Here is a 66,034-nt window from a genome sequence, read left to right on the forward strand (position 1 = left end):
ATCTGTGTTTGCGTATTCAATCTGCTGTTCCCAAAGATTATGATTCTTGTTTTACTCAGATTTAATGACAATTTATTTCTATCAAACCATACTTTGAAATGTTTTAATTCTGAATTAATTTCCTGCAGTAAAGAATGAAAATTACTGCCAGAACCAAAAATATTTGTGTCATCTGCAAATAAAACCAATTTTAATGTTTTTGATACTCTGCATAGGTCATTGATATACAATATAAATAATTTGGGGCCCAATACTGATCCCTGGGGGACACCACAAGTAATGTCCAAACATGCAGAACAATATTCACCCAACTTCACAAACTGTTTCCTATTGCTCAGATAACTCCTCACCCAGTCAAGCACATTACCCCTGATGCCATAATTATGCAGAATAAAAATGGGTACTGGGACTTGTTTTATATGTATTGGCATAATCCGCTTTATTCACATGGTGCTGTGCTACAAGTGCTAAAAGTGTTATTTTTGGGAGCCATTTTGCTATGAAAGTGAATAGAGATAGAATTCCAGTGTTGTGGATTATAATGCCCATAGAACCACACAACCCAACAGTCTACTAAAGTTAAGAAAATAAAGTAAAGAAATAAAGTAGATAAGAGAAAGCCCCTCTTGCCCCTCACATGTGTATATGACTCTATCTTCATCTGGAAATGCTGAGTTGCTGAGCAGCCTGGTCAGCGCCATGTCGGTAGTCTAAGACAGGTTCAGTGTTAAACCCCAGGGGATACATCATAGGATTCTGTAATTATAAATAGTCCCCGTGCAAAATTCTTCCTCTGGAAATATATCTAGTTTACTCTATTATTAGCTGTGTAAATCCCCCTCTCACCCGGTATCCTCGTTGGGAGCACGGCGCTCACAGAGGCTGTGTTTTGTGATCGATTGCGGTGCCTCGGCGCTGTTTATGAGCGTGTCATCGTATCAAGATAATCCTTCATTCAGAGAGACAAACTGCCCGGACATAATTCACAACACCGTTTGCTTTCTGACAAGCGCCTGCAGGCTGCAGAGCCCCCTATCTGTCCTTTATCCATCTATCTAAAAGAGTTGCAAAACTGACAGGGCCTGAAATTCAAAGTACATTTTTCATGGCATTGCCGTTTTTTCCAGAAAAGACATGGAGAAGATTGGCAGGAAAAATGGGGTGAGACAGAAGATGACATGAGACCTATGTTTTTTTCTTGTGAAGTGAAGTAGTTTGTGCTCATGGTAATTTAAGGAGCTTGGCATAACACTTGCCACCAAATGGTAGATGATACTTTACATGTGTTCTGTCATGGTTTAACAAGGAAGTATCCTCCCGAAACACTGCCTGTGTTTTCTATGATTTGACGTCAAATCCGTTGTGGGATTTGAGTCAAGTGCTCATTTTCATCTGTGTCCTGTTTGTGATCTATACAGTTTTAAAGGACCCCTATTCCAGGAATTCATATTTACCTCCATGTATATACATATTTGATGGAAGGCGTTCAGATTGTAGTTTAAGGGATTACATTTGAAGTTGTCCCATTTTCAAAAATCTGTCTTTTTTTTTCAAGGCGGTCAATTAAATTCAATTAAACTCAATTTAACTTTTAACTAAACTACATTCATTTACCCAACATCATAAATAACATTATTCTTATCCAAGGCCAGAGCTGATTTGAAAATAAATAAATGAAAATTGGATGACCACATACAGGATTTTACATGTGGTTTTAATAAAAAGATAAAAAGAGGCATCATATTATGAACATGTAGTGTGTGACAAACATCATTTTTTTTTTATCTCCAGTGGTCCAATTTTTACTTCTTGGAAATAAATTTTGTTGCTAAGCAGCACTGGCCAAAACTCAGTTTACTGGCAAATAGGTTATTTGTTGCCAGGCAACATTATCTCATTGACCAAGAATCGGGAACCACTGGGATCTACTGAGGCCTCTGGTGTGGGGAGTAAAATTGCAGGACTGTTATAGATTTATTACCCTGACACTTTAATGTGTTCATCAGCGGGGTGATTATGACACATCTGGGGTTTATTCTCAGAGAAAAACTGAAAAGGGACTGTAGAGAAGAGCGAGGGAAGTTTATATTTGTGTCAATTTTTATTACAGTGATGGCAAGCAGGGAAGAGAAAAGTGCCAGAGCTTCACCTCAGGTAGCCACAATACATAAATGGTTTCCTGTTCAGGTTTCCCAAAGTGAAATTCATTGCTCCCGTAAGTCTTTGAAATAAATCCATAGAGCCTCTAGTGATATGAGGGAACATTAAAGCTGGAGACACCAGTGAGCATGGCCCACACACCGCTGGTGTAGTGACACCATGTATAGTATTTTATTTTCACCCCATTTGTGAATGCAACACCAGCTTAAGCCTTTGAATCCTGGATCAGTGTCATATCTCTGTCTTGTGGAAGGCATCTGATCCCAACAAGACAAAGACAGAGGGGAAAAACAAAGAAAGAAAATGACCTGAAATTTTTTGCGCAACATTTACTAAGCTACGATTGGCTGGTTTGCATCTTTGTGATGTTAAAAGATGCCATGACAAGTGGAAAGACAATCCTGATCCTAGGTCCCAGTCTACCCACCAAAAGGGTGACCTGCTGTGTAATGAGAAAGGAAACCACCCCTGAACTGAACATAAAAGCAAGCAGCCATCCTGCTTAAGTGTCCGTAGAGGAAGGCTTAAGTAAATGTTACCATACATACTGATTACAATTAGCATCCATAAATGAATGAATGCAAAAAAGGTACCATCTAACCATTTAGACAAAAAGACAAAAAGTGAAGTAACAGAATTTTGTTATTAGAATGAAATTATCAGATAATGTAAGGAAACTAAACTAAACTAGAAACAGCATATTTGTGTTTTAACAGTGTTAATGTGTTTTACAGGTGAATGTCCTTTTAAGCAGCTGCTGGGCTGCTGTTCTGCAGCTGAACGTGACCTCTGACCTCCCTGTAGAGCGGACAAGAGAAAAGAATGGGAATAAAACACATATACCAAAATGAGTTTTAAGTGTAAGATGAATTAAAGGCCCCATGGCATGAAAAATGCAATTGTCGTTTTTGTGTGATAGGGAAGGTCTTGCATTAAACCCGTGACAAATGGAGAAGTGCACACAGCCTGTTTTTTTGAAACTCTCACTGTAAAATGAACGGATTGCACTTCCGTTAATTGATGATGTCATGAGGACGGTGACTCCACCCACAGCCCGCCTCCGCTCCCCAGGCAACAAGCTCATAAGGTAGCGAATTTAGCCAGTCAGCCTCCGCTCCCCAGGCAACAAGCTCACACACAAATGTTCATTACGACTAAAAATGCTTTACTTTGAACCATCAGTGTTTGCTAAATTTTCAAGTAGGTAGAGTATTGAATACAGAGTAGCCTTGCATCTTATTGAGTGGATAGTGACTAAGACTGTCGTTACGTCAGTGGAGTTTTCACATTCATTTTTGCAAAAGCACGTTACCTTTTACCAGATATTATTGTTATTTTGATTAGCGTTACTCCATACTGTGACATTTGCTTGTTAACGTTACAGTATATTTAACAAAAATAACTTACCATTCTGAAACATCCTGTAATAAATGGATTTGAGGTGGTACAGTGTCTCGTGCCGTCTGTGGTTCGGGATCAGAGTCGGGCTCAAACAACGTACAACAGCAAAATCTAATAGATCTATATAAGATGATAATTCCTGTTTACCGGTTAGCACTGTTTAGCAGCGTAGGTTTCAGTTACTTGCCTGTGATTGGCCCGACGTTATGTCACTCAGAAAACAGTCAATCAGTGGAGAGGGACTGATTCTCTCTTCTGATTGGCTAAACGAACCGTGCTGTCAGAGCTCTGGGAGAAAGGCAAGAGAGAGCAGCTGTGAAACTATATTTAGCAGACCACAGGTACTCAAAAGCACAAATACACCTTGCAGGGAGATCAACAGTGAAAATAAAACCCTGGAAAAGTGGACAGCATGGGGCCTTTAAGTTGTAAACTGGCTTGCAAATTTGTAACATAAACGTGTACTATAGTCCATGAAGTAACATAAATTATAAATATAAAATGCCAACACATTCTCATTCCATGTCATATACTGCTGCTTGTTCATGTTCTGCTCATGTCTGATACAGACACCAAAGACACCCTTTGGCGTCAGGATGAGACGCATCAGGCTTTCTCGCTTTTATGACGTGTCAGTGGCATGTGGTTATTTCAGCGACAAAACCACTCGGTCAAGGTTAGGGAAAGGCTCGGTTTAGGCATAAAAATCACTTGGTTAAGGTTAGGTGTAAACTAGACATGGTCTTAGGCACACACAAAAGTTCTCAATGGAAACAGGAATCGAACTCAAAAGATCTGCGTGAAGGTTCTGTGGCTTACAGACCTGCCATCCATCCCAGTCACCCCCCTTCACAGACTGTGTCACTCTGTATCCCATGTCACCATCCCCCACATCTCATACTGACACCAAAGGATGCATTTGGCCTCTTATGGGTGCCCTTTGTATCAGTATCAGATGCCAAAGAAGCATCACTAAGCTGTGATATTTGATGCACTGGAAATAAGAATTGGGTGAAAACACATGTAAAGAAGAAAATGCAGTGCAATTTGCAAACTCCCACTGTATTTTACAGTCATTTTGTGAAACTTAAATCACTTGAAAATCAGAATAAGTGTATTTTTGTTGTGTTATAAGACAACTCTGGACACCTGTGTACTCCAGCCTAAGTAAATGAGCAAATGCATGTGTCTGAGGCTACAATACAGTCTGCAAATTTGTGATAGATTTTCTAAAAGACCCTTTTCACAGCAACCATTTTGACTTGAAATAGCAAGTAAAAATGGGTGTTACTAATATCACTGATAAAGGTTCTCTTCCATTTAGGGCTAACAGAGCCCGGGTCCTGCTGGTGTTCATGCTGGCACAGTGGAAAAGTCTCTGCTGCACTTGGAAGGAACAGAACCAAATTAATGTCAGTAGTAACACCTGTGTTTACCTGCTAATTCACATCAAAACGGCTGCTGTGAAAAAGGGCTATTGCAAACAAATATTTTCAGAGCTGAGAAATACATTGTGCAAATTTGTGAGAATATGTCTGAACGAGTGCATTTAATGTTGTGACCTACAGTTGTTATTTTCTTCTATGAATCGGTGAAAGTGTTTATGACCATCAGTTTGATATTTCCAGGGCAAATTGATTTTTTTTTTTTCTTGAGGAATCCATATGCGGCACAATGAAAATAGATAATTGTATCCACTGGATACAATTGATCACTGAGTGGAATGCTGGAGAATCATGTCTTATACACGCTGTGTGTTTTTTGGAGGGTGACTGTGTGTGAAATCAAAGAGAATGTGTGTGCATATGAGAGAGACTCTTGTTTCTGAGTGAGTCAGAGAGAGAGAGAGAGAGAGAAAGAGAGAGAGAGAGAGAGATTGTTTTGATGGTACATGACAGTGTGAGAATGAGGTCAGGTTAGATGAGGGAAGCATATTGTGGCATGAGACTGAAGAGGCAGGAGGTGTTGGACCCTCCCCCTTGACCCCCAGAAGCACCTCCTCACACACACACACACACACACACACACACACACACACACACACACACACATACACATACATTAAGGCACACATACTTCCTGTACAACCCCCAGTGGGGCTTAAGAGTAAAGTCCATCTCTGTGTGTATTAATAGATGCAGAAAGCGGGATGTCAGTAATGAGTGCCTTTTACATTGTGGAGATGTGTTGATGGACCCAGGGGGGTGTTAGAATGATATGTACACACATGCACCCATGTCCAATCACACATACATACATAATCATATATGGCAGTTGCTTGTCACAAGTGTCACTGTTCAAGGTCAGTGTGTAACTGCCATGCATTGTGTCTGTGTGTGTGTGCGTTTACGTGCATGTATATGATGATCATCATAAAAAAGGGGGCACCTGCTGCAACAGCTATTCAAACCATGCATGCACACACACATACACACACACGTAGGCACATATGCAGTTCATGGCACTGCCTGTCACTTCTAATGATAAACAATCCATAATCTTCCTCTAATCTCCTATACACTCCAACCTTAAAGTTCCATTCCACAACAGGACAGACTACATTGCCTGGGCAGTCACAGTCACAGGGAATGTAGAGTGCAGTATAGTGTATATGTATAGTGCCACAGCTAAGGCGTGTAAATCTCCTTTTTGGTCCTTAGTGAGTGATAAAAAACAAGAGACAAGCCTTAATGAAGGGTGAGATAATTGCACTGGATTCAGATGTAAATCACTGTGAATTTAAAGACATCATCTCAGTGATGTCTTATTTCAAGAATCTGTACCCTGTTAAGTCTTGGAGCAAGACATGTGAAGCATGCATTTAAAATAAATGGCACACTGGCACACTTGTTTGTTCCAAGAAAATGACATTTTAAGAAATATTAAATCAACTTTTCAAATGTACAGTTTTACAGTGAAGGTACTGTATTTGGGTATGAAGAGAAACAACAACAACAATAATGAAAAAAAAACAAAAAAACTTTTGCATATAAGTACATCATTGCTCTGTACTTACAATTTTCATTCCTCTGTGCTTAAATTTCACCCACACCAACTACCCAGAAGGGGTATTGCATTTGACCTCTTTGTTTATGATTTAATTCTATTTGAAAAGTAATTAAAGAACAAACAGCAAAAAAAAAAAAAAAAAAGACATGTAACCTAACATTCGTGTTAGAGTTATATGAATGAATGAACAAATGAATAAATGAATGAATGGCAAAAATACATTTTTCCCTGTTTTTTGCCCTTTTGAGCTGATTATTACCTCTTATAGAATACATAGCCATTTTTAAAATGATAGTTTATTGGTTATAGCAGGTAATTTGACTCATACACCAGCAGCATCTGGCAAAGTGGTCACACTAAACACACTATAACAAATGATAATGGCAATGCATAACAACAGACTAGTGAACAGCAACATGTGTATTCTGAAACTCCTCTTGGTCTGGGGGAGATGCTGCAGTGGTATAAGAGGGGAGATCTTGTTTCACATTACAATTAGCAATAGTACTATATATTATCCTACTACATTGTTATTACTACTACTACTACTACAATATTACAAACAAAACAGACAAAACAAAACAAAAGCTAAAGTAATAACTTATAGGGTTAACAGCAAAATCAGTAGTAGCAGTGTTCATAGCAGTAGAAGTAATGGTGCTACTAATGTTAATAGCAGTAAAAAGTAACACTAATAAATAAATAAACCTAAACTTGAGCTTATTACGGATTATAACTTTTTATTACGTGTCTATGGATATTCTCATTTATCCAGGTCATCGTTCTCTTTGGACTTTTTATTACAATTAATGTTATTGTTATTATTATTAGTAGTAGTGGTAATAGTAGTAGTGGTGATAGTATAATGCAGTAGTAATAGTATTAGTATTAGTATTAATATGTTACAACTTAGTGTATAAATTACAGCATGATTCTAATGAACCATGGAATAGGTGGAACTGGCCTTTACCCATGCAATTACAGGGATCCCTGTGTGTCCCACTGTGGATTCACTTCACTCATCCTGGCCTGTTGTCGCCTTCTTTCATCTTAACCCCTTTGTAATTAAAGGGGGATTCTAGTTAGTTGAAGATACTGAACCACATGCTGTGAACAGACATTAAGGCTAAACCAGACAGATGGGTTTTTCTGAGGTGTGTGTGTTGGGGTGGGTAATCTTGACCATGGGCTTGTGGCATGTATTTGTGTGTGCAGTCTCTGTGTGTGTGTGCATGTGTGCGTGTGTGTGTATTCATGCATATGTGTCCAAAAGAATGCCAAGTAGTCCCCATGAACAGGTGGAATGGGTGCGGTAATGGGGGTGTCAGAGGCTGTGTGGTAAAGAATGGCTCACCAACACCAAACACCACCACTGAGGAATTACCACAGATCCCTGGGTTCAAGGTTAAAGACCAGAGAGTTGAAGCAGAGAGTAGAAAATAAAAATAAAGACAATAATAATAATAATAAATGATACTTAATGCACCCCATTAAAGAAATCCTCATTTCTATTGCCTGCCTCCACAAGGAAATCAGAGGTCAGATCTGGAGCTGTCAGGGTTCAATGTCTTGCTCAAGAACATTGAACTCAGGTCCTCCCGACTACTTTGGTCCCTTGCTACGTCCTTTAGATAGGAGTGGCTATGGCAAAAATGCCAAGGGAAATCCATGCACCATTACCCATCATACCCTACAACTGCTTGGATGAAAATAACCCAGGTTTGGTATTTTCTGACTCAGCTGCTGAGTATATATAGGAAAGAACACATGCAGGGTTAATTCAGTCCATCCCATCGGGATGGGCATTCAGTGCTGGTTCATATTGACTCAAACACTGGGTTAAATTTAACGGGCCAATAAGATTTTTGCTGTTCCATTGCACAAAATGACCATAAAAAATCGGTGGGACTTGATAGGATTATTGATCAATAGCAATGACTCATTAAGTTATTTGCTTTGTGCTAAGATTTCTGTTTTTCAGAACTCACCTTCTTCAACCTGTATTTTGTTTTGGAAGAAAAAGCATTCTAGGTTTTGATGACAAAATTTAAAATCCACTGAAGCAAATATGAACAGCCTCCAGCAATTCTTTCTGCTAAACTGACTGTCCAGCTATGGATGGTCACTACAAGTTATGAACCTCACAGAAGGCTCGTCTTCTTCTTCTTTTTCTTCTTCCCTTTTAGTCTGCTTTAGTTCCACAGTTTCATCTTACAGATCAAAAACCTTTCTTTGAGGAACCTAGTGGTTCTAGATATGGGCTATTCCACCATGCTTCCTGACAAGATATTAATACGTGTTATGGACATAGATGAAGATAGGACAGTTTTTTTCTCCAATGGACACGTTTACACATGCACTTGTGTTACAAGTTCTGGACTAATCGACAACCCCTTAGCTAGAGCAGTGGTCTTCAGTTGTGTATTCTTGACCCAAAGGTACGTAGAACTCTTTTGCAATATAGTGGTGTACTTTGCTGTGCTGTGCTGTGATATAATATAAAGGGCTGAAATACTATTTCAAAACAAAAGAACACAAGGGGCTCTAGTTTCACAGACCAGGCGAGGCGCGGGTGGATTTTACAACTTTGGCACGCTGTGCACCGTGGCACAAGTACTGTGCTGTTCCTCCTACCGGCGCAAGGGAGGAGAGAAGGCATGGAGTGGGTTTGACACAGCCAATTCACTTTAAACCAATCAAATGAGCCCCTGTCCTCGCCTTTAAAATGCGCTGCGTGAAGGCGTAATGAACGTTTACACAATTGACATGGAGGTCTATTGCCGCAGGCGGAGCGGGCGTAGTGGAAGTATGGCTGACTGGCGTGCAGTGCACACATGTCACCAAAACCTCACAGGCAGGTTTCCGGAATGTCAGGCATTAACAATGCAATAAATACCAACAAAAAACTCTATACCACATAAATCTATCTCCATATCGACTGTCCCGTCACAACTGATGTCAGATCAAAGGAGATTGGCACCGTTTGTGCTGATTGTGAGGTTTTGGTGACGTGTGCGCACTGCCCGCCTGTCAGCCAAAATTGCACTGTGCCGGCTCCGCTCCGCCTTGCACTGAAAGTCGACATGGCTTCAGATGGCGAGCTTTGGGCGCACCTCGGTGAAGCCTTTTGGCACGAAAATGACATGAAAAAGCTGAATCTGTCGACACCTCCCCCTGCTGCTCCACCACACCCATCTCAGCACACCTCCGTCTGCCAAAATACAAAATTGTGCGCCCCTCGGGTTGCGCTGCTTGAAACTAGCTCTGCGCGGGGTTTGCCTCACTGCACCACCCTGCGCTGCGCCGGGAAACTAAAGCCCAAGGACAGAGAACCGAGAAAGATCTTGTAAGATTTCTTTCCAATCGCATTATGACGAAGAAAAACACATGGAAACTTCCTTCATGGGAAGACTGATTACTAGAACTTGTAATGTGCTGCCACATTGATGGTGGTTTGACACTGGTGTAGCAAGAAAGGTCATGGGGTTACCAAAATCGATGGTCATCAAATCTAATCAACCATGACTGTGCACATTAAGTTTGATCCACGATTCAAATGAAAAATATTGGAATTAATGTGTTCACAAATTCAAAGCTTGGTCTGATAGTGGTGCTACCAGGAAGGCCATAGGATTAACAAAATCAATAGGGTGACTCCTTAAGATGTCATGGATGTGGGCAGCAAATTTGAAATGATTTGAATCTTCATTAAGGGATTGCTAAGATCACATACAAACAGTGTTATAGCATTAAATATAGCTAGGAAAATCAAGACACTGATCACACACTGTCAAACATCTACAGTCCATCTAAAAGTATAGGGATGTTTGCACATTTTTGAGACATTCACTCTCTCCAAGAAAACTTTGAAAAATCGTTCTCAGAAAGGACACAAGTATCGACTTGACATTTTTGGATGTGATAATCAACTTATGTTTCAACCCAACCAAATGTTACAGAGGCTATTTTCGGTGATTGGCTCCTAATCAATGACTTAAGCTGCTGTAGTGAAAACCAGCCGACACTTGAACCTCAATACATCAAGCCTGAAAACCAGTGGCACATAAAGAATGTGACTAACGACTGGGCCTGGAAAAATCTGGCTGGGCCTGAGTTTTTTAGGCTTAGATATGTATTTAAAAAATGATGTGGGGGAAAAATGGCAGACCACTATTGAATTTTAGCATTCCTAGCACTAACCCTCATGACTAGAGTAGCTCAAACACAAATTGAACAATCCATATGTAACAATTCAGAACTTCCTCTGAAAACATGACACAGCGGGCCAGAATATAAAATTGCATGGCGGGACAGAATTTAAATAAATAAATAAATAAATAAAATGGTTGATTATGTCACACAATCCCAAATGTCAATTAGTTCCCTCTTAAAAGACAAAAGCGTCCAGTCAACATGGATGATCTTAGGTGCGTCTGGATCCAGTTTGTTGTGGAGAAAAGTCTCTCAGCGCTGCAGAACGTCAGAGGGAAGGTTATGATGGCCCTTAACAGACTGTTCATATTGGGGAAAATATCCACGGGGCAGCTATCGAGTACTTCCATTAGTGTGCGGAATTTCTACCGATCCATTTTCCATGTGCTGGGTGAACAAAGTATTTTCAGCATCAGTGATTTCTATTCCATACAAATCACACATGCTATAAAGGTTGTTTTACACCAAAAGTAACAGGTCTTGGTACAAAACAGGCCGACGTTTTCATGAGTCCAAAAGTATCCTCGTTAAACTGGAGGTTCAACGTTTTCTGCCTGTCTAAAACGTAGTCCCACAGGGCTCTTAAATCTTCATTACCCTTGCCAGCAGAAGTTCTCCTCAGCATTGTGGTCACAACAAGGCAGTCTGCATTCACAAGAAGCAACCATGCTTTTCCATTAGTTCTTCTGTCAACCTGAGCCCTTTGTCAAAGTCACCCGTTGAATCATCCCAGAAAGTCACATATGTAGTTTTCAGTATTTCAATCAAAGCTATACAGGCAGTACAGTTACACATGGTGTTGAGCTCTGCAACCCTTTGTGGCCAAATCACTGTTTTCAAACAATTTGCAAAATGTGACAAGCATGAAAAGGAACTTGCATCTGTTGCAACAGCTGGTCTACATCTATTTTAGTTTGTCCACTTGTTTCAGCACATACAGCTGGAGCCTCCAGCAATACATCTAGCAACTGAGTGTCATCTTGTATCACATGATCATGAAAAAAATGCGTATTTGATTCAAAATGTCAAAGTGCTAACATGCCCAGACACTTAGACAGCACTGCAAAACACTAAATTATGCTAATGCAGTCTACATAAATGCTTTTGGAAATGTTTCTTTGAGTAGAATCTGAACCCCTCCCCTGTGCCCTGATGTGACCAACGCTCCATTGCAACAGAGCCTGACACAAATTAGGATCCAACCTTGATGGTTGAAGGACCTCCAGAATCCTCTGTGATATTCCTTGCACAGAAAAATCTGCTTTTTCAAAAAAAAATCCCTCTGCCTGTTCTTTGATGACCCTTCTATGAATGAATCAGCCACAAACAGCAACAAGCTTCCACTTGGCTTGATCATTATATACATCCACAAGAATGGCAAAAGATTGTTCATGCAGTTCAGTCTTTATTTTATTAGGCAATATTGATGCTGCAACCTCAAGCAGCTCATCCTGAATGTTGTGGCTCATCGCTATGGCATGTCGCAGCAGTTCCCTCAGTCTTTTTCCATTTTCTGGATCGCTTTTTACATGAACTTGAATAGCTCCAAGAAATTACCTTTACTGAGCGTGACCAACATTCGTCCGTGCCCTCTCAGGGGAATTTCCAACTTGGCACATAGCATAGTCCAACACAACTTTAACATATTCCCACTTTCGCTCAGCAAATGATGATGGAGCATCTCCATGCAGTTGGTTCAGCATTGTCCCATGGCTTTGCGATCCTTGTTTCACTTGTGACTCATGTTTGATGCAGGCCTGCCAGAGATGCTCCTAATTTTTGTAGCCACCCCCAAGACGGTAAACTCCAGGAAATGTCCACACACCTTACACAAGATTTTTTACTATATTCAATCCATCTGAGTGTGATTTTTCCCCTCTAACAGCTGGAAATGTTACCAGCTTGGGATGAGCGGCTGGTTCCTCAATGGCTGATAGATCTAGTGGTATCCCGCCGGGCACCTTAGACGGGCAGTGTGCAGGGAGTTGGTGAATTGGAGGCTGCATGCCAATGTGAGTAAGACTGGCCTGACTCTCATGGGATTACGATGAGGGTGTGGCCACTTCTCCTTTATTTCCAGAGCCAGCAAGCATCTCACGACCATCCTGCTGCAACTTCTCCTCAGACACAGCCCGGTCCAAATGTTCTTCATCCTCTAGATGTGTTTTTTAATAAATTTTTTTTTTAAAAAGTGTCTCAAAGGAGGAAGTTATCATGAATCTGATAGAGTGGGCAAGCTGCCAATCTGGATAGGCCTGTGAACAGCTAGGTCCATCCATAGATCCACCTCTGCTGAAAACCACTGAGCTCAAGACAAACATGAGGGGAAGCATCTTTTTAAGATCTCATCAGTATTGTCTGAAGATACTTTAAAGGCAATGGGATTGATTCCATTCCTATCAAACTGAAATGATACACTGTGATGATACGATCTGTTGTAGTTCTGGTTATGTGGCATGACTTACAAAGTTTCAACTACATACCACTCTTGGAACCAATTTTTTGATTCCGCTATAACTAAACTAATGTAAGCTATTTAAGCTAGCTAGTGAAGCATGTTAACCTCAGTCCTGCTTTAGCAGCAGCCTGACATAGCTAGCAAGACCAATTAATAACACTTGCCAACTAGTGTATGTTGTGAGTAGTTTCCAGCAACCGAAAAACCTAGGGATCAGTGTCATTCTAATTAAAATAAAACGTGAGAAAGTGAAAATAAAAGAGAGCATCAAAGGAAGAATCTAGCAAATGAAAATACAGTTCAGCCAAAGTAAACCTTTATCGCCATCTTAAAGCAGTAGGTTGGGTTTGGCGGTATGGCTCTGTTCTGGGACCGCCCTGCCCTTCTATGCACATACACGGCAGGTCAAAGGCAGGGATAGCAGCAAGTAACCACACCCCTACTGAGCACAGAACAGAGTAGGCAACGGTGACATCAAGCAGTGTCTCTGATTAAGCCAGACATGGCATATAAAAGGAGGAGTTATGGTGGTGGGTTGGCTTCATGCAGGGAAAGCAGCAAGGGTAGGAAAGGGGAGGCAGTTTAAATAGACCACTCCATGTAAGTAACCAATTGGCATGTGCAGAATGTAATCAGCTGATGAGGGCTCGACTTCCTGGCTTGCCTGCACTAATGTTCTGCTCAATTTGTTGTTTTGAAAAGAGAAAAAACACCCTCACAGCATATATCCATAGCTATATAGGTCTATGGAAGGCTAAAGAGGACTGCCAAAAATATATATATAACAAGAGAAACTGTTTTTTTTTTTTTAATAAGATAGCAGACACCTTCTATGTTTGCTGAATTAAGCTGAGTCTTGTATATGGCATCGGTATATTGCATTGGTCTATTAACTGCCATGCAAATGATATTTGGCAGAGGAAGCTTCAACTACGGTTTCACTTCGTATTTCAGTCCATATGTCAGCAGGCATTGTACTAATCTAAAAAATCAGTTGGGGAAAATTAAGACAGGGGAAATTTCCAAGAATGCCTCTGCAGCAAGGCACCCCAAGTCTTTGAGTGCAGCTGCTCCGTGGCCACCCTTAGATGACTGGATTTTTCACCTTTAATTGTCCAGTGAAAGTCAGTTGAGCATGCATTTTCCTTTTCAGCAGTGGATACACATATCCTCACCTGGAAGCCTCTCAGCACAACCAGCACACTCTTGAGCCTTGCAAGAGCCTTGCTTAAGAGCACTTTGACATACTCTAGAGTGTCATTCTGACACATCCACAGTGACTGCAGTTTTTCCTGGTAGCTCCTGGGATTCAAAAGGGTGGCCTGCTTCCTTATTCTCCCCTCCCGTTGGAACAACTAATCCACACCACTGCTGTAAATGTGAATATGTTTTTTCTGAGGTCGACTGATGTAAATTACACAGGGAGAATAACGAGTCGTAAAAAATGAAATGCTGGTTCAGGATGAGTCAATCAGTCAGGCTAACCTGTTAAGAGAGACAAAACATAGATAAGAGGCAAGAAAAGGAAAGCAGGCAGGGAGAGGAGGCGATAGGGAGGAGAGAAGAGGCAAAGGGAGAATGAAACCAAGAAGGATAAGAAATCGGAAGCAGACGGTAAAAGAGAAAAGAAAGAAAGGAAAAAGAAAGTCAACTGGGTAAACAGGAAGAAATGAAGAGAGGAGTAGAGAAGAGAAGAAAAGGTGGCAGGGTAAAGGCAAAGAAAGGTGGAGAGTTGAGGAGATGGGCAGAAAGATTATGATGAGAGGGCTAAAACAAGTGACAATGACTAGAAGAGAAGGGCAGGGTGTATTAGATTGAAGGAAACTAAAAGAAGGATAAGGCAATTCTCTATGCAGTGGTCAGTAATTGGGGGTTTATGAATCGAACCACATTCCTGTATGGTGAGGATATAGAGCAATGGCTGCCAGCTCAGAGCTGCATGTAGGGCAAAGAAATACCCTGAGATCCCATTTAGGACTAGTGTGACAGATCAGGGGAGAGAGGGGGAAAGACAGGGGGAGACAGATGTTTATCTGAGGTTTCTCCTCAGTAGCATTTTGTTTCCTCTTTTCCAGCGCTTAAAGCTGTACTAGGTGTGATTTTTACTAACCTAGCTCACAAATGTTGTTCCTACTAACTGAGATGCTGTAGCTCTGCCTGTTGGTGCAAGAGAAATGCTGGTGTTGATGTAGACGCTGGCAGGAATATGCTCTACACAGGAAGTGAGGAGGAGAAACCTCAGCGCCTTTGTTAAGGATGCTGCTGCCCATCGGCCTCTAAGAGAGCTTGGCAATCAACATCACTACAGGAGAAGCACACCGTCATTATTATGCCATCATTTATGGAGAGATTTTTTTTTCTTGTTTTTGTTTATTTGTTGGTTTTTGCAGTGACAAATGTACAAACAAGGCACAAAGGACAAATGTTTATGCTGGGAAAGTCTCTACAAAGGAAGCCAAGCCACGATGATGTGAAGAAATACGACATCTTGTTAATGGTGTGGATCCTTACAAAGAGTGGACTCATGACAGACTGGAGCTCAAACACCTGTGAAAAGTTTAAGAATGTAAATTCACAAGCAGTTTACAAACCAAAAACCTGCAAATCCACAAATTGGCCAACTGTATCTGTAAATCTGCCATTCCCCAGTAGTATCGGGACCTGTTGTTTTTCATATTGGCAGAATTTGACACCATGATTTGCATTTGTTTATGTGCTGACAGTGTTATTTTGGTAGCTGTTTTGCCTCACTACAGAACTGAATGGAGAAATTCAAACATAATATTTTGGATCGGCAGCCTAGTGGAGCACAGAGCAACCATTTATTTCATTCAGGGACGGATGGTGCCCTGATTACAAACATATAAATCACATGTATAATAGATGCCAACAAAAAATACAAATACAACTTCAAATGCATAAGTACATAACAGGTTAAAATAAATGAATAAAGACACAGTTAAATTCATTGACACAAATAACACATGGAATTCAGAAAACACACAACAGCAGTCATGTTCTAATACACCTTGTAAACCAGAGTTATAAAAATGATCATATGGGATCAGGTAATTCAGTTTTGTCTAATCTTTCAACAGATTATTCCACCAATGTGGAGATGAAACTGAAAAGCCAACTGACCAAGTTCTCTGTTTACAAGGATACAAGGATACAAGGAAGTTTATTGGTCATTATACAACAGTTTGTATAATGAAATTAAAATGTGGTTCCCTCTTCATTGATTAATTGATTGTATATAAAAAAAAAAAATATTAAACACAGAGGAGTGCAGATGGTGCATTTAGTAGTCTCACAGCCTGAGGGAAGAAGCTGCTCTGTAGTCTGGTTGTACGGCAGCGAATACTTCTGTATCTTTTGCCTGATGGCAGCAGGGTGAACAGGCTGTGGCTGGGGTGGGTGTTGTCTTTTAGGATCTCACCTCACCTCCCCGATATCACTGATGCTTGGTAGATGGGTGCCAATGATGTTTTGGGCAGTTTTAATCACTCGTTGCAGAGTCGTCCTGTCCTGGGCCGTGCACATCCCATGCCAGTTTGTGATGTTTCCAGTCAGGATGCTTTCAATCACTCCTTTGTAGAAGCTGACAAGAACTTGACGTGGGAATTTTGTTTTCTTAAGTTTCCTTAACAAATACAGCCGTTTCTGAGCTTTTTTAACCAGGGCAGAGATATGTGAAGTCCATGTCAGGTTCTCTGTTATGTTGATTCCCAGGAACTTGAAACTGCTCACTTGCTCCACCTCAGCTCCATTAATGTAGACAGGGTTGTGTGTCTTTGCCTCTTTTTTTCTGAAATCAACTATCAGCTCTTTGGTTTTGCTGACGTTGAGCAGTAGGTTGTTTTCTGTGCACCATTCTGCAAGATGGTTGGTTTCCTCCTGATATGAAAACTCATCATTGTTGGAAATCCGGCTGATGATGGTGGTGTCATCCGCGGACTTCACAATAGAGTTCTCTCCATGTCGGGGGTTGCAGTCGTGGGTGTACAGCATGAACAGGAGGGGGCTGAGCGTTGTGTTGAAAGCTAAGCTGAAATCAACAAACTGCATTCTGGTGTAGGTGTTGCTTTTCTCCAGGTGAGTGAAGACTGAGTGGAGAGCAGTGGAGATGGCATCCTGTGTGGATCTGTTGGTTCTGAATGCAAACTGCTGAGGGTCCAGACTGGCAGGGATGTTGTTCTTTATGTGCTGGAGATCCAGTTTCTCAAAGCACTTCATCAGGATGGGGGTGAGTGCCACAGGGCGGTAGTCATTTAGATCAGACACTACCGCCCTGTGGCACTCACCCCTATCCACTTATCCCCATTTATATGATGACTTTCTAGGACAAGGTCATTCTAGGCCCTGGTGTGAAGCATTGTTGATGTGAAGTCAATTAGACATGTTAAATAATCAGGCAGTTCATTTAATAAAGCTTTATAGATAAACAGAGAACAGCACATACAACCCAACACTCTACCAAAGTTCACTTTTGCTTGAAATAACCTTTGCTTTTTGAGACAAGGAGAAACAGCAAAGAAAAAAATGTATTAGGGAGAAAAGAAAGGAAGAAATATTGGGCAGACATTCAAAGAATGAGGCAATAAGGTGCAAAGAACTGATGTAGGAGCTGAAATAAATATTAGGGTCACTTAAACTTTTCATGAGCTGAATCGAGACACAAGTCACTATTGCTTACTGACATCTCCTATTTACTCAATTTTGATCTACTGATTGAGAGGTGAGTGAGTTAAAGAAGGTTTTTTAAACTCTGAGGCAGCTGAAATGCAGATTATGTGAGAGGGGCTGCAATGGACAATGGGCATCTGGATAAGACATTCTGGATAAGAACATCAAGTAAAAGCTTAGAGTATAATGTCAATGGAGAAGAGAATTCTGGGAACTGTAGGCCCTTAGATTTCATAATCAGAAATGAACAGGCTCTGCCCTCTGGCCAAAGTGACCAATCAGCAAATGTTGAATCATTTGACATTGAAGTGAAGGCACATACAACCACATAGACCGTCACAGACACCACACACACACACACACACACACACACACACATACACACACACACACACACACACAAACTCTCACACAGAAACACACACACACACACGCATGCTATCAGCTATGTAAAATATGTATATAATTAGGTTCTGTATCTATGCGCCCTTGTGCGTGTTACACAATGTACAAAGTATGACGAGCGTGTGAACAAATGTCCTTCTATTTTCACAGACATCGCTGCCAAAATAAACTGATAAAAATACAGAACTGCTGCCACGTTGCAAAGCCTCGCTCCCTCTTTTTCTCTCCCTGTCTACAGGAGTCTCTCTCTCCCTCTTTTTCTGTTTCTACAACTTTTTCAGACTGTCTCTGTTTCTCTAGTTCTCTCTCTAAAAATGTTTTCATTCTTTCTGTCTTAATCTCCTCTTCTCCTCCTTCTCCTTCCTGCTCTGTGTCCTGTGGGTCACTGACTCTGTATCTGCTTTTATGTCACTTTCCTTGTAGTTTTATTCCCTCTCTGTCTTGGAACCATATCTCTACCTTTTGCTGTTTGTTGCTCTATGCGTATTCCACCCACTTCTTGCAAATGAATTGTTCCCTCTCTCTCTCAGTTCTTGTGTCTTATCCCTCTATTTTTACCTCTTTCTCTCCTGTTTGCAGTTCTACTACTTTGAATAACAGATTTAATTGTGGCTTTGCCCTTGCAATGAAAGTCACTGTGACTGTCAACCTAAATGTTTCACAAGCAGCAAAAATTCCCTTTATTTCCTTTAAAGATTGGTGCTACTGCCTATGAAGGTGTTTTTTTCTAAAGCACAGCCCCCCCCCCCCCACCCCCCCCCCCACCCCCCGCCTCCCGACAAAAATATAAAAAAAAAAAATCTACATTTTTAAAGTGTTGTCAAAGGTCAAAAAGCTGTTTTTAAAGGGTAAATAAAATTTTTAAAATACCTGTTACTGTACAAAAATAAAAATAAATAAATAATATTTCAAAATATATATACCAAACAAAAGAATGTAAATATACTATGTTGATGTCTTATGAGCATTTTTTAAAGCATAGACTGTCATCTAACAAATATAAAAATGTATATTTTTTAAAAATAATGATTTTTTTTAAAAAAAAGTTAAATAAAATTTAAAAAAAGACCTTGTAGCTGTACAAAAGAAAGAGTGAAAAAACTAAAAATAAATTAAATAGAAGTTATATAAAAAATATTTGAAAATATATAAATCAAATAAAAAATAAATACAAATATATAGAATACAATATTAAAATATTTTGAAATTGTTATGAGTCCAGACTTTCCAAAAATAAAATAAAATAAAATAAAATTGCATCTTCATTGGCTACAGTAGCTATTTTTAAATATTTTTTAAAGGGGAAAAAAAATGGGGGAAAATGGGGATTTATTTTCCATAGGGTTAACATCTTTAGCACCGTCGGTCCAATTTTGATGGGGATCAGGGATGATGCATCTTGTGACTGATTGGTCCAGAGGAGTGTGTGCATCATTCATGAGGAACCACATGTTTACTGCTGCCTTGTTAACCAGAGGTTGACAAAAACAGCTAATGAAGGAATCTTGCTCACAGAACCATTAGTCATTCCCATTTTGTCAAGTCATCTGTCACACAGGGAAAACAGCATGAACGCCAGAGCAGTATTAATAAGACCTACCTATGTGTGTGTGTGTGTGTGTGTGTGTGTGTGTGAGAGAGAGAGAGAGAGAGACAGTGAGAGAGACAGAGAGAGAGACTGACACAGCATTTCTTCCACAGCCTTCATTCGGCTTCCTGCCACATCAATGTCTTTCTCTCTTTTTCTTTTCCCTTGATGATCTCTCTCTCTTTCTCTTGCTCTCTCGCTTAGACAGAGCAAAGAGAGAGAGAGGATGAAAAAAAGAAGGCCTTATCTCTCTCTCTCTCTCTCTCTCTCTCTCTCTCTCTCTCTCTCTCTCTCTCTCTCCTTCCTCCTGTAATCAACTTTCTTTTAAATGGGAACAGCAGGATAAGATCCAAGATCCAGATCCAAATGAAAAAAGGGACCTGCAGATGATGTATAAAGCAAAACCCACACAGACGCCCTGTTGCCATATTTCAAAAATAGTAACATTTGCTCTGTCTTGTTTTCTTCTGCATTCATGTCTTTTTTTCCCAGTAAAGGATATGCGGGGAATCTGTTTATTAAAACTGCTTCATAACAAACACCTTCATTCCAAAGTGATATGAAGATATCAGCTGAAAAATGGGACGACTGCCGACTGATAAAATGACGGCTGGCATGAAAAACACACCATTTATTAGAACCAATCTCAGCTGCATTGAGCCCTTTAGTAAGAGACAAATAAAACTGTAAGACAATTGTGTTTGTCAAATATTGAATAATGAATGTAAGACAACATTGTTCTTGCCCCAGAGATGGATATAAAGTATTTGAGAAAAATGTTCCTCCATTTCACTAGACTTGCTTGAAAACCTTTTATTAGAAAACATCATTATTATACGTGTTCTGGCAGTGAAACAACTTGTTCTTCATAGCAATATGATGATATGGTCATCTTGAGGTAATACTTCCCTGACAAATTTTTGACATAAAATAACAGGTACACTCAGAGGTGTTACTGATCACTTTAATGAAGGTTCTGTTCCTTTCTAGTGAGCCAGCATGAACAACACCAGGGCTGCACTCGAATAGTCGAAAAAAGACATCATACGTCCTTTCCTGACCACTTTTCTTTGACCTTGATGGAATACGTCATGAGGTCGAGGACAGATGTGAAGGAGAATTCATAAAGACTTAGGAGAGGAGAATCTGACTGTACCTACACCAGGCTACCTGACTATGATTTTGTGAAGTGGATCTGTCGTGGTAAAACTACAGTGTTCTGAAAACAGACTACAAAAAGCACATCTTAGATGTTTTGTCCCGGAGAAACATGGAGAACACAGTGAAAAATTTGACTTCATAACCAAGGCTGAATTGTAATATGAATTGAAATGATTTTTTGAAAATATCTGTTAGATTCCTGCAAGGTAGGTATAACACATATGGCCTACAAATCTGCTACTGTACATATCATCATTCTCAACTGTCAGACATGTTGAATTAAAAACCTCATCTGTGACTTCTGTTTTATGTATATATTAGCTTAGGAACCACCGCAAAACTCAGAAAACACCTTGAAATGTGAACGGCCAAAAGGTGCATCATTTTAAATGTTGCTGCCACCAGGAATTGTGGGAAGGCATCATCTCCTGTCCTTTCATAAAGGACACTCCACTGTGTCCTTTGCGAAAGGAGACAGGAGCGGAAGCATTGAAGCACCTTCTCTTAACGTTTAGAGAATAGAGTGTTCAACCACAGCCCACAGGACCCTGGCTCTGTCACACCAAGATCAGACTACAGGAGTTTTGGGCTGATTTCACCTCCATTCACCCCTCCTGACAATCGAGGGGAAAATCTGGTCTGGGTCCTTGGTCAGTCCCGATGTTCGGTCTAGGTTATCTGGTCATGAGAGGAGTAGGTTGAAGACTCATTGGGAGTGCCTGGTTAATTTTCATGTTTGATGCATATTTGATACTTAGGATTTAAAATCTGGATGATTATGTCACTACAGACCACAACAGACAGTCTGCGAAGACTCAGAGAGGCTGTTTTAAATGGCGACCAGGAAGAAACCCAACAAGTTGTCTGGACAACCCGTGACCGTGTCTCTCTGACCATTTCCTCCTCCAGGCTCGTTGGGCCTTCTGCTTTTTTGTCTCTCGCTGCAGAACATTAGCTTTACCAAGCGGTTTGTTGCACCATGCCAGTCTTCATTTTGTTTACATCTGCTTCCCCGTGAGATCACATGAGGTGCTGTATTACTCCTTCTGGCATGATAAATAATATTCTGTAGAGTGTGATGCACCGTCATTTTCAAGTCCTGTAGTGTGTGCATGTTCGAGGTTAGAGAGAAGAACATCTCTGAAGATTCCCCTTATGTGCAACCCGATTTCAGAGTCAGTTAAGATTTTAAAACTAGTGTTGTCTGGTCCAGGCATTAGACCTAAATGTAATGGAACCTTAATGAATGTCATAAATGGCACCTGTGTTTACCTGCTCTTCATGTCAAAATGAAGTGTATCCAGACCCTGGACCTCCTTACTTTTAGCTGTTTGTAAAGTTTGTGCAGTAAGAATGAAGCCTTTTTCAGCTGTTGCACTGCCTGGAATTCCTATCAACTTGAATTAAAACTATAAGTAAAAAAAAAAAAAAAAAAAAAAAAAAAAGAAAAGAAAAAAGGATCAGAATTAGTTTTCATTGGCTAAGCATATTTGCATGTATAAAGACTTTAAAGCTGCTCTCAGTACACATCTAAAATTTAATGTCATTAAAAAATAAAACCTAAAAACATAATTAAATATAATTAACCCTAACCAAATCATTACAAAGAATGAGGCTTCTCAGTGGCTACCTACAGATCAGCCTTACCTCAGACATTTATTTCAGGGCCAGTGGATTATGTATCCTCTGTATATTGACATGGTGAGAAATGACTGTACTAAGCACAATCTAGGCATTTGTATGGATCAAATGCCAGACGAGCAGGCTGCATTTGCTGCCTATCTCACCGTTTGTTCCGTTACAAACGGATGGAGCAGATCGCATCTGTGTAGCCGAGCCCATTAGTCCCTCTGGAGGAGAGTGACAGCTAAATACCTAATGTGTATTCTATAAGCTGTGCAAGAAATGAAAAAATGAACCAAAGTGGGGAGCCTTTAAATTTGCAGCTGCAACTGCTTTCCGTGTGCATCACATTTGGTGAATTTATCAATATAAAGATGAAATTATCCTTTAAAATGACAAAACAGCAGCAAAGACCAGGGCTGGATAACATGATCATGGAGCCCTTTTCACCGTAATTAATTGTTAGTAATATGATTTTTAAAGCTACAAGAGTAAAGTATGAAAAGTAAAGTAACAGAGTCAGAGAAAAGTAAACATTTATGAATATATTTCATAATGTACAAAAAAGAGAGAAACAAATAGATGTAAATCACTGTGAGTCTTTGCTGTCCAAAAAAGAAAAAGAAAAAAGAAAAAAAAATCCCAAAACAAACAAACAAATAAACAAAATGTCCATCATCATTGGCCAAAGTAACTATTTTAAAATAGTTTTTCAAAGGAAATGTGGGGATTTTATTCATTTTGACATCTTGTTGACATCTTAAATTGCACCAGTCAGTCCAGTTTGGATGAAACTTGGAAGGATGATGATCTTGTGTCTGATTGGTCCAGAGGAGTGCCTGCATCATTCTTGAACTGTGACAAGTTTACTGCTGCCTTCAAAAGAAAAAAAAAAAAAAAAAAGAAAATTCTGCCAATGCATGAATCTTCCTCATGGAACCATTAGTTGTTCCCATTTTGTCCAGTCATCTGCTCACATTGAATGAAAAGATGAATATGAGAACACACACACACACACACACACACACACACACACACACAAATTCCAAAAACAAAAGCTTTATTGACCAAAATATAAAAATTCCTCCTAACTGGCAAGTGTGTTTGCTAAACACATTCAGGCAAAAATTCCCCCTGCCACTACAGTGAACACATAGGGCTCTAGTTTCGCAGACCTGGCGAGGCGGGGGCGTAGCGCAGATGCGCTTCGCCAACTGGGTGTGGCCAGGCGGATTTTCCAAGTTTGGCACACCGTTCTCGGTGGCGCAAGTACTCCGCCGTTCCTCCTACCGGCGCAAGGGAGGAGAGAAGGCGTGGAGTGGGTTTGACACAGCCGATTCACATGTAACCAATCAAATGAGCCCCTGTCCTTGCCTTTAAAATGCGCTGCGTGAAGGCGTAATGAAAGTTTACACAGCTGACATGGAGGTCTACTGCCGCAGGCGGAGCGGAGCTCAGGAGACAGGCGCGGAGCGGAGACCGGCGAGCAGTGCGCACACGTCACCAAAACCTCACAGGCAGGCTTCCGGAATGTCAGGCACATGAACGATGCAATAAATACCAAAAAAAACACTATTCAATGCTACGATCACAATCAGCACATACATATATCTCCATATCAACTGTCCCGTCACAGCTGATGTCAGATCAAAGGAGATTGGCACCGTTTGTGCTGATTGTGAGGTTTTGGTGATGTGCGCCAGCCAGCCAAACTTCCACTGCGCCAGCTCCGCTCCGCCTTGCGCTGAAAGTAGACATGGTTTCAGACGGCGAGCTTTTGGCGCACCTCGGCGAAGCCTTTTGGCACGAAACTGTCACTGCGCCAAGTTGAATCTGTTGACACCTCCCCCCGCTGCGCCGCCACTCCCATCTCCGCGCAAGTCCGTCTGCGAAACTTGGACACTGTCCGCCTCTGCCGTTTCGCCGGTCGAAACTAGCTCTGCACGGGGTTCGCCTCACTGCGCCACCCCGCGCTGCGCCGGGAAACTAGAGCCGCTAATGTATGACAACAGTTTGCAGAAACTGCTCATATTTCTTTATGTAGGCTGCACATCACCCTTTTACACAGAAATGAGTCATTACGTTTTTATGTTTATTAAAATTAAACTGCTATTAAACAGGAAATGATTCTTGCTTTGATAACACTGTTTTGATAAAGTACACCTTGCAGTGCATTTACTGAGAGAATGTCCCAATGTCTGATCGTCACAAAGAATTTTACTGTTGGCTTGTACAGTATATTGTTTGAGTTGACTGCAACAACCTGGCAATGAATGAAGCCTCGTTTGATTGGGGGCCTTTAGTGACCTGGGGCCCCAAGGCCTGTGCCCCACTCAGTTGTCTCACAATGAGATTTTCAAATGAAACAATGCACCTCCACAAATCCTGTCACACTGAGTCCAAAATATCCCACTGCAAAGATCCACTGTTTTTTTTTTTGTTTTTTTTTTAGTTATGAATAAAATTGTTATAGGATACTTTGTACAGCACTTTGGAATTTGTATATATATATATCTATATATATATATATACAAATTCCATAATATATAAATATTTCTTTTGCTGGAGACTGAAAGAACAGTCACTTACCTATCAGATTAGCTTTCAGGCCAAGTGTTCCGGACTGGCAATTAAGATGAATGTCAAGCTGCTGATGTCCTTGGTATCCTTGCCCTAACCATAACCAAGTCTTTTTTGATGCCTAAACTTATCCTTTCTCTAACCGTAACCAAGTAGTTTTGGTGACTAAATGTAACAAAACTGGCTAAAATGGTGGCTGATATGATATAACATATCATATATATATGTGTTGGTTAGAAACATATGTAATAAACAAGCATAATCTGCAACAAAATGCATAATTTAACATAATTAAGAATGCAGTGTAGTTGTAGGAGAACAGAATTTTGGGATCCATTGGACCCATTGGACTTCTTTTCTTTTTTTTTTTTTTTTTTTTGTTGTGATGTGTGATTTTTGATGTTTGGCCCATTCACCACAATTTCTCTACATTATACATTGCAACAAACCATTTTGCAAATCATGGTGGGGGTACTAAAGATTTCACAACATATAATCAAACTCATATGATCAAATTTACTCAATTTCAAGTGTTTCAAGTCATCAGATCACAACAGTGCTGCTCCTTTTACTAATGACGACGCCTTTACTACAGTGATGGAATACTGATGTGAGGAAGTCTGAAGTCTCTGAAAGCTCATTTCCACAAGCTGTATAACGGTAGGAAGAATTATATCAGTGTTCTAAAATGTGTCTGCTTGCTTTGAAGTATATACATTTTGTAGATGTTACACCAAACATGCAAAATCTCTGTTATGGTCCTTTAAACTTCAGCTCATGTGGATGGAGAAGTGTCCATACATAACATCAGAATTTAATTTGGACAAGTCTGTTGAATCTGTACAGTATGTCAGGTAGTGGGGATGAGACATTACTCTCTGTTGCAGCCAAACTGTGATTTAGGCTGGAAGACAGTTGGATTTTTACATACAGACATCATGCCTACTAGAGCTTTAAGAAGTCGTCAGAGAGAGGCCCGGGCTGCAGTCGTTCCACAGTGCTCTGTGATAGGGGCTCTCAGGGGCTCCACGAGAAATGAAATTCAGTTTAATTTCCGAAAAATGACTTCACTTTGTCAGTGCAATGACAGAATGTTAAGGCTATTTGAATCATGGCTTTCAGTCTTTCCCTTGTTATCTCCACTGTTACCTCCCTGCTTACATTATAGAGTTGTGCAATTCTGCACTTACTCATATCTAAACCCAGTTACATATAGAAGTATTATACACTAGCTCTGCTGTGTTTTAACACAAGAGTTTGCAAATCATTCTTACACCAAAACCCCCAAAACACACAGAAATTAGATCACAGAGGCAACAAGGTAGTGGGGGTTCGAGACATAGGCTTGTGACTGTGGAAGGTTGCAAGCTAGGAAAATTGGGAAAAAACAAACAAACAAACAAACAAAAAGTTACATTCTCTCCCCAACAACTCTTAGAGAGATGCCATTGAGCAAGGCACTTAAACTTCACATTAATTTGCTGTACAAACAGCGGTTTTAGAAAAACTACTGTCTGAAAAAAGTTGGCAAAGCACCCTCTTTAAAAAAAAAACTGGATTGTCAAATTTCATTTAGTGCAGATTCATGCATTTACAACTGCATATTAAAGTCATTGTAGGGTTGGAGGGGAAGGGGGGGAATATTCAGAGAAAAAAAAACAGAATTTCTGAGATTAAAGTCACAAATTTATGAGAAAAAAAATCACAAAATTATGGGAAAAAATGTAAAAAAAATAAAATAAAAAAAATCTGAGATTATAAAGTCACAAATTTACAAGAAAAAAAGGTCAGAAAAGTATTTTTTCTTCTCCTGTGGGATTCAGTCAGAAGGAAATCCTAGTGATTTGAGCAAAGAATTACAACCTTCTCCTCAGCATCTGGACTTTGAAGAGACATTGCTGTGACTTGGGCCCATTCAGAAGAAAACAATCTTGTGATTCTGGGCTAAAATCAGCAGGATTTCCTTGTTCCTAAATCCCATTACAAAGTTGAATTTGATGAGGGCATCAGCTGCAGGCCAACCTCACAAAGTCAAGACATGTGCTTCCTTCACCAAAAAGTAAAAGAAAACCTATTTTTGAGTCTTTTCTCATAATATTTATAACTTTAATCTGTGAGTTTTTTCTCTGACTATTGCCCCCTCCCCTGGCTCCATATTTTTTTCCCTACAGTGGCAGTGATATGTTGTTGTACCTTTGCAATTGTACCAGTTGTTTTTACAGGATGATATAAACTCTGTTGATGACGCTGCGGTTTACTGGTAGCCAATGGGGCATCATATATTGAATTAAGGTCATGTATTACTTAAAGTATGCAAATTTAATGTTAGTGAATGTGTTTTTACTGACAGCCGACTGGCTCCTTCTCAAGATTAAAAACAAAAGGTGATTCGTTGTTTGCCATTAGTGCCTGGACTTTGGAGGGCCCTGCCTGAGCAGCTCAGGCTGCTAAATCTGCATGATCTTGTAACCACCCCCCATCCCTTTCAAGCTTACTTTTAGAGACTTTGGTTTTATGTAAAGATGTTTTATCATTGGTTCATGACCACCCTTTTCACATTATCCCTTTTTCCCCCTTTGGTTTTGTGTTATTATTAGTGTGCCTGCTGAAGCATGGCGACCATTGTTGCTCATTATTATTAGCAAGGATTACCTGCTGTGTTCACATCAGATCAGAGGAAGAGAAACAAAATGACATCTCATTCAGCCTGGAAGCATTGACGTCTTTAACCTCATGTCTGTGACTGCAAATGATTTTTATTTATTAAATCAACCATGAACAAAGTACAGCAGGCAGCACAACTTTTCTTCAGTCGTTTTGATTGCTTGACTGCAAATATAAGTGATCACTTTTTTTATCTTTGACTGTTGACATTGGTGGATTCATCTATAAATGTTTTTTTTTTTTTTCATTTTTGTTAAAAGTGGCAAAAAAAATTGCTTTACACTATAATTATAGCTGTATCACCATTATATTTGATCCAGCTACACCTGAAAAAATAACATGATTCTCTAGTCAGTAGCAGGTATGATCTTGTCAGTTTTAATCTAATGTACAGTCGTTGAAATACTACTTCCAGTAATAGTTCTGTCAACCATTGGAGCTGGTTGGGCTTATGTTTTCACCCGGTCAGTTTGTCTTTAAAGCAAAATTGTACTTTGGTACAAATTGTACTTGTATAGCTTACCTGGGCATTAAATAAGACCTTATGGTGGTGAAATATCCTCATTAGCTAGCCCATGCTCCCCTGGGCTGCTAATCCATGTCACTGTATTTGTATCTGTACACTGACTTTCATATCAAACAGCACTAGCTGACTTACAGTATAGTTTGATACAACTGAGCATGTATTCTATCAGTACAGTGGACCATGGAAAGAATCCTCAGAATAGCTCAAGAATTGCTCAACATTCGCAAAAATATGATTGTCACTGCGGAAAAAACAAACAGTAAAAGGAAAGGGAAGGTTGCGTGTACAAAATGTGAAAAGGTAGCACATCTCAAATTTTTCAAGAAATACTCACATTTCAGTGTTTGGGTGAAGGCTCTGCCGAAGAGTATTTTTGAAAATTGGGGATGCGCCATTTTTTTGCAAAAAAAAAAAAAATGGCGCGGTGACTGTGGCCTCCACAGTCACCGGACCTGAACCCAATCCAGATGGTTTGGGGTGAGCTGGACCGCAGAGTGAAGGCAAAGGGGCCAACAAGTGCTAAACACCTCTGGGAACTCCTTCAAGACTGTTGGAAAACCATTTCAGGTGACTACCTCTTGAAGCTCATGGAGAGAATGCCAAGAGTGTGCAAAGCAGTAATCAGAGCAAAGGGTGGCTATTTTGAAGAAACTAGAATATAAAACATGTTTTCAGTTATTTCACCTTTTTTTGTTAAGTACATAACTCCACGTGTTCATTCATAGTTTTGATTCCTTCAGTGAGAATCTACAATGTAAATAGTCATGAAAATAAAGAAAACGCATTGAATGAGAAGGTGTGTCCAAACTTTTGGCCTGTACTGTATATATATATATATATATATATATATATATATATATATATATATATATATATATACACACACACACACACATGTATTTACAAATTCCAAAGTGCTGTACAAAGTATACTATAACAATTTTAATCATAACTATTTTAGTTACCAAAAACTAAAAACTAAACTAATTTTTTTTTTTATTGATTTACATTATTATTATTATCATTATCTATTATTATTGTTGTTGTTGTTGTTGTTATTGATATTGTTAGCAGCGCAAGTGAACGTAGTAGCACTAGTAGTAGGCTACCAGTAATCCTACTATAATCCTAGTTTCCCCCATGTGATAAAAGATCAGTTTGACATGTCTTGGTAGCTGAGCAGCTGTAACATTACTATGAGCCTACAGAGCAGGCTCAAGTGAATAAAGTGAAGTGCGGCGGGTTTAGCCTGCACTCCATCCCTGTGCAGGCCTACATCACTGGAGACGGCAGATAGGACGCTGTGTGTAGCGGGCCAATAGTCACTCAGTTACACAACCGCTTTCAGTTTCCCAGCCCTGCCTGGTGGCTCCCCGCCCACCGCTGCTCTCTGCTGGCTGGCTGGCTGGCTGGCTGCTGGGCGGACTGGGGCCGATCACATCCGACCAGTTCCGTATTCTCTGTACCCTAGTTATTTCCAGCCTGTATAGACTACAGAGGACCTGGCAGTGTCATGGTGGACATTCCTGCTCAGCCTCGGTGTCCGTAACTCCGCAGGGCGAAGGAAAGTGAGAGGGAGGTAAGGAGTGATGGTCTTTTTCGTTTATTTCTAACACACGGATGGCGATATTAAGCAGCCGCCGTCGGTCGCGTACAACCAAACTTTGACGCTGCCGGACCTCCTCTCTCTCTCTCTCTCCCTCTCTATGTCTCTCCACCCCCTCCCTCTCTCTCCCCGTTTCTCGCGAAACGCAAAGTGCGTCGCTGTGCAAACACATGCGGGATTATGGACACGCGAAACGCCGAATGCAACACGAGAACCGCCTGCGCGTGTTTTCCATTTGTGGCGTTTTGAGGCCGTGACACGGACGCTCTACAACTTTTACAGTCGATACGTGCTCTCTGCATGTGTGTGTATGTGTGTGTGTGTGTGTGTCTCGATGCATGGGTTACAGTAACGAGCCGTGCACGTGGAGGTGCGTATACTGGCTCGCGCACGCGCGTGAATGCACGAGAGCGCTCGTGTGAATATTCGTGCATATGCGAGTAGCTTATATGTGCGTGTGTGTGTCGTCCATTGATGTTGTTTTGACACAGGTGACGTAGACCGTGACGCGCCTAACGATGAGATAAGCAGATCCGCTCCATGTGAATAAATAACACGCCTGCTCACTGTGTGTGTGTGTGTGTGTGTGTGTGTGTGTGTGTGTGTGTGTGTTGGGTGTGCGTGCGTACGTGCGCGCGTGTGTGTCTCATTGACACATTGAGGGGATTTCTAAGCTGCGCACTTGAGATTTTTCTAGCAAAAGCCGACCCACGCTGAACCAAGGAATCACTACTACACAATGTCTCCTCTATGTGCAGTCTCTACATAGAGCCAGCGGAGGTGAACCGACCGAAACCCACCTTTGCACACTGTTAAACAGACCTCACTATGTGACACAAGTGACGATGACAACTTAAAATGCCCAAACTAATGGAAATATGAAAACAGTGGCTTTTTCTATTCTTATAATATTCCTATAAGGACCTATATCCTGTCAGTGGTACTCAATAGAAAGTTTATACTGACTTTATTGCACTTAATCCCCCCAGGTAGCACTGTAACATTCTTATCAGAATCAGAACCAAGAATCAGATATACTTTATTGATCCCCATGGGGAAACTGGGTCAGCTGCAGTTGCTCACATTCTCAAGAAAATAATAAGTATAAGTGAATTAAAGTGTGCATTAAATTTGTAAAAAAAAAAAAAAAAAAATGCAGATTAGGTATAAATACGGGCATTAATCCTACAAAAATATTACACCAATAACTGCAGAAATTGAGCATAAGTAAAAAGAATCAGTGGAATCAAAGGCTGTCTTTGTAACTAAATAATGAGTTTATCCTGGCCACATGCTTTTTTTTTTTTTTTTTTTTTTTTTTTTTAAATTTACCCCCTCTGGTATCACTGTCATATCAATCCTGTAATATTCAATTTGGGACTTACAAAGTGTCTGCATTATTCAACAATTTGTTTATAGTGACCTGTATTATCTATAGTGAGTTTGTAGAGACCTTATTATTGTTGACTGTAAAATTTGTTTAAGGCGAAAGATGAAAGTATTTGAGCTCAACCGACCCACATTGTAGTCTGACATAAATCTTTATAAGAGAGTTTACAGTATGACTCATATTGAGCACTATAATGTAACCAAACTTATAAGTGGGGTCTTTCCCTAATGAAAAATTGTTGGAATACTCATATAATATTCCTGTAGAGTTCTAAAGTGTGTTAGTGTTATTAAGTCATGACATTATTGTACTTTATGGTATTTCTTTTGCCTTTATCACTAATATTCCTACAGGAGCTGTGGCTGTTTATAGCTGCTGGAAGGGGTTCAGCTCAGTTTTTCCCAGAGGACAATTTGAGATGCAACACAGAGACACTTAAAAACAAATACATCAAAACACATGAGATATGAACGTGGCACATCATAAAAACACCATCATTTGATGTCTTTTTTTAAAAACTTCTTTAAATTGCTTATTTGTAATATAATATTCTAAGATTCATAACTCTGATGTGTAATTACATTGTATCTCATACAATATGTTATAGGATTACAGGAGTTATTTCTCATAAATAACCAGGTATGTGATGGAGGGTAAACCCACCTAACTCCATTTGAATGACATAAATTTAGGGAAGGTCATATGAGAATAGGGTGGAAGAAAAAAGTGTGAATGAATAAAGTCTACCTCCTAAACAGTATAATTCCGTAATTGTCATTATGGTGATATGGCTCATTATTATTTCATTGTAGTAACCTATAATCATGAAATGGTACAAGCAGACCACTGTGCATTTACAAAGGGAATGAATCAGCTCTGAGAATGATGACTAATCCCCATACCCCAACACATTTACTGTCTGGCTTACTTCATTTACTGTAACTGCAGTCCGGGGTTCAAGCTGACAGGGTGCTGACAGAATCACATCAAGTAAATAGCTTATAAATAGCTTTGCACAATGAATACGAAACTAGTGTGTGGGTTTGAACGCTGCACCACGAAACTTAGTATTCACATCAGTATCTGGATTTGAAGCAGGCAGACCAAAATTCATTCAAATCCATCAAAGGGGGATTGAATGGGGGCACATTGGAGTGTTTAGCTATTCATAGCCTTGGTAATCCATAGACAGATGCATGAAGGTCTTAACTGCGACAATCGTTGGGCAGATGTCCACTGTTTTATTTGATGAGTGTGAAAACTTAAAAACCTGAACATTTGCAGGTGATGTTTACCTCCAGCAGGACGAAATCTGGAAATACTCCTATTATAGAGTGTTTATGGTTTGAGAATGAGTGTGTGAACTTGAAGGTGGCTAGTTTGAATGGATTTGAATGAGGAAAAATAACTGAGGTAACTTTTCCCCTTCCTCAGCAATGACTGAGAAACCCTTGAGCAAGGCATGTAGCTCCCATCCACTGTAGTGTCATTGTAAAGTTCATGCTGTTAATATTATTTTGACTATTACTATTATTGTTGTTGTTGTTGTTGTTGTTACTGTTATTATTGTTGTTGTTGCTGTTGCTATCACTATTAGTGTTGTTTTTATTGCTATTGTCACCATTAGTATTACTATACAGCTCTGTGTCACGTGGCAGATGGCCGCCCACCCAGAGCCGGGCTCTGCTCGAGGTTTTAGGCCTGTTAAAAGGGGTTTTCCCTCGCCACTGTCGCCCTGTGCTGCTCTTGGGGGAGATTTTGGTTCATAGGATTGGCCAATATCTGCTGGTTTCTGTAAAGGGCCTTGAGATGACTTTTGTTATGATCTGACACTCTACAAATAAAATTGAGTTGAATTGAATTGAATAGCGGAGTGCTGTGTGTCGAGGATGACCGATGTACTGTAGCTGACAACAAGGCTGCATGCTTAGTTGACCTTACCATTTGGAAAAAAGCAAAATGAAAACACTTTATATACGCTTTTCAAATCGTAGACACAAAGCGCTTTCCAAAAACCCATAAAATGTGTAAAATTGATAAGTGGGGAACTATCGAAACAAGGCAAATGCATAAAACAGCAGAATAAAAACAAATGATTACATAAAAACAAGTCAAAAGTGAGTTTTATGAGGGACTTTAGAAGACTTCAAAGATTTAGCAGCTCCTGATGTCAGTCGCCTCTTGTTTATAATCTATATTTCGGAAGTGTCAAGCTGCAGTTTGGCTTGAAAGACCTGTGACATACAGTAGCTTCATCCCATCTGTGGCTTAACAGTAATCTGTACTAGCGCTCCACCCGGCACAAATAATTGTTTAAGGTGCTAGAAGATAAAATTCACGTAGAAATAAGGACATGTCTACACTTAGTCAGTTCAAATTTCACTTTCCTAAGCTTTCAGTCTGAGACCTTCATCAGAGCACACATGAAACAATAATGGACAAGCAGGGTTAAATGAGAGGACATTCCCATACAAGTCATTAGCAGTATGCAGTACACCTTAGACCAGGTAACCAGTGTAAAGATATATAACTGGTGAAATGTCACCTGTGTTTTTGTCCAGTATTGCGTGTCGCATTTGAACCTTGCTAGACACAAATATTGATGGTAAATAGATGTATTGCTTTTTATATAAATTTGTTGTTTAGTGCAGCTTTAAAAAAAAAAAGTTCTAATGTGATTAATGCTGCATTTTTATTTCCTCTAGGCAGCCTTTATTAAAGGATAACAGCTCATCAGACGGTCATTTGCCAGCTCCAAGAGAATGAAGACGTCAACAGCAACAACAGCAGCAGTGTCACGATGAATGTACTGAGCGGGACAAGGCTGAATATGCAGAGGTCACTCCAGGGGTGTTAACTGGTCTTTGGATCTGCTGTGATTGGCAGACCTTTGGCATCCTCCACCCCCCCGTGGCTTAAAAATGGTGCACTGGCCGAGACAGCAAAAGAAGCGATATGTCTCACTCTCCTGGAATTCTGTAAATTTGACAAAACTGTTCATTTGAAGTGTGATTGGGCAGACGTGGCAAGCCTGCCTCCTTCTGCTGGAGGAAATTCTTGATCTCACTGGGACTGACCTGGTTAAATAAAGGCTGAACAAGCGGGGCACTTTTCTGAAGCAAAAATGACTAGTGCCTAGACTTTGGGTCATGGATGCAGTTGGATTTTTTGCCGTTGGCCACTGAATCAATTTGACTGCCTCTCACTTAGCACAGTTGTGGCTAGTGAGGACCATTTTGCACTAGCCTGGACTAACAGGAGCCAATGTTGGTTTCCAACTTTATGTGGGGTGAATGGAGGGCCCTGATACTCCATTAGACCCCATCCTATTCAAAACAAACAAGAAGGCAAAAATCGTACTATTTCCATAATTTTGTAGCCAATATTCGCCTCTCCAATCAACCTTTCCCTCAGTCCCAAGCTCAACAGAGGAACACTGACCCTGGGTCAGTATCTAGCTGCAGCATCAACAAACTTGATACAATAATACAACTATGGCTGCCACAGGAAGGAAGCACTTGGTCAGAGACTTTAACCATTTCATCACCTGTTACTTGTGTCGGGGTTACCTGATCAAACCAACCACCGTCACCGAGTGCCTGCACACCTGTAAGTAGGAAAGATGTGTGCGACCACACACATAACCCTAACCCTAACCCTAACCCTAACACACACACACACACACAAGCAAGCACAAACACATACACATACACAAACGTTTACTTAGGTCACTCTGGGGGACATTCTGTAGACTTACATTGATTTGCTGGAGACTTACCCCAACCATAACGGCTATGTGCCTAACCCTAACCCTGTAATTGGCCAAATGATGTTGTGGTGACACTACTGATGAAATGGTCCTTGCTCAAAAACGTAATACATAAAACAGGAACAAAATCAAAGAACAGAAACAAGCCAGTAACCATAGAAATTAGCTCGTACAAACTTTGCAAATCAAAAATTAAAGTATATATGCAAAGGTATTTTTAAAATCACCTCTAATTCTCTTATTCAACCCTTGAATTTATTATAGGCAAAGGTTGATTTATTTAAACAAAAAAAAAAAAAAAAGATCGCTGTCCAGAGCATTTTTGAGTGCCAGAGGCCACAGGTTCCCCACTGCCACACTAAAGAGTAGATGACTTGATTAGATTTTGGAGCACCTTGCTGCATAAACTCATTATATCTATATTTCTATATCTATCTATCTATGTGTACACATATATATATATATATATATATATATATACACTCCTGATCAAAATTTTAAGACCAGTTGAAAAATTGCAAGAATTTACATTTTGCACTGTTGGATCTTAAGAAGGTTCTAAGTAGAGCTTCAAAATGCAAAAAGAAGAAATGGGAGTGAGACAAAAAAAATTTGAGTAAGCAATTTATTGCAAACAACCATTAAACTGAAAAAGGCTGTTCATCAGCTGATCAAAAGTTTAAGACCACAGCCTTTAAAAGCCCAAATCTTGGCAAAAATGTGGATTCAGTGCCATTTTCTGTCAGGTATCCACACTGTCATGACCTCCTGATGGCAAAGGCAAAAAGGCTTTCTTGTTAATCACCTCAAAAATTTGTTTTGGCATGCTTGATGCTAGTGAATGTTGCTCCAAGTGGTGAAGATGGCTTCACGGAGGGCATCCACTGTCTGGAACAGGTGTCCATTTTTGTAAACCTCCCTTGCCATCCAATCCCAAATATTGTTGGATTTAGATCAGGGGAACACGCAGGATGGTTCAAAAGAGTGATGTTATTTCTCTGGAAGACGTCCTTTGTCAGGCGTGCATTGTGAACTGCAGCGTTGTCCTGTTGAAAAACCCAGTCATTACCACACAGACGATGGCCTTCAGTCATGAGGGATGACCCCTGCAACATCTCCACATAGCCAGCTGCCGTTTGACACCTCTGCACAACCTGAAGCTCCATTGTTCCATTGAAGGAAAAAGCCCCCCAGATCATGATGGAGCCCCCTCCACTGTGCCGTGTAGAAAACATCTCAGGTGGATCTCCTTGTCATGCCAGTAACGTTGGAAGCCATCAGGACCATCAAGGTTACATTTTTTCTCATCAGAGAATAAAACCTTTCAATGGCCCATGTTTGGTGCTCTCGTGCAAACTCCAAACGGGCAATTTTGTGCCGTTGAAGGAGACGAGGCCTTTGAAGACATTTTCTGTTCTTAAAACCCTTCTCTCGCAGATGCCGTCTGATGGTTATGGGACTGCAGTTGGCACCAGTGACAAGCTTAATTTGGGCCGAGGATCGTCCCGTGTCTTGACGGACAGCCAATTAGATCCTCCAGCTCAGGGCCGGTGAAATTTTTTTGGGTCTACCACTTGACTTTTTTGTTCCATAACCGTCAGGATCTTTTATGAAGTTAAAAATGACTGTCTTACTGCGTCCAACCTCAGCAGCAATGGCACGCTCTGAGGGTTTTGTTGTTGGGCCTTGCTTATGCAGCTCAACAATCCGACCACGTTCAGGGAGAGAAAGTTTTTTTTGCCTTTGCCCTCAGGAGGTCATGACAGTGTGGATACCGGACAGAAAATGACACTGAATCCACATTTTTGCCAAGATTTGGGCTTTTAAAGGCTGTGGTCTTAAACTTTTGATCAGCTGATGAACAGCCTATTTCAGTTTAATGGTTGTTTGCAGTAAATTGCTTACTCAAAAAAAATTTTTTTCTCACTCCCATTTCATCTTTTTGCATTTTGAAGCTCTACTTAGAACCTTCTTAAGATCCAACAGTGCAAAATGTAAATTCTTGCAATTTTTCAACTGGTCTTAAAATTTTGATCAGGAGTGTATATGTGTATACATATATATATTTTATATATGGGGGATTTTTTTTTTTTATAAACACACACACATATATATATATGTGTGTGTGTGTGTGTGTGTGTGTGTGTGTGTGTGTGTTTGTGTGTGTGTGTGCAAAAACTAATTTTCTTGCTAATACTGCACCATTGTAGGCCTAATGCTTCAGTTCATGTTAATACCGCCTATGTGTTATGTGAAGACAAGTGTGCTGACAAAGAAATATTTGCTAATTAATGCAAAGTAAGTGGAAAGCTAATTAATGCAAAGTAATTATCTTAATTAATGAGCTCTTTTACATAACCTCCTATGTCCTAGTGACTGTGATGGGACGTTAGGCACTCAAGTGCCTCTTGTTGAGTCTGTTAAAGTTTCAGATTCGCATATAATCAGCAAATAATGGCTATCATGTATGGTTTTGGGATGCTTTGATATAGAGTGATTACAGCCGAAACACCATCAGACTGTAGACAAAATGTTGACATTAAATGAGCCTCAGTGGAAATACTTGATTTAACTGAATTAAACACCAGTGATGAGAGTTCCTCTTGGCAGTGCCACTGACAAACCAGCTGTTGTCCAACACTTCTTTCTTCACACATCCAAGCTTGTTTTCTGGAGACTAACTATTATGTATTCTGGAGTAAACAACCTCTGATCACAATATATTATATCTAAAAACACGCATTTATAGCAAGTTCTTTATTACAGAAGTTGTAATACAGATATGTGCTCAAGGTTTGATATGTTACAGTTGAACAACAATCGGCACCACCAGCTGCTGGCCAATATGCAAGTTAAAATAAAGTGTATATTGATGCACTTTATTTTAACTTGCATATTGGCCAGCGCTATACGCCTATACCGATATTTGTGATTAGCTTATACTGCATTTTACGCCATGTTGGAGACATCAGAAATCCAACTTGACAACTTGTCCTGTTGACTTTCAATCAAATCGTTGCAGATTCTCACAGCTAACTGAGACAGATTTACAGGTTAACAGCAAATGCAGAATTTTTGTCTGCAATGTCAATGCGCTGAATAAGTGTGTATAAAAGTGTCAGTAGGCTTATATAGACTGTCTAAGGATCTATAACAAGTGGTGTTACTGGTGATACTTCTATGGTAAACTCCATGCTTGTCAAAATCTTCCACATTGATGACGGTTTGTGGTAATTTAAGTTCCTTCCTCCTCGGAAAGTTTTTTTTTTCTGAGTGGGAAGCTCACATTTATGGGTCTAATGATATGGTGTGAACGCATTAAAATATTATCCAGCTGATATATTAGTTGAGCTCCAGTGTCATCACAGATCAAATATAACATGAGTGTCCTCTCTTCCCCAGTCTGTAAGAGCTGTATTGTGCAGCACTTTGAAGAGAGCAACGACTGTCCTAAATGTGGCATTCAGGTCCACGAGACCAACCCGTTGGAAATGCTCAGGTGAGATGCACTTTGGCTCTCATACCAACTCTTCTCTCTCTCTCATGTGTTGGCGGTAGCATTTCTCTCACCATCACCCTCTCTCTGTTTCTCTGGCTCATTTTCTTTCTGTCTTCAACTTCCTCTTTTTCTGAGCCTGAAGGCTATAATACTACGTTCACACAGGCAGCTGACGTCTGATTTGTTGTGCGTGCCTCATACAAAGGGAATATTTTCTACATGGAATCTATGTATCTGTCTTTGCAGGTCAGATTTAAACCTCATCCATGGGTGTTTTGAAATGTGATTTCAATTTGTGTGATTTCATGTGATGTCAATTTGATGTCTAACTTGTCAAAAAGAGAGCAGACAAAAGCAAACATGTAATAGAGGTTGTAAGGGAGTAGTGTTACCTGAACAAATGAAGAGGTTTCATGCTTTCTCAAGGATGGGCTCACCTCGAAAATACCATTATAAAAAAAAAGTAAAAAAAAAAAAAGTTTGTTGCTTCACCCAGGTGTTAGAAAATGGAGGGGTAGTTAGCATATACACGACTGTGTTGCTTCTACCAGCTGATGTCCTAATGACAGAAAATCGTTTATTCTGTCCAAACACAGAAATCTGATTTTGGTCACTTGTGAATTACAATGGAACCAGTCAGCATTAAAGACCAGAGCTGAAAAAAACAAAAAAACAAAAAAAACAAAAACAAAACACAAAATGGATTTCTAGCTATCTGACCATAGTCTGTAAGCCCTCTTCTCATTTTATTTTTTATTTTTATTTTAGTCCTTTCTCCTCTCTGGCTCATTCTTTTTCTCTTTCCTGTCTCTTTCTCTTTCTATATTGCTCTTTGTCTTTCCCCGTCTTTATATCTTGGTTCAGTTGGAAATATTTTGTTTCAGTTGACTTCACTGGAGGAGGAGGCTGAGGAGTGAGAGGAGTGTAGTTTCTGTAGGCGTTGGTCTTCTCTTTGTCTGTTCAGCCATGGTGACTGTCACTTTCTATGCTGACGACACTGTTCTTGGTCTGATTAGTCCAAGTGAAAACACATCATTTCCTGTGTATCACAGGATTTTTCCCTGGAAAGATCAGCTAAAAAATGTATATTTTCATGAATTGGTTATCAGTTGAAACATTTCCATATTAGAGAAAGATGTTAGATAAAGCAAAACTGTTTTCATAAAAATGTTGCAGATTATGACTTTAAGATGACAGTGTTGGAAGTGTCAGTTGACCATTTTTGTATATCCTCCATTTTTAATGTTTTGCTTGCTATTTATGTCTTTTTTAAATTTATGTCATTACTACTTGCAACAGTGGTTTCTCCCCCCACATAGATCAGTAAAGCATCATTTAATCTAACAAATTTGTTCACAAAATATGAATATATGATTCAGTGTATGTCTGTGAAAAGACTTGTCATTGTGTGGCTGTGAGGAGCACAAACTCTCTCCGATCAGCAACACACTAATCAACACCATGCGCTGCGTTTTCACCTTTGTGACTGATTTAGAACCAAATGTCACGACTGCTCAGCACACAAAACAGTGTTTTCTTCTCCTCTGTTTGCCCCTCATCATTCTCACACCCTCCTCTGTTTCTTTTGTCTCCTGTCTATTTGTACTTGTATTACACCTTTTCTTTTCTTTTCTTTTCTTTTCTTTTCTTTTCTTTTCTTTTCTTTTCTTTTCTTTTCTTTTCTTTTCTTGTTGTCAGTATTCCTTACTATTGGTTTCATTTTATCGCCTGTCTGTGTAAAATTCATGTTTTAAAAAGTTAGCGAGGTGTTTATGGCCATTTATATTAGGGGTTTCTCAATGACACATAAGTGCTATATGAATTAAGCTTTTTATTATTAGTTGCAGCATAATTATCAACATTGCTTTGCTCCTTTCCTGCCTCCTTGTCTTCTTCATCCTTCACCATCTTTTGTTGTCCATTCATCTTCTCTTTCTTCGCTTTCATCAACTCCTCCTCACCCCCCTTTCTTTTTCCTTCCTCTTACCTCTTCTCCTCCTCCACCTTCTTTTCCTTACTCTCTTCCCGCTACTCTATCACTACTCTTCCTCTTCCTCGACCTCCCTCTCTCCTTCTCCTCTGTTCTCAGGTTGGACAATACTCTGGAGGAAATTATTTTCAAGCTGGTCCCAGGACTCAGAGAAAGTGAGTTTGCCTTATGGTTTTATCAATCTGTCTTTTCACTAAAGGATTACTTTGGTTGACAGGTTGACATGACCAATGAACAACCGCTTTCATAGTCCAGTCATGTGTCATGGTCAGTCACTGTCACATTTTGAATCTTTCCTCTTTTTAGCCAGGGACGATCAAGATCACATCTTACACAGATACCTGTTTTTGAAATTGCAACTTTTTTTTTATCTGTTTAAAAAAATCCATCTAGATGGGAGCATTTTGTTTGTTGGCATGACGACGCAAAAAAGCAGAAGTCTCCACTGATGTTATGGTGTTATGAACAGGAGCTGAGGAATGACTGGAGATGTTTGATGACATCTCAGAGTCACAAAAGCAAAAGCACAAATATGGATGAAATGCATTAATAATGTCCAAATCAGGAAGGAAAGGACGCCTCCTCTCAGAGTGTGCAAGAAGTGACAGCGGTGACGTCATTGTTATCAAATTGTGCTGTTTTTACTGTCCACACAACAAAAGGAAAAGTTGGGGATTCAATCCCTTGCTTTTAGGGATAAGGGACCTTGATAGAAGAGAAGTTACTGATGATGTCCAATATCAACACAATTTAAAGTTAACGTCAATGAGAATTAAAGAACGGGCCACAGGAAAAAAAAAAAAACTTAATGTGAAGGAGTGCATTTATTAAGTGAATATGGCATATAACCAACAAGAGGCAGAACGGTTGAACGGTGTTGACAAGTTGACAGTGATATAGGACCAGATGATTATATGATCATATAGAAGTGGTGGTTAAGGCCAATAATACAGCAAATAAGCAATAATTAAGAGTCTAGCAATGGAAAAGACTCAGCTAAGAGATGGGAGCACAAAGGTTGCAGCAATCAACAAGATCCAATGAGTGCCAGCAACCTGTAATGGAGCTGAACCTCTAACACCCAGAGTTACAGAGGGAAAAAGCTCGTTACACAGGCATGGCATATTAATTTTGGTACAACTGGCACGTGTACAGCTGACAGTAATAAACTCAAAAAGATAATGGGCCCTAGCTTGGCACCTGGCACAAAGCGCCGCCAAGTGTGACACAAGTGTCTGTGTAAGTTTCCAAGCAGCTCAGTTGTCATTTTACTGTCCAGTCCCCACGTTGTGCAAATAGTGAGTCCATCTGAGCGCCCGTCGGCATGTTGGTCTTTAAATGCAGTGTGGTCAGCTGCATTGTTGCTGCATGGCTACATTGGGACAGTTGAATGAGATCATACAGTTAAGCAACAAAAAGCAGCTCTGAAGTCAGTGCTGCAGTTTTCTCTGGTATCGAAAGCTCATTATCAAGATAGTAATGTGCACCTACATAGGAGGCGTCAACGCGCGTCCACACACAGGGGCGCCTGCTTCACCTCGGGGAGCTGTGATGGAGTCCTGCTGTTGCCGTAGATGATCAGCTCGTGTGCTAAGTGACAGCACCATTGCCCATCCAGAGAAGCCTTCCTTCTTACATAGCAAACGCACATTATATTAGCAATCTGCCAAGGCACACGCGTGCCTGGCTTTTACAGGGAACAGGAGATGGCACTCTGATTGGTTTACTGCTTGTTATGATGTTACACCCAAAACACACCCATGATTAATACAATCCTTTTGAACCATGAGCCTGGCACAATGATCATTTTTTTCTGCTGTTAGCAAAAAGCAAAAGTAGACTTGGCCATGCCCTAAATGCACTTGTACCGTGCTATTCAGACCCTGTGCTTAGATGGTTAAAATAGAGCCCAGTGATTCCCAAAGGTCCCATGAGTCTTTAATCAAGACTGAAAGGATCATTTCTGGACCACATTCTCATGGCACCGCATTGAAACATCCTCCATCCAGAATAACCAGAGACAGAGGTTTGGTGTTTTTTTGGTTTCTTGACATCGAACATGCTTTCACCTTCTTTTCGAATGCAAATGGGATGTTGGAGATTATCGCCGGTCTGGTCAAGTTCACACAGTTCTCATCAGGGTGATGCTCTGACATGTAGAGAGGAATCACTTAATCATTTGATCTTGACAGGATGCAAAAGGGAGTTCTCTGTAGGATGACAGGAATGCTTTTACCACAGGTGATGCTGAGATTTCCTGTCTCTGCCCAGATTTGAACAATCTGTCTCATAATGTGCTGATTTTTGTAATTTCTGCCAGACATGCATTTTCTCCATGATATTTGAAGCTGATTTGAATCTCTAGTGAGTCAGAGAAAATAGAATTTTCCTATGGTGATCAATACAATATTGTATGTATGGCATTCTGCTTTTCAGAGGGGTTGAAAGCTTACACAAAGAAAGCAAGATACATAAACTGTTCTCCAGAGCAGGGCCAACCAGGAGCCAAATCAACGTGTCTAACCACAGCAGTGATGACACTATAATTTAATGACACCGCACTTCACCTCGGCCGGCAGAGAGCTAGCTGGCAACAGAGAAATGGAAAAAATGTCATATAATTTTGTGAGGCTAGTGCTGCTTGGCCAAGTGTTGTAAAAGTCAGCCTCATAAGAATAGTGTGGGAATGGTTCCATGATATTTTGAAGTGTAATTGGTTGCATTCTTTCACTAGACACGTGCCACAAAGTGTTAACATTACATTACCTTAACATTACATTAACACCAAGCTACTTCATATACATGCACACCTACGGCACCCTTACAGTAGACAGAATAGAGACAATTAAAACATGCTGTTGTACATTATAGTATGTATATGTGTAACTGTGTGCTACATGTTAACATGATCTTCTTTTTATCTGCTTTCTGCGTAAACTAGAGGAGGAACAGCAAGAAGCTGAATTCTGGAAGAAAAACCAGCCAAAAGAAAATGGCCAAGGTAGGCTGTCCGTCTAAACCATTAAACAACTACATTTGTTATTTTAATTATAAAGATGTAATATATGAGATAGATTTAGATACATTACCAGATAGATTTAGCAATGTGATCAGAAAAGGCCCATCTGCAGAAATATTATGACTATTTATGATGAACCCATCAATTGCTTTTTTAGTTAAAACCTCACAAGGCACTAATATTGCATGAGGTAATGTAATTTGTAATAACTACAGAGATTGTCCTTCTCAATGTGATAATATTTAAATGAAAATCTCCCTAAATCATTTACATACTTTAGTGGGGACAGAGGTCTCCTGATAATCCCTTGCAAAGCAAACTCTTAGGGCTTTATTTCATCGTTTGTTCATGGCATGTGACTTCTTTTTCTGTTTATTCACAGTTTCTCTCTTCCTCCCTGTCTTGAAAAGTGGAGGCAGTAGTGGAATCTATAGAGGAAAGTTTTGAACACATTTTTATCACAGACTTCAAGTTTTGCTCTGCTAAATCATAATGTCATCAACTGTCAAATGCTGACTTTGTACCATTGTGGTGGGGAACCATTCATTTCAGTTAATTTCATTACCCTGTGCTAAAGCCTTTGGTAAAGCACAGGGGTTAGGACTGTAAAGCATTCATTACATGAAGTCCCAGTGTAACAGAAGCCTCATGCACACAGGGCTTACTTAAGTTCCTAAGCCTCCTGAAACAATGTGTGAGACTCACTGATTGCCAAACATTACAAACAAAAGACAGACAGGTGCAGTTGAGGAAAAACAGGTTTTCAACATGAGCCTTGGTTGTGTGTCTGTCTGTAAACCACAGGAGACAACCTGAGATGTCAAAGGCTTGGCTTGCCTGATGTTGGTGGTAACGGTGGCGGTGAGGATGATGATGGTGGCGGGGGTGAAGATGAAGACTACCACAGGAGTGATCCTCAGATAGCCATCTGTCTGGACTGTCTACGCAACACAGGGCAGGCCGGGGAGAACACAGTCACGGTGGGTGTGCTTTAATAAATGTATCCATGATAATAAAAAGGGTGGTGATAATAACAATACATTTATGTAGGACCTGAGACCTGCGAAGTACTTTATAATAACCAAAAAAAAAAAACTTGGAAAAATAAGATGCCTGATTAACATGATGGAATTTTTGCGAGAGGGACACTTTGAATTTAACTTTTTTATCATGGGGGTGTTTTGGTGGCCACTGCTGAGATTTGATTGATTTTCTTTTCAGGCTATGTACAATAGTGACAATACACTTTGGCCATTTGGTTTGAATTTTTTTTTTTCCATTTGGTGTGAATTTACAAAAGGTTTGCGGCACAAATGCACTCTGAATGGGCAGGAAGTGCTTAATAGCAATGCCCACAAAAAAAGAGACCGTGCGCTGCTGCATACTTTAATTAAGCAATCAATGTGCATTTCAGTGCAGAAGACATGCCTTTCTGTGCAAATGAGGCTCATTGCAGGTTGGATCCAATTCACAAGATCACCACTAATTGCCTTGTGCAATTAAGGTGCAAATGTTGAGACCTTTTGAAAGTTGAAAGGGATGCGATGTGCACATGTTTCAGTCACTATGGCAACTCTGATTGTAGTAAAGAGCAGGGATCACCAGCAGCCTTGGCATACTAGAAAGAAAGGGTAATAAGTCAACTGTGTATTTGATACTTAGTACAGTATTTACACTGGACAGATGAATACTGTCAACACTGAGTCAATGGTAAAGTGCAATTGATATCAAAGCTGACACAAAGTTCAGGATTAATAGTGACAGTCTAAATAAAGTGTGACCTAAATGGCACTAAACTGAATTAATCAGTGTGATAAGCATATATAGTTGTTGGTATATTTTGTTGTGGCTGCATGCATCGTAACAAGCAGCTGTAAATGGCAGATATTGGTCACCGTCATTGTTTAATCCAGATTAGTGGGCCTGTCCACCTCCACATAACATGATGAGCTTTGTCTCGTCACTAATTGCGATCAACGCATATCAGCGCTTGTTATGTGGGCGAATCTGCTTGATTACTTGATTTGCATATTTTTTTTTTAACTCTCCCCTGAGTGCCTGACCCCATTCAACAACTGTATCAAATGCCCAGTGTCCAGTCAGGATGCACTGAAATAGAATATGTCTCTTTGCAAATTAGGATCTGATGAAGAGGTTCATCCGCTGCTCCAGTCGTGTCACCGTGGGCACCATCAAGAAGTTTCTCAGTCTTAAGCTCAAACTGCCCAGCTCTTATGAGGTAAGGAGTGCAGTCAAAATTACAGTACAGAAACTGTAATATTCAAGAGCTAAATTTAAGCTGCAGGAAAGAAAATATGAAACTAGAAGGCAAAAAACAGTAAGCTAATGGTACATCTGATGAGGTAAGTAATCCTCTGGTTTAGAAACTACAGTGAAACCTGAACTACCAAGATCAGCAGCTGCTCTGCCAGCAGCTAAGGGAATGACAGGCAAATTACAGTAACACCTGAGTAAATATCATAAGAAACAAATTACAGAACTTTTATAAGGTCTTCAACAGGGGGTCCGTCACCCTTAGGGGGTCCACGGAGGTACTGCAGGGGGGTCGTGAAATTTTTGGCTGCTTAGACATATACATATGTATATATATATATATAGAGAGAGAGAGAGAGAGTTAGAAAACGCATTGAATGAGAAGGTGTGTCCAAACTTTTGGCCTGTACTATATATATATGTGTGTGTGTGTGTGTGTGTACATATATATATATATATATATATATATATATATATATATATACACTATATTACCAAAAGTATTCGCTCACCTGCCTTTACTCATACTATGAACTGAAGTGCCATCCCATTCCTAACCCATAGAGTTCAATATGATGTCGGTCCACCTTTTGCAGCTATTACAGCTTCAACTCTTCTGGGAAGACTGTCCACAAGGTTGAGGAGAGTGTTTATAGGAATTTTTGACCATTCTTCCAAAAGCGCATTGGTGAGGTCACACACTGATGTTGGTCGAGAAGGCCTGGCTCTCAGTCTCCGCTCTAATTCATCCCAAAGGTGTTCTATCGGGTTCAGGTCAGGACTCTGTGCAGGCCAGTCAAGTTCATCCACACCAGACTCTGTCATCCATGTCTTTATGGACCTTGCTTTGTGCACTGGTGCACAGTCATGTTGGAAGAGGAAGGGGCCCGCTCCAAACTGTTCCCACAAGGTTGGGAGCATGGAATTGTCCAAAATGTTTTGGTATCCTGAAGCATTCAAAGTTCCTTTCACTGGAACTAAGGGGCCAAGCCCAGCTCCTGAAAAACAACCTCACACCATAATTCCTCCTCCACCAAATTTCACAGTCGGCACAATGCAGTCTGAAATGTACCGTTCTCCTGGCAACCTCCAAACCCAGACTCGTCCATCAGATTGCCAGATGGAAAAGCGTGATTCATCACTCCAGAGAACGCGTCTCCACTGCTCTAGAGGCCAGTGGCGGCGTGCTTTACACCATTGCATCCGACGCTTTGCATTGCACTTGGTGATGTGTGGCTTGGCTGCAGCTGCTCGGCCATGGAAACCCATTCCATGAAGCTCTCTGCGTACTGTACTTGGGCTAATCTGAAGGTCACATGAAGTTTGTAGCTCTGTAGCAATTGACTGTGCAGAAAGTCGGCGACCTCTTTGCACTATGCGCTTCAGCATCCGCTGACCCCTCTCCGTCACTTTACGTGGCCTACCACTTCGTGGCTGAGTTGCTGTTGTTCCCAAACGCTTCCATTTTGTTATAATAGAGCTGACAGTTGACTGTGGAATATTTAGGAGCGAGGAAATTTCACGACTGGATTTGTTGCACAGGTGGCATCCTATGACAGTTCCACGCTGGAATTCACTGAGCTCCTGAGAGCGGCCCATTCTTTCACAAATGTCTTGTTTCACAGTCTGCATGCCTGAGTGCTTGATTTTATACACCTGTGGCCAGGCCAAGTGATTAGGACACCTGATTCTGATCATTTGAATGGGTGAGCGAATACTTTTGGTAATATAGTGTATATTATATATATATATATTTATTTATTCATTTATTCATTTATTTTTTTTTTTAATTTTTACCTGATTTTTTTCCCCACAAATTTAAAAGTCTTTAAATACAAATTAACATGAATCCAACACATTATAGTGAACGAATAAATGAAGACAAAATCCAAGGTTAGTTAAGTTGTGTGCCACTCATCAGGGTCAGACATCTCACTAATGTGGGTGTGTGTGTGCCATCCACAGATGGCTTGAGGATGTCCCTACTATATGTATGTTTAAAACAAAAACATGAATCTCCTAATTATTTTAATAGTTCAGTATTGTTTGCAACGTTACAGATATGTTTATTCATGGCAGTGGCACTAATAGGCCATCACTTACTTTTGTTTCCACTTTACCTTTTGCTGTCACTTTTGTCACTTGCAGCTTTAAAATAAAAACTTGAATAAATAAACCTGTGTATTATTTGAATAGCTTAGTATTGAATGCACAATAACAAGGTACATTTCTACATGTCACTAGGCCCAGTTTAATATAAAACACAATTTTATACAATATATATTTGAAGGGGGTCCCTGCTCCATTACTCAATCAGTTTGGGGGTCCTTGGCTTGAAAAATGTTGAAGACCCCTAATTTTGTGTAATTCAAAATAACAGTTTAAGGAGTATTTGGACAGAAAAAAATCACCGTCATTATGAATTAAGAAATAGTGTCAAAATGACATTTCAGACAGTTGAGGGTATGGAAGCAATTCAAACTGCCTAGCTCTTACGAGACTGGAAATATAAGATCATGTAGAAAATCCTAAAAATAAAATATTGTGCAGCTCTTGTGAGGCAAGGAGCAAAGTTAGTCTAACAGCTCAGAACGTCTAATTTCTAAAAGCAAAACCTTTATCTCCCAACTCTTACGAGCTAAAGAATAGAATTAGATGAACTTTTCTGAGACTGTAATGTAATAAAATCCAACGCAGCCACTTCCTGTGAATTTGAGGAACAGACTTAATCAAATGTAGTCAGAAAAACCCAACTGACCATGTCTTTAATTAAATTAAAGGTGCACTTCAGAAATTTTGTACCACAAAACTGGGTCAGGACCATTTAGAGTGAAATGACCAAAAAACTGTGGAACAAGCTTAAATGGTTGGGTCTGAGGGGTTGGCTAAAATAGCGTAATATTGATATTTCATGGTACAATCATCATTAAGGATAGTGTTATCATCGGATTAAAATGAAAGTGATTTGAGTCCACGTGTGTTACAGACCAAGCTAAAATTGGCATACCACCTCACACTCTTTCTCTCTCTCTCTCTCTCTCTCTCACACACACACACACACACACACACACACACACACATACAGCCTCCCACTCATTACCACACTTACTTCCTCTGTGATTTCATTTCCTGCAGTAGAACTATTATATATTTTTTTTATTTAAATTTACCTTGTCATTTTATGAATCCTCTTGTAGTTCAGCTATTTTACACCGTGTTGTCATCTTGACAGTTATTATTAAATTACACTGTATCATTGCTTTTCTTTTTGTCCTTTTGCTTCAGTGTTTTTGAATCAAACTAAGTCCAAATGTAAAGCGCTGTCTCCTGTGTGTAGCTGGACGTGCTGTGTAACGGAGAGATCATGGGGAGGGACCACACTCTGGAGTTCATCTACATGACCCGATGGAGATTACATGGAGACAATGTAAGGCTGTCTCACTCACTTCCTGTCTGGCGCTTGTGTGGTCTGTGCGTGTGTGTGTGTGTGTGTGTTTGTTTCCATATACTCTTTATATGTGCTAATGCACAGGTGCAGGGTTTGATGTGGGTGTGTGAAGACCAGAGCTGGATGATTCACTTCAATATTCAACGTTAAAAATCTTCAATGAGAAGGTTCTCACATCCAGTCTCAAAATCAGTCTTCAGCAGGGGGGGGGGATTTCCACCAAAACTTGGCAATGACAGACATTTCCCTTAGGTTCCCTTAATTTAAAATAATAAATGACGCACCTTTAAAGTGATAGACCCATTCTTAAAATTTTGATTGTTGATTGATTTGATTATTTCACTGCCATAGCTACTGCTTACTAAATGCTGGATACTGGCTGGATGCTCCAGATGCTAACTGTTAGCCTCCTGCCATTGAGCTGGACTTCCCCCCAGCTAACATTCTGAAAAATAATATCACATTTTTCAAAAGGGGTGCACTATCCCTTTAAGCACTCTGAACTCTAAAAACGTTGGCGTATTGAATATGTTTTCTTTAATTTATTAAAGTACAAAGTTGCCTGGTTAAAAAGGGGTTAAATTTACTACATCTAAATAGGGTCAGAATAGTGAGAGTAAACACAGTAACTATATTTAGGATGTTTGGGTCTGACTGTGCCTCCTCAGGCCTGGAGATAGAAACCCATTACTTCTATGTATGGTGGGCAGCCTTGAGGAATGAGAACCTATCAGTGCACACACACACACACACACACACACACATGCACGTTATGCTCATCATCACTCATCACCCACGCATGGAGACAGGTGCATGTGCACGCTCATAAACACATGCACTAATCCACACACACACACACACACACACACACACACACACACACACACACACAGTAGGAGTTGGCCAGATTTTAGCAGGAACGTGACGGCACACTCAGCCTCAGGCGCCAGGGTCACCAGCCAACTCTCTGGTTCACTGGGCCAATGGCCAGCTTATGTGTACAGTATGTGTGTGTCTGTTGGTGTGTGTGTCCCTGCCCCTTGATGTGTGTGTGCTCGCCTGAATGGGTGTGTGGGCGATGAGTGAGCGTGCGTCTCTTCCTGCCTGCACACCTCCATGTATGTCTGTGAGCGAAGGCCTGCATTCTCATGCTGGGCCATCACTGTGTGTGTTTATCTGTTTGCTCCGACCCGCACCCGTCATGCACGTGTGTGTGTGTGTGTGTGTGTGTGTGTGTGTGTGTGTGTGTGTGTGTGTATGTGCATGTGCAGTGTGTGTGTTTACATGAAAGATTAGTTAGTGAAACGTCGTGTCCACTTGTGCACGGCGCCTGAGGAGACAGGCAGCTGACACTGCGGGAGGCTTCAGATACCAGGTCAGGAGGAGGAGAGGAGGATGATGGGAGGAGGAGAAGGAGAGGACACTGAAGGAGAAACGGTGACTGAAGCAAGGGGAGGCGAAAGAGCACAGGTCGACACGGGAGGAGCCAGAGGGAGCTGAGGACAGCGTAGGAAAAGAGGAGAGATCAAGTGAGAGAGAGGGAAAGAGGAGAGGAGCCGGTAAAACAAGGAGGGGATGAGGAGAGGAGGGAAGAGGAAAGAGGAGAGCAGGGTACAAAGGGCTGATGAGCAGATGGGAGAGAGGAGAGGAAAAGAAGCTGTAAAAGGACAGGGGAGAGGAAAAAAGTGATGAAAGGAAGGATCACTGAAGTTGCTACTGGGCTGTTGTGTAAAATGAGAAAGGCAAGTGAGAGAATATGACAGTTTTTAGTTATTATCCTCACTCAAAGTGATGCATTCACAGTTAGCTTTCGTAACAGGATGAAAGCAAACAAGGAGAGGAGTGAGGAGGACATGAATGACCTTGTTTCCTTATTTGATGTATTTCCTGTCAAATCATAATGTTGGGGCAGGACATAATATGACTAGGGGCCATGAACAGTGTAAACGAGAAAAAAGTTTGGGAGAAAAGTGGAAGACTAGACGGGTGAGATTGTTTAAAAAATTGTGGTCGTTTTATTGGCTTTTAATTTTCATTTTATGCATATTAGTTTGGTGTGTGGTCACCATTAAATATGGAAGTAAAGGTAATGGGGTTTTGGTGGAAAAAAGTAAAAAAAAAAATGAATAAAAATAAAATAAAATAGTAATAATAGTAATAATAGTAGTAGTAGTAGTAGTAATAATAATAATAATAATAATAAAATGAGGTGAATTTTCAGGATTTTCTCATCATTTGTTGTTAAATATTGTTCAATATTAAATATATGCAGTGGCTTATTAGGGCCATTGTAAGCGCCACATAGTGTAGACAATATGAAAGTCAGTTTAGTATGTTTTATATCATATCAGGCTTTTATGTTTAGTAGCTGAATTGTGTTGATGTGGTGAACTCCACTCATCTGAAACCTCAGGCATGCTAAAACAGTGACTGTGTCCTCCGAGTTTAGGAAAGCATCACATGCTAAACACTAAGAATGCTAGAGGGAATGCTGTTTGACCCCCGGGCTGGTAAGGAGAGAGCGAGGAGAGGAGTGATGGAGAGTGTGACACACATAGAGATATGTAGCATGAGAGAGAGGAGGGAGAGAAAGAGGATATGGATGGCGTCATTCATCAGGCTCATCCCTCTGACAACTCCACAGCTCGGACAAAAAGCCCCGCCGCTCAACATCCTGACATGTCACTGACGAAATTCAGCCGTTACACATGTATATACATACATTTATATACCTTCACTTACTAAATGCCATTTTTACGCGGCTTTGTCGAAAACTCAACTATAACTTTTGTTATCAACTTTGGTCCACATGCAAAGCAGCCGATGTCTGGCAGTTTAGCTGAAGTAAAAGCATGCAGTTGGCCATCTAGTGGAGGCAGAACACATATAGATTGGTTAAATAAATAGATACAGTAGATGAAACTCTGATGATCCCAATTGGGAAATTGGGTCAGTGAAACCAGCAGACAACAGGACACCACAAAGATAAACAGGATCTAAATGAGGCTTATTAGATACAGCACAAGTGACAATTTCACTGAATGTAAAAATATGAAGAATGGATGAAGTGTGAGCACACTTTCAGCAGCAGAATATCCTGTACAAATAAATGGCAGAAAAAGATGAGCAATAGGTATAATATGAAAGTATATGCAGTGTGAACCTGTATGTTGAAATGAATATATAATAGAAATATAATCTTTGTTTGCTCGCTACAATGTCAGATGATCCATCCTGAGAGCACTGCATGTGCAGATACATAAAACACTTGTGTAGATAGAGAGGCGGCGACGGGGGGTGGGGGTGGGTGGGGGTCACACAGATGAAAAGATAGAATCGCAGCCTCCTGACCTGACCGTGACTGCTACCCAGATAAAGTGTCAGAACAACAGAGTCGCACTCGAAATGCCACGCAGTTGTTGACAGTCATGTTGGGCACATAGAGGCTCTCCAAGGCCGTGATCAGAGTTCTTCCATGTTGCACGAAACGTCTCAAATCTGCATCACGACACCGGGATGTTCATAGCTTCAAGCTGCATGTTTAGTTTCTCAAGATTTGCAAAGATGCCCTCTTCATTTTTATCTTTTTGTAAAACCTTAACAATGAATTCATTACTCAGTTCTGGGATTAGGCGAACAATACCTTTATAACGTTGGTCTGCCATAAAAAGCAGTGGACTAATCAGAAGAGCTTTTTCCCCATGGAAATCATGTTTCTGTAGTATGTTGTCATGTCCCTGTTATCAGCTCCCATCTAACCACATATTTTAAGATTGCCAGACAACTTAATCTGCAAATCTATTTTTAGCAGCCTGTGATGTCAGCCATGTGAGCACCAATTATTTAGTTCTCTTGACCATCAACAGACTATCAAATTGCAAGAACTGTGAAGCTAATATGCATTCAAAGTGATTGGTAGCATCACATTTTCCCATCAAAAGCTTCCATTACAAAGTTTGTGGAACTACTTGATTACATTTATTTACTGATAAGTTTATTTCGGTGGCTTGCATCCATAAAGTGCATGGCTACCCCTCTGGCTTTGTAACCTCACAAAATGTTTATTTTTGTTATGTCACATTTTTTAAATTTGGGAAAAACATCTTATTTCATTGATTTCTAAGATTTTGGTCATACGTCTAGGTTTTATGGTGGCGGAATTGTAAACAAATAACCATAATGCCTTGTGCTACACGGCAGCTCTCCCCATTTCCATGGAGACGTGTTCCTTGCCCCTGCCGTTGTCTTTCGCCCAGAAACACTACCTGGAATTTCCCGGAAATTCAGACTCCATGATTCCATGCTTTTACATGGATATTGATATCCATAAGTAGACAAATGTGAGAGTACACAGCCAAAATAATCAAAACTAAAGGCGAGTAGAGAGTATTTCCAAAAAGGCTAACCTATAAAAATGAGTTTTCCACAGCTGCTCAAAAACAAAACCACTGACTCAGCAGATTTGATGGAATATGGAAGGCTCTTCCAAAGTTACAACTGCAAAGACACGGCCAACTGTGGATTCAAAGTAGGAACAGGAAACAGATAAAAGCCTTGATCAGATGATCGGACCAGCCGACAGCTAACACAGGAGCTTAACAGCTCAGCAACACGTGCAGCAGCCGCGCTGTGCAGCGAAGGCCCCGCACGTAATTAAACTGAAATATATTGACCATGAATATGATACCCCTCAACTTATTAAAGGGGCACTACACAAAATCGATGTAGATTGATTTATGTGAGGACCCTTTGGATTCAACTGACAAAAGAACACTGATGGTTGAGTCTGCATAGTTCTCATCACCAGCCTGAGTCATGGCTGAGTTACATGTTTACTGCACATTTTGTCACTTAACCCTTTGAACCCCAAGCAGTGTTGGGCCATTTTCTGCTCCCCTCACATTTTGGCTCACTGTGGGCTAGTTTTTCACTGCAATTACAAGTGCTGCACCTCTATGGAAACAGCACAGCTGTGGCTATCACATGGAGTCATTCAAAAATGTCTTTCACACAGTATAAAAGAGTTATAGTGCCATAAATAATAATAATAAAAAAAATAAAAATAAAAAATGCAAACTGATTTTTTTTGATAATTTATTTTACAAAAATTGAGAAACATTGGAATCTATGTACAGAACATTTTTTCAGGTGCCCACAAATGTCACTGATCCAGGAAAAAAAAGTAGGGCTTCACATGATTTATTTCCTGAAATATCATTTTTTCCAGCCTGTATAAACTACCATGTTACTACTGCTGCCTACGCACTGAAATTCAGTGAATTTTTGTCACGCGACTGTTGTTCTCACCTGAATCAATCAAGATGTCTCAGATCCAGTGAAGACCGCAGAATTTTCTGTTTTTTGAATGATCTGGATTGAGTAAACGGCTATTTTTGGCAAATTGTTGAATGAAACAGGTATAATAAAATGATTTGGATGAAAAATCACTTTTTTAGGCTTAGTATTGTCCTTTTTCTACCGCAAAATGGAAGTCGGACATGTTGCATTCAGTGACCGTCGGAAAATTCAAACTCCGATGAAAAAATACGTTTGTAAAGCTTCCAGCTATGATAAACGATTGAATTTTGGCGATTTTTTAAAAAATACATGTCTTTCTACCCCGCCGGCGGGTTTGGGTCTCAGAGCGTTAAATCAACCCTCAGCAATTCTGAATAGTGCTCCTTTAAACTTTTTTTTTTGGGGGGGGGGGGGGGGGGGGGGGGGGGGGGTTCGTGTAAATTACACTTTAACATGTAAGGGTGGTTCTGTTTCCCCTTTTCTGTGCTACTCTGTTCAGCTGAGCTCCAGTTTTGCTGCACACCACATTTCTTCATTAATGTAACATTGGAAGGACATGCCTCAGAACTAGCTGATAACTGTGCAGCATACGTGTTAGCTCACTGCAGTCCAGCCTGTTGTGCAGATGTGCAGTGGCACAGTGACGGACTGGTTAGACTGGATTGAATGCTGTTTTTGTCTGAGGCATGATGCAGCAAAATGCAAAAAAACCTGGTAGATGACAGCAGCTGTAGCAGTGCTGCTTCTGCTGCACCACCAGCCTCCCGTCTCCAGCTGCCAGAAATAGGAGACAGACTACAAAAACAGGATACACTCTTCACTTTTTCGCTGCCCTGACACAAAGACAGCCCTTTTCCTTTTTCATTTTTTATGAAAAGGGCAGCTCACCATTTCTTGACTGTTTAAAAGGGTCTCACAGTAAAGCGAGGCCAGAATGTGAACATGGCAGGCTGTGAAAGCGTAGCATGAGCTGGGATGTGAACCCGTCAGCCGTGAGGAAACGTCGGGGCGGCACAAACAAACTGGAACAACAAGGTCACAAGTTTGATCCCCACATCAGCGATGTGTCCTTGAGCAAAACACTGAGTCACTACCTGCTTACTCAGTGTACTGAAAGTTTTGCTCCACAAAGGCATCAGTTCAATGCCTTACAATGTCATTAAAAAAAAAAAAAAAAAGAGTTTGGGCAGGATGGTGGCTTGGATACATAACTGGAACTGGAAGTTAGCAGGTTCAATTCGTGGAACCCGCTATGAGTCCATTCCTGTGAAGGCATCCTTGAGTAACAAAGGTGCTCAGCTTCCCTGGATACGCGTTTTAAAAAACACATCATGAATCATGCAGGATAAACAGAAGTATAAACAGAAGTGCTACATTCCAGAGTTAGACATCCTTCCTTCTGAATGAGGGGACATCTGCAGCAACAAAACAACTGGTACTAAAAATCTAAAACAAATGAATAGTGATTTTTGTAAGATATGGATTAGCATTAATTTAGCGTAATATCTACAAAAAGTAGATACCTAACATTTCTGCTCATCTTTTCCCAAATAATTTTTCCTCCCTTTTCTGCAGCCATTGGTTTCCATTCATTCCACTACAATATGAAAATCAGACACTTCAAACTTTCTTCACTCCAGTTTTCCATCACTGTAATAAAGTCGTCCACATGAGTTTTCCTAAAAGCAGCAGCACTGTTTTTGTGTTTTGATGACTTGAAATTGGGCGGAGTGAAACGGTCCCTCCGCCAGGGAAAATAGTCCCCGTGAAAAACATTTGCTATACACAGTCAGTAATCAGCAACGAGTTTGTTTGCTGCAGAAGCGGAACATTAGAACCAAAAACTCAAGTTTGAAAATGGAGGGATTTTTATGATATGCTGTGAAATCCTTAGCACCCCCGCATGATTCGCAAAATGGTTTGTTGCAATGTAAAATATGGGGAAATTGTCGTAAATGGGCCAAATGTTGAAAATCACCGATATGGTCCTTTAAGTCTGTGTATCTATGGAATGATGAGTTGCGGGTAATGATTGTTTTTCCAACAATGGATTTATGGCCTTTTGGAAATGAACTCCTCAATTGAGCTTTAGCAGAGCGAGCCAGCAGCCACCCCTCCATTACTTTTTCTTTTATAGCCCTGCTGCATCAGACACTTGGCTGCTGTCCCCGGTGAGCAGAGCCAGGTGGATGAGGATCCTGGACACTTTAATGGAAAGCGCTTTCTCTCTCTCTCTCTCTCTCTCTCTCTCTCTCTCTGTCTCTCTCTCTCTCTCTCTCTCTCTCTCTCTCTCTCTCTCTCTTCTCTTTAACTCTGAATCCAGGAAAACTGTGGTTTGAAGTCAGATGAAATAGGAGTCGCTGCCTCTCTTGGCTTTACCGTCAGAAAAAAAAAAAAATGGGGACATCTGAGATACAGCAGACTTGGGTTAAAAAATATGTCTGGCTGAATGCGGTTGCAAATAGAATGACTGGAGATGTGCTTGATATATCTCGGCCTGGACAGTCACACAGCCTCAAAAGTGGATACATTACTGGCAAGATAAGATAAATCAAGCTCCCCTCATGTTTTCTCAAGTATTCAAAATAAATTTAACCACCGTTTGGCCAGGGCTGCTCTGGGAGGACAAGAAGAAGCAGAAAATACAGTGTTCAGTTTCACACACACTCACAAACACACACACACACACTTTCATCATTCAAAAATGTATCATCAGAATTTTTAATTTAACATCATTTTGGAGCTGTCAAAAGTTATTTTTAGGGTTGTGTGTGTGCGTGTGTGTGTACTTTCTTGATTTGATGTAGTTCCTGTTGAGACAGGAAGTTTGGGCAGGACATGGTGCAGGGAAGGATCAGTCACAGTGTAAACCAACAAAATATCAGTTTGGGAGAGAAACACAGTTTTATTTTGAAGGGACAGGTGGATGAGAGAGGATGTTTAAAGATTTTTGAAGGTTGTATTGGTTGAAATTTTAATTGACACCTACTAGTGCAGGATGATGTCACTGTTTAAGATGCTCTGTCTTACAGGCCGTGGAGGTCATGTGAGGTCATTTCATGGTGACTTTAAAATTGAATTACAAGAAAATTTCAAGAAAATCACCAAAAAATACCCCCAGAAACTTCAGCCAGGAAGTGACAGCTCTTTAATGATCCCTGCAGGATTTTTTCAAAAGAGTCCCCTTGGTGGTGGAGCAGTAGTGCAGCAGCAGTGTGGTCAGCTCAGAAAACATCACACTCCATAAGTGGTTATGTGCATTATGTTTGAAAAAGACTGATGTTTACCTTCTGAATCAATTTCTCTCTCTCTCTCTCTCTCTCTCTCTCTGTTTCCCTCAGACCTATCCCATGGTTCTGGAATACCGGCCACGCATTGACTTTGGCTGAACCAAGCCTGCAAGAAGAGGACCACACATACACACAAACACACACACACACACACACACATATACATGCAGACGTACTATACACACCGAGTATATAAAACATTAAACAGCCTCTTAAAGTGAAAGTTCACCCAAGTTATTTGTTGAATCTGAGTGTACAGAAGAAGAAATCAGGCAACCGAGTGAAGAAGGACGGCGCAGATTAGAGCGATTGAGGGAAGTCGAGTCGTGTGATGCTGCAGGAGAAGCAGCTGGACCTCCTGAACAGGAACTGGTGGTGTTACACATTATGTTCACAATGCCCAGCCATGCCTACAGAGATGGAGTCTCTGTGTTGCCATGAATGGGATCATGTACAGTTCTGGTTGGTGGAATTGGCTAACAGGATAACGGGGAGATACAGAGAGAGCAGTTATTTTGATGTCTGTATTTGGGGTGGGGGATAGGGCCGCATATTTTTGTCCAAATCCAACCCAAGACAGGAACATATGATAACTCAGAACGACCCAAACCTGACAGGCATTATTTTTTTATTGTGTCCGAACCCAACCCAAGCCCCAGATTTTGCTTGTCCTCCGTGGCTAGGTTACCTTTGCCACCTGAAATAGCTTACGTCAGGGGTGTCAAACCGGTGCCATGGAGGGCCAAGAGGCTGCAGGTTTTCATTCCAACCAAAAACTCCACCAGGTGGTTTCACTGATCACCCTACCTCCAAGCGGAGAGGAGGAACTAATCAGTGAAATCAGCTGGTGGTGTTTTTGGTTGGAATGAAAACCTGCAGCCTCTTGGCCCTCCATGGCACCGGTTTGACACTTGTGGCTTACGTGTTGCCTTCAGCGCCATCACGTAAACTCCAGCACTATACAGCAAGTTGCCCAGATCAAATCGTTTGTCACTAAAATAACGCTGACATGACCAAACCCAACCCAAACCCCAATATAATTTCTAAATTTTTGTCCGAACCCGGACTGACCCATCAGGTCCCGACGGGTCCTGACACACTCAGTGGACTCACCAGAGGCCCCACGATACGTCATTATCACAATACTTAGTCCCAAGGCAGACAGGAGATGTGAGCTTGGAACACCTGAGTGTGTTAGCAAGCAAGCATTTTTAAAAATCATTCAGTGTTTTCTATTATATTTTACAGTTGTGCCAGATGGGGTTGAGGAAGCAACACGTTTTGGTCATCTAGGTATTTTGAAGTAAAAAACTCAGTAAACAGGGAATTCAGTTTCTCCGCCAAACTATGAAAATGACAATTGTTTCTGCTTCTTTTGAATTTTAATGTACACTAGAGGTGAAACACAAGGTACAAGGTAGTTTACAAAGTCATAAGTTAATATTATTTTCAGCAGCGGTTTGCAAGATGGGTCAACTTACATGTTAAGTGAAGAAAACATAGGCAAGTGTCCCTGGCAGATCATTGGCTCCGGTCCACTTAATACACCATGTTGTGCAATAATAATAAAACCCCATGCTAAAACTTTTTATCATACATGTTTGACTGACAGTCTAGCCCATGCTAACACCTTTGCATGTGCTGTATTTAATGACAGTGGGCTCCATGCTAACACTTTAGCATGCACTATTGTTGCACACTCACACATTATTCAAAGTAAGAGTGTGTATAGACAGGTTTATAGCTGAAACAGTTTCAGGTTGGGAGCCACCTTTTCCTCTACTGCATCGTGATTTTTTTTTTTTTATTGCTGTAAATAGTCTGTCATCGCCTACCACCTCTACTTTCTAATGAAACAGGTGAAGCCCAGCGTACTTAAAAGTAGTAGTGCCCTGCTTCCTTAGTGTATTTTATGTAAATTTTACCATTCCGTGACACAAAACTGCTAGACTTAGCTGCGTGTCAAGGTTACTAACTATTTTGCTTTAAAGCTGGTACAAGTTCTCATTTGTTCGCTTTTACGATAATTGTAGTTGCCTCATATCAAAGAGGGAATGGTAGCGTGCCAGCATACAGCTCACTATCATTCAGCACAGTATATGCTAAAATGTTACCATGCAGCATTGGAGCCAACAGTCTACAGGGGGCACAGGCCAATCTCCAGTCCTCTAAAAATCCTTTGTTAAGCTTCTCCTGTCCTTCATCTCCAGCTCTCCTTCATGACTGAGGTGCATTTAAGAGGTAAAATCAATAGGGGATTTGATCTTCACCTGCATCCACCTTTTCAAGTTCAGCGGTTCAGGGAGAGAGAAGCCGGCCTTAATGTTTTCTATACTCGTGTTACCTGCAGTTGCACACACAAACACCCACATGCATGCACATACGCACAATGTGCAGAGAAAGAGAAAGATTTAATGTATTTTTGTACAGCCGATGATGAAATGCATACATTGTTATGGTAAAGAGGTTTTATGCTACATAGAATAATATATGCTATAATATATGATATTTTTAAATGTATGTTCCTGTGCCTAAAAACCTGTTCAGATCAGAAATGAAATACGACCATATCTTCACTTGCCTGTCTAATTCTGTAGATTAAATGTTGATTTTCTACTGTTGATGAGATGATTTGATTTTCACTGTTTTTCTTTAACAAATGAGCTGTTTGTGTTCGGTGTAGCAACTAAACATGTCGGCATCTGCAGTGATATTGTCACATTTGTTTGCTGAACAGCAGCGTAGAGGAAAATAAGAACAATAAGCTAGAATCTGGCATCTGTTGGTTTATTTAGATGTGACACATGACAGCTGCAAACAAGACAGGAAGCTAAGGCTACGTTCACACCAAAGGCTTCCATGTGTATTTCCCACTTGTTCCTCAGTTGTTGTTTTTTTTTTTAGACGACTGGCCAAAACACAATCAGGCTGGCTATCTGAATTTTTTACACAGTAGCATCTTATCCTCCATGTTAACACTGGCTCAGCCACTTTTATGACAGCTGTCTCAGATGGATGACTTAGTGTCATGGCAGTGCTCCCAAACTGTGATTGCTTGAGAAGTGCAGATATGTTGTGCTGTGGTTGTAGCCCAAACGCAGAAATGAATAGATGCATTGTGAACATCTGAATCTGTGTGTCCCGTTGTGTTGCAAGAATCCCTCTGCAATTTTGTCATCTTTAAACGGCTAACAGACACCAGCTGAAACAGAGATCAGGATCTATAACATTTCCACTCACTGTGCAAAGATGCCAAGCCCAGCTGCAGCAAGGTCTTGGAGATGGAGATGGAGATGGCTCAAGATGCCTTTCCACTGCTTAGGTGTTTGCAGTGAAACCTCTGGCGGTGTATGGACGTTAGCTCAGCAGTACCATGGAACGGTCCACATGAAAAAGGGCGCTACTTTGACCATCCTGGAGCATTGATTTGAGAGTGAAAGATCATTCTACTCCTTTCAAGTTCTGTGATCTAGGCCCATTACATGGTCTATGCAGGGCATGCACACTTGACATGCAAGCTGTTTGATTACATAATACACCCATGTAGATCAGCACCCATGGGTCCAGTCCAAGGTTAGACATGCAATGGAAATGGAAATGCAATGTTACACTGGAGAGGGGGATTTAAAAATGGCTACTGCGGGGGAACCTGTGTTTTACATTCTGTCACCACTAGAGAGAATCTCTAACAGATTCTCTTAAAAATCTGCCACCATTGTCACTTGTTTACACAAGAACATGTCAAATTGCATCTTCTTTGTTGGTAGTCACTCTTAACTAGCAATTAATTGCTAGTTAATTTTATGCCCCAATCTGAAACATTGCAGCATTTTTTCAATGTTTGTGTCATGTTGCGAATTTTCGGCTGCACATTTTGAGAACACAAGAGCATGAGGAACAGCCCTTGCATCACCCTCTGCGTTTGCAAAAGCGTGCCTTGCATTCACTAAATGTAACACACCTTAGTTTCAAGTAAGGTTGAGTGCAGGTCACCTGCCTTGGGGTCTGATTTTGTACCACATGTGGTCCAGATCAGAACTAAAAAATGCCACGTCAAAACAGGCCACCATGTGCACTTACTTCTAAAGTTCACCTGTTTCCCTCAATAGTAAACCTGTGATACTCATTTTCAGAATATAAAAGAACCTCTGAGTGAGTTTTTGTCACCTGGGCAACAGTGAATTTTCTTGTCACAACCAAACATTTGCTAAATTTTCTCTGGACATTTCTGTTGATCTTGCAAGAGATATACCATGTGGTATATAAAGTATAAGGGTGTACTGTTAGGGAAACTACACTACTCACAAAAAGTTAGGGATATTTGGCTTTCGGGTGAAATTTACGGAAAATGTAAAAAGTTCACGCTACAGTGATATTATATCATGAAAGTAGGGCATTTAAGTAGAAGCATGCACTGGTGATTTCCTCATCTCAAACAATTTCATGAAACAAAAGCCAACAACAGTGGTGGATATACCACAAAAAAAAATGTCAGTGTTTCTATAACTTGTCATGTGCCCTTGAGCATCAATTACAGCTTGACAACGACGTCTCATGCTGTTCACAAGTCGACTTATTGTCTGCTGAGGCATGGCATCCCACTCTTCCTGAAGGGCGGCCCTCAGGACATTGAGGTTCTGGGGTACAGAGCTCCGAGCCTCTACACGGCGACTCAGCTGATCCCATAGGTTTTCTATGGGATTCAGGTCTGGAGAAAGTGCAGGCCACTCCATCTGAGGTACCCCAGTCTCCAGCAGCCGTTCCCTAATGATACGACCTCGATGAGCTGGAGCATTGTCATCCATGAAGATGAAATTAGGCCTGTGTTGTTCATGCAGGGGCACAATGACTGGATTAATGATGTTATTCAGGTAGCATGGGCTTGTCACTGTACCATTAGGGCAGTTCTGTACTGACTAGACACACCTGCCCACACAGTAACACCACCACCACCAAAGGCTCGTCTGGTGACAACAGTGGCTGATGCATAGTGCTCTCCTTGACGTCTCCAACATCGTTGGCGGCCATCATTTCTGCTCAACATGAATCGGCTTTCATCAGAGAACAGCACTGAGGCCCACTGGTCCCTCGTCCAGCGTAAATGCTCCCTGGCCCATGCAAGACGATGACACCTGTGCCTGGTGGTGTGGTCAGGTACCCTTGCAGGTCGTCTAGCACGCAGACCATGCTGATGTAAACGGTTTCGAATGGTCTGACGTGACACTTGGGTGCCTCTCACCTTCCTTAAACGTGCCTGGAGTTGAGTGGCATTCATCATCCGGTTCCACAGGGCACTGTTCACAATGAAGCGGTCATCAGTGTGGGATGTGGCCAAAGGACGTCCACTTCTATGCCTTTCTGTGACTCTTCCAGTCTCTCTGTATCTCTGTTGCAACCTGCTGATGACACTCTGTGACACTCTAAGCTCAGTGGCCACTTCCGTCTGAGGACATCCTGTTTGAAGCCTCGCAATGGCGAGGTGCTGCTGATCAATTGTTAGGTGTCGTCTTGGTCTCTTGATGTCAAAATGTGAACAGCATGATGAGGAGGACTGTTTAAATACCAATTCTAATTGAACCAGGAAATTTATTGGTCGATTCATGGATCAAACACCTGATGTGAATTTTGCCATTAAGCTCCTTGTTAGAGAACAGCACCTTGTGCAAAAGGTACTGAAACACTGAACAGTTGGACATGTGCATTCAAAAGTTTACAGAAGGTCACATTAAGTTCACCTGTAAATGTAATAATGCATTTTAGGTTCATCCTGAAATTTCACCCGAAAGCCGAATATCCCTAACTTTTTGTGAGTAGTGTATATATGTTCACATATGAACATATATCTGTGACTGTTATTACACTTCAATTATTGCTACACAATCCAGCACACATCCCCAGATAGCACCCACACTTTGGCCTGACATAGGCTGCAGATGTAAGGTTGTGAATTGGCTGAATGTCAGAAAAAGCGTTTAGCCTACATAGGTCTGATGCAGGCATACTCCACTGGAGTTTTACCTCAGAGCCACAACTTTAAAGTGATCTCCAGGCTACACTGGGGGCATCAAAAACTGATGCCTCAGTTTGACATTGTGCTGATGAGAAAACAAGGTATGGGCATGAAAAGAACGTCCTGATGGAGTCATTTCTACTTTTCCAGGGTCCTATCTTCCCCAGATTTATATGGCATGTAATGGGAATATGACAAAGGCTCCTATGCTCCCAGGGTCCTACATTACTGAGTTCTACATATGTGCTCTCTCAGGGTCCTATGTTCCAAGGGTTCTATGTTCCCCAGCTCTACATAATACATAATGGGAACTTGAAAAAGATGTTCCCCAGCCCTGTATTCAGGGAGTTAGGATGAGGGTTAATGTGTGTTAACAGGATATTGAACTGGGGAACATAGGACCCAGGGAGCATAGTTACACTCATTGTTCTAACATTTCAGTAGTGTAACATTGGGTAGACGGAGGGCCAATCAGAGTGTGATACCCCGGTGCTATCAGGGTTTGAATGGTGACATGCAGGAGACAATGAGCACAAAATACAATTTCATAATATGGCATGATAGACATTCACGTGAAAACAGCTTTGGAGACTGTTTTGAACAGATTCCAAAAATATATTTAGGTCTTGATTTCACAAGAAGTTGACTGACTACAGATTTTGTCTTAACTTTCTCTTTGCCTCATTCTCTCCCATGTCCTACCAAGGTTAATGTCAGAATTGCGCAAACAGCTGTTTGGAAAACATCAGATCCTTGGATACATGCTTATTGTGGAGACAACATTGATAATCTGACTTTGTCCAAGCTGAGGTGGTAAGACCAGCAGAAAACAAACAGGAAAAAGCCCCGACAGCATTTGGAGATGGTCAAGAAAGAAACTGCATGGTGTGCCTCCACATAAAAAGTGTCAAGAAGTGAAATATGGCCTGTCCAGTGAATGAATGACGAGAGAGGACGTAAACAGCCAGGAATTTAGGTGATGTCACACACACTTTGTTGTGACAGGAGAAATTACATACAGCAAAGCAGGTGCATCTGATGGCATGCTAGACTCTGTAAGTGTGTCAATGCGTATATGTCTATATATGCACACATTAACTCACACGACTGAGCGTGCACCCACACACACACACAAGCGCCTTCTGACAGTTTTACGTGCTTGTCAGCCTCCCATGCGCATATTTACAACTTCCCTTCACTGAAACATTCCCTCACACACACTCGTCCTTTCAGCTGTTCATCTTGCCCTTGTTGTTGCGTTTTCAGGTCGGTATTATGTAGGCCAGAGGTCCCTGAGGTCTTCTTTTATACAATTCCCAGTGATGCTGACCCATCAACAGAGCAATATGCTGTTGCTATAATATGAAAAGATGAATGGGAGGCAACACAAAATACAACTGCCATCCTGTGATTCTAAGTTTTCAATAGTCTAAAAACAACGAGAGTAGTTGTGAGTGTATACACACACACACACACACACACACACGTATGTGTATGTGTATGTATATAAATATATATACATGTTTGTGTGTGTTGTGTGTGTGTGTGTGTGTGTGTGTGTGTGTGTGTGTGTGTGTGCGTGCGCACTGATTTCATGGAAAAGGGAATAATCTATTATACTGTAAGGACCTGGTAATAGTATGGAAACCAAACAAATGTGAAATGTAACTGTAATTGTAAAACAAGGCTTCCTTACACCAACCTAAACCAGTCACAACTACATGGTGCTTAGTTGACTTGATAGATAATAGTGGAGTTTTTACTTAGTATTGCAGCAGTAGTGTCTCTGTATTTAACTTCATATTTACCAGTGCTAACTACCCAGTAATATACTATCATTTACTATGTACAGTGGTCCCTCGTTAATCGCGGGAGTTACGTTCTAAAAATAACCCGCAATAGGCGAAATCCGCAAAGTAGTCAGCTATATTTTTTACAATTATTCTAGATGTTTTAAGGCTGTAAAAC

General features: G+C 40.7%; 1 protein-coding gene across 2 annotated transcripts; it reads left to right on the forward strand.

Annotated features, from left to right (window-relative positions):
* The first annotated feature begins 29,833 nt into the window (after positions 1-29,833).
* On the forward strand, positions 29,834-58,854 carry LOC115373074 (polycomb group RING finger protein 5-A). 2 transcript variants are annotated; one of them, XM_030071315.1, is made up of 10 exons: positions 29,834-30,052; positions 34,175-35,078; positions 38,641-38,737; positions 40,827-40,882; positions 43,669-43,728; positions 44,129-44,182; positions 44,551-44,726; positions 45,887-45,985; positions 49,358-49,447; positions 58,108-58,854. In XM_030071315.1, exons 2-10 carry the CDS (start codon positions 34,964-34,966, stop codon positions 58,153-58,155), a joined length of 795 nt encoding a protein of 264 aa, XP_029927175.1. In that variant the 5' UTR covers positions 29,834-30,052; positions 34,175-34,963; the 3' UTR covers positions 58,156-58,854. The 2 variants fall into 2 exon arrangements, with proteins under 2 accessions (XP_029927175.1, XP_029927177.1); XM_030071317.1 differs by lacking the exon at positions 44,129-44,182 and having other exon boundaries at positions 29,836-30,052.
* Positions 58,855-66,034: the final 7,180 nt, after the last annotated feature.

The sequence above is a fragment of the Myripristis murdjan genome, chromosome 15 (genome assembly GCF_902150065.1).
Source record: "Myripristis murdjan chromosome 15, fMyrMur1.1, whole genome shotgun sequence".
NCBI classification, from domain to species: Eukaryota; Metazoa; Chordata; class Actinopteri; order Holocentriformes; family Holocentridae; genus Myripristis; species Myripristis murdjan.

Bases quoted from the DNA above. Each gene is read 5' to 3' on its own strand.
- LOC115373074 (XM_030071315.1), top strand. From the start codon at position 34,964: ATGGCTGCCACAGGAAGGAAGCACTTGGTCAGAGACTTTAACCATTTC. The intron at 43,729-44,128 runs GTAGGCTGTCCG...GTTTATTCACAG, and splicing joins GCCAAAAGAAAATGGCCAAG to TTTCTCTCTTCCTCCCTGTC. The intron at 49,448-58,107 runs GTAAGGCTGTCT...TGTTTCCCTCAG, and splicing joins GGAGATTACATGGAGACAAT to ACCTATCCCATGGTTCTGGA.